We start from the raw sequence: 72089 nt of genomic DNA, 5'->3' as shown, positions 1-72089 counted from the left end.
CACATGGTGAAAACTCAGCCTATCAGCAATAGTGAAAGTCAAAATAAAAAATTAAAAAGGAAAATAGAAAACTTAAATCCTTGTGGTTTACGAATTAGATGGCTTTAAATGATTCAGGACATACCAGATGCTCCTGAAGTATAACTGTTGACTATTGATTCCAAAAAGAAAATGGAATATTGTGTCAGTGCGGTACACTAGAAATCAGCACATCTTGATTTTATAGGGTATGCCATCAAACTAAATAAATAGAGCAGCATTCTGTGTTTGTTTTATAGGGTATGCCATCAAACCAAATAAATAGAGCAGCGTTCTGTGTTTGCTGTGATTTGTTGTGGTTGGAAAGTAACAGTGGAATCTTCAAAGGTGAATATTTGTCTTTGAGCCTGCTTTTGCATGAAATTGTATATCTTGCTTCCTTATGGGCTTCTGCTGGGGTTTTTAAGGACTGCATTTAACTGATATTCAACAGAATTGGAAGGCTTTGTTGTACAGGGAAAAAAATTGAATACATAGGGGAGTAATGCATTTTCACTACTTTTTTTTATAGTAAAAAACACACCATGTTTTTTCTCTTTTCTTCGTAAATCTATGCACATTCAATGACATTAACAGCCTAAAATAAGCTTTACAGACAACAACTTTCATTCAATACAATAATATGGTGTGTTTACAATAGAATGGACAGCTTAATTATATATAATAGCTCTAGCAATCACAACAGTTTGTTTTCATCAATAAATTAAGGGTCTATTTGGATCAAAAATTTTGCTTGGGGTGATTACAAGACAAGTATAAGGGAGAATACAGATAAAGAAAATAAAACCCTCCCAAAACATTAAACAAATCAAAAACACCAAACAAAACTCGAAAAATGAACTAACAACAAAAGGAAGTGAGTATATTAATAATGTGTAAAATCAAAATTTTGTTCATGGATTTAGTATATTTCATATTTTCTTTCTCATTTTCCTTGATAATCAAACAGAAAATGCAAATTCCTTGATGTTTTATTTTCCTTTCCCTAATATTTTTACCATGTTCCTGACCTGTCAGCAGGCCTTCCATTGCCGATTTACATTTCCTTTATTTTCAATTTTCATAATTTTAGTTCTCACCCATTTGTTTTTTCCAAATTATCATTTAAAGTCAAGCTTTAACAGCGTGCCCGAAAATATAAACAAGAAGAAAGAAGAAAGAAGAAAGAAGAACCTGGAAGAAAGGAGGGAGAGGACATGAAGGGAAGAGACGATGCGGGAGGAGAGGGCTTGGTCCAGGAACTTCCAGAGAGAGGGGTTGTTGGTGTTGGCGAAACAGAGGTTGGAGACGAGCACCTCCGCTAGCTCGGGACTGGGCAACCCCAACCCCGCAATCCCCAAACACCTGGAGACTTCAAGGGTCCATACCAATGGCGGCTCCCTTCGCTCTTGACACCCTTTGAGCGTCTCCATCACTCTCTGCTCCAATTGCCTCAACGCCTCACTCGCCATTCACTTCTGCTTCTGCTTCTGCTCCGCCCACACACCACACGCACACAACTACCTCAATTAGAGAGAAACCGACCGCCCACGTGCGCTCCTGCTTTCGCCCAATCGTCCCAAACCCGCCATTGCGATTGCAGAAGAAGAAAGAGAGGATGAGATGCGCGGGGAAAGAAGTAAATGCCGGCCAAAGGAAGGAGTAAGACTGCGGCGAAGACTGGAAGGTGTTATCTTTTGTCCGTGTGACCGTGTCAAATTGGGGGTTTTGTTTTCCAAGAAAAAATTGTCAAAATGGTTTGAAATTTTGAAGGTTAGAGAGCCCAATACGCAACGCGAACACACTTGAAACGACATTCAATTGAATTGGGAGTGATAGGTCTTTCGAAGGGTCCATTTTAGGCTCGTACGAATGCTAACACAGAGAGAGTCATTTGTCTTTGATGGCAATAATGACCCTATCCATAGAAGAAACACATACATAAAATTTATTTATATTATATATTATTATATATATATTCTAGCTATGAAAGGTGAGCGTCGATGTCATGATTTTGAGTTTTTTATTTTTTTATTTAATAAAATATTCTCTCTACTTGTGCTTTTTAGAACTCATAATATCCCAAAATTATTAATAGAGAATTGCGAGAGATTCATGAATATTTACAAAAATACCATCTCATTTTTTAGATCTTCGGAGACTAGAATTACTATATTTTAGCAAAGATCCAATTTAAGCTCGCATACGTTATGAAAAAACCTGACGTTTGTTTAATTATGCAAATTTTATTTTTTACAAAGGATTATAAAAAATGCTAGTTTATTTTTAGATTTTTTGAGATTTGTATGAGAATTGAAATTATTTTACCTTTTTTATTTAAATTCTTTATTTTATTTTGCGACTATCATTTTTCTCTCATCCACTCTCTCACATTGAGGCCATGCAACCCCTTGTTTTTCCTCTTCTCTCTCCCAACAAAGGTTGAGGGTCCACACAACCTCCACTAACTTTCTTTAATTATTTTCAATTTATTTTTAAATTTCTTTCTCTCTCTTTGGCCCCAGGCTTTTTAAAATTTATTTATTAAACTTCATTCTCTCTCTCTCTCTCTCTCTCTATATATATATATATATAATAAGAGTGAGCATAATTTGGGTTTAACAGAATTAATCAAATTAAACGACTGAGTTCAAAATTTATTTATTAAACTTCATTCTCTCTTTCTCTCTCTCTCTCTCTCTCTCTCTCTCTCTCTCTCTCTATATATATATATATATATATAATAAGAGTGAGCATAATTTGGGTTTAACAGAATTAATCAAATTAAACGACCAAGTTCAGCCGGATCGGTTCGGTTAATATATAGATTTGGTTTGGTTTGGTTCGGTTTGAGATTTGGATAAATTCAAGTATTCAATTTTCGGTTCGGGTATGGAGAATTTTTAATTCGGTTAACTAAACTACCCAAATTACTAATTAATTAATAATTAAATATAAATGAGTAATATTAATATATAATCTTAAAATATCTCTTTTATCAATAAATCGTTTTATTAATTAAGCTTAAATTGGTAAATTAGAAACAAAATTTGCAATCATATTTTATTTTTATAATTAATTTTAAATTTATTCGGTTAACTGAATTACCTGAAAATTTGATTCAGTCGAGTACGGTTCAATTACAACAACTAATTCGGTCGGTTCGGTTAGGGATTAGTGTTAACCGAAAAGTTCAGTTAATTTGATTAATTAACTGAATTTGGTCAAACTGACCATTTGCACACCCCTACTCTATACAATGATTCCATTATTTATTTATTTATTTCATAGACAAAATTTACAAATATAAACATGAATGAATTTTAGTAAATAATTTTTAAAAAAATGATCCCAACTTAACAAACTTGTGTCACTATCTTTATCAATACATTTACATTATAAACTTAATTTAAATTATTAGTTTCTACATTCTTTATTATTGGTTTATATTTACATCTACTAAAAGTATAAAATCAATCTTATATTATTCAAAAATATATATGTTACATTTATATTTACATACATTATATACATTAAAATTAGCATTAATAATTGGAATTATTTTTAAAATATTCAATATAATATATACAATACAATGTAATTTTTCTCCACTTAAATTATAAAATTAATTTTAATTAAAGCTATTCAAAAATATACAAATATTTATACCGTGTTACATTTCTGTTTACATATACTATATACATTAAAATTAGAATAAATGATTGTTTTCTCACCTACTTTCCACCAGAAGGTTCCAAAATCAAAATATTATAATTATAAATAATATATATTTATATATAAATACATAAACACGTGTAATTTAATAAATGTTCATCTTTCCATATGTTATAAAATAAAGTATTGAAATATTAGTCAAATTTTATATTTTAAATCTCCATTCAATATTATTATTATATATATCTGTATTTTAGTTTTCTAAATTAATTTTACATTTAAATTAATCAATCACAAATAAATTTATATCATATATACATGATCATAATACTTTTAAAGTTTTATGTATTGCGTGCAATTTTTATACATTTTATAATATGCATATAATATTTGTCAATTATGTTGAACAAATAAAAAAAAATAATGTGTTAAATTATGATATTATTATCAAAACTAATTATCGAAATACATATGTATGCCCGTCACAAAGTGTGGGTCAGTTCTACTAGTTATCATACTAATTTTGGGTCAATATTTTTTTTTAATTTTTACCGTGATAATTTTTTTAAAACGTAGTTATTGTACATCAATATATTTTGATTAATAATATCAAGTTTATAAATTGTACAATAACAAAAAAAAAAATTATTATGGTTGTGTGTGGAGTACGAATTTTAACAATGAATTTAGACTTGCATGAATTTGAATAAATTTCAATATAATTTGTATTGTATTTTATTAAAAATCATACGAAAATTAAAATACATTATCCAAATTCCGAGTTTTCAAATAGTAAAAAAATGATCATCATATGGTATGCAACAAGATTAATTCTTATTCCCATGTATATATATATATATATATATATATATATATATATGTGTGTGTGTGTGTGTGTGTGTGTGTGTGTGTGTTTCTAAGAATGTAAGAATTCAAGAAGTGAGATTCCACTTCTAGTAGACCTAAACCCATTCAAGTCCTGTTAATACTTTAATGATCTTTTGACCAAAAAGTGCCAAAACACATTCAAGCAAATGAAAGGAAAGGTGTTGGTGAATGAAGGAAAGTGGACTTTGAACTTTGGACCACGTGCCCACCGCACACTGAGCTGGGTCTCCACCCACTCCACTCCTTTTTTCAAAATCCAACCTAAAATTAAACCCACATCATATTAACAAATCCCTTCCTTGTCAATGCTCTCACTAATTAACAAGATTGCCTAGGCTCCATTATGTTCTTGGAAATTTTGCATTAATTTTCTTGCTAACCAAAAAAAAAAAATTACAACAACCAATGTATCCAGTTTTCCGGTCATCTTAAAATATTCTGAACAATTTATAAGTTATAATTTGTATTTTATCTAATAAAAGTATTGTTGTTTTTAATTTCCGTTGCATTATTATTTTACGCACTCATAGTTATTTTTAATTACTTTAATCATGTACTCGCACTATTTAATTGTTTTACACTATTCATCTTCCTGGATAAGAATGGTATCAGGGTCAAAATTTTAAGGAAATTAGGATTGGTTATTTTTAGACCTAGAGATTCTAAGGTTAGGTAGTAAGTCCCATTTTGATGATTTTGGAGGACGATAAGTCTAGGATAACCTAAGGAATTGCAGAATAAAAATAATTAATTTTGATCTCTTTATGGCTAGTGGCTAAGGTGCTAGTAGTATGCAAGGGAGTGAAGCTAGTAAATCAATTAAAAGTCATGAGACATGTTGGGATGATAAAGAGTTAGCAAATTGGAAACTACCTGAATTTAACAAGGAAACAATATACAAAAAGGGAAAATTGTTAGATTTTAAATCAAAAATTAGCCAAAAAATAAAAGAAATTAATGTTAAGTTTGTAGATAAAACATATTCTAAAAATCTTCTATCTAAAAAGATTCTAAAAAATTATACTAAACTAGGATTTAATGATCTACGTATTGGTTGTGTTCAAATAGGACACAAACCACTGGTAAAAACTGGACTTAACAACTCTCTCCTTCTAGTTTTAAAAGATGATCAAATTTCGAATTACAAACAATCTATAATTGAAATGGTAGAAACATCTTTAACAAATGGACCAATATATTTTATGTGCTGTCCCAACTTTACAATAGAAATAAATGTTGATGATCGTAAAGAAAAATATTTAGTAATATATATTCAAAAAAATGTTTAATAATATACATTCAAACTCACAATTGCAATTTCCGCCATGACTCTTCGCCATATAAATTAATTTTCTGAATCCATTACAGAATAATGACTTCAGGAATAATTCCATCATTTCTTCCTCCAAATGTACCTCCAAGACAAACAATATGCTTTGATCGAAGCAATACAATGGTTCCAAGAGTTTTACATTGGGAGGAAATTGACCCCCCAGATCAATGGCTTAAATCAAAAGTTTATGCTCCAAGATTAAGAGTCCTAAGCAGTCATTTCGGAGGATTTATTGAATACAATGACGGGGATTTAAGAATTACATTCCAATGAAACAATAGACTTTCAGATGTTGTATCGATAGATGATTTTCAAACAGCACAACCTTCCCTTAGTATAACAAGGTCTTACTCTGTGCCCAAAAGAATGACTTATGAGTTTGAACAATCTCGCCTTTCGAACTCCTCATCTAAACAGGATATATCTGAACAAATAAAATGAAGAAGAATAGAAAATCAAGTAGCTCAACCAGTCTTTAAAGAACAAAATTTCGCATCTCCAGCTAAATCTCAGATGTATGAAATAAATATTATAGAACAAGATACCTTTTTAATTGATAAGAAAAGATTAAACAAGGATTTCTGCTCAAACAAAAATGAAACTTTAAGAAAACAATTCTTTCAAAAATACTCTACAAAAAAATATTGAAAAATACAACTGTGAATGGTGTGATGAAATGATTAATAGAAAATAAAATCTTAGATTCTTTGAATGGTTTTGCAACAGGAAGAAAATTTGCGACGTTATTGATCAACCAAAAGAGACTTACGAAACGGTAACCGGAATGGTGAATAATATCCATCCTCCACCAGAGAAAATTTATTTTAAATACAGGAATAATGAAGTAGAAGGTGTACCTTTTGTAAAAACTGAATTTGAAAATCCAAAAATATCAGCGCTACTCAACAACAAATGGAGATACTTGTAAAACAAAACAATTTCTCAAATGACTATCTCACTACAATAGGAGAACAATTTGATAGAGTAGAAATACGTTTAGAGCAACTAGCAACCATACCTTCCTTAAGAATGACTGCTCCAAATCCAAAGGATAAAAAATACTAGCCACCCTCAAGTTTCCCAAGCTCGGCCACTTTTTCAATGTCAGAGTCAATCTTTGGGAAAAATAAAAAAGATAAAGGGAAATAAAAAATAAAACCACTTGTCCATGAAAAAAAATTAAAGAAGAAATATAATTTTCCTGACCCTTTGTATCTCAAAGGATGCTTTAGTGATAATGATGATATTCTTAATGAAATAGTTGAAAAATTAGCCAAGGCAAAAAAAGAAACAAAGCCAAAATATAAGTGGAAGAAGAAATTCAAAATATGAAAATGGAAGTAGAAGAACAAATTAAAGCATCTTCTTCAAAACAAATCAACACTTTAGATGAACAAGTTAGTGATTTAGAAGCAACCTCAGAATATTCTAATCTTGAGTCATTTTTGGAAGGATTTTTATGATCATGAAAAACAATTTGAAAATACATCCTTTAATCCAATAGGATTTACTACTAGATAGATCTAAATACAATACCAATATCCCAAACAAAAAACTATTATTCTAGACCATCTCCTCCAGACCTACAATATGAAGAACCTATTCCATATAAGGGATATTCAGGTAACATGTGCTACTGGTGGAATATAGATGGATTACCTGAGCATCAAATTGTCAATGTTTGCAGACAAATGTTTATGGTAGGACATAATTATGTTTTAATACAAAAGCAAACAATTCTAGAAGCAATTAAAACCCTTGTAATAGGATTTGAAGGACAATTACATTCTTAGTGATTCAATTATATGACTAATGAACAAAAACATGACATAATTTTTTCTCAAAAAATGGATGAAAATGGAGGAGTAGTTTTTAATGAGTATGGACAAGCTGAATATGCAGGAATAACTGCTCTCACTCTGTCGATTATGTTACATTGTTGTGGGGATTCCTTCCTTCTTTGAAGAAAGACAAGTTGAATTCCTTCAAAATCTCTGGTGTAGAAAATTATCTAATTTTAGATATTATAAGGATACCTTTTTAACAAGAGTCATTTTAAAGGAAGATTCTGATGCAAAATATTTGAAAGATAAATTTATCAATGGATTGCCTACTTTATTTGCTAATATAGTTAGGAAAAAGATGGCCGAATACAAAAATGTAGACACTTATAACCACATGGATTTAGGCAAATGGACTTATGATGAAATTGTACATGTTATAAATCTGATAGGTATAGACGTATGTAATAACCTGAGATTCAAGAATCTTCTCAAAAAACAACGATTGACCAAAAGAAAAAAGATAGGTAATTGGTGCGAACAATTTGGTTTTGAAAGACTGCCCCAGTATAGTCATAAAAAGTCAAAGAGAAAAAGCTTAAAATCATCAAAACCAAAACCTTATAAAAGGTATAAAAGGAAAACAAAGTTGTCGATGTAACGACCCAAAAATTCATACATTTTTTTTCCAAATATATAAATATTTTACTCTGATGTCATTGTAATATCTACTGAAATACTCTTATGCAGCGAAAAACATAGAAACTGTACAATCAATATTTACAATACCAGAATTCTATATTTCCCCAAAATGTACATACAATACATATCTCCTAGTAACATCTATCAAAAACCAAGATCTACCCAAAACGTATCACCTTGAAAACACTTACCCTACAAAAAGGGCAGTGCAAAAGACCTCTCTATTTGCGAGTCTAATCTGCTTGTCTAACTGGATCACCTAAAAAATGTTAAATCACTGGGATGAGATAATTCTCCGTAAGACAAAATATGCTATCACTAGTGTGTAACAACTAAGCTTACATAAATATTATACTGATAAATATTTGAAACTGAGTTAGCTAGTAAAACAATATACAGTACAACTCACATCTATATAGTTTAAAATACAACTGTAATATCTGAGTTTTCTATTTATTAATATATTTGTTATTATTTTATGTTAGTTGTGGTGCAATCCCAAGAGAGGAGTGAATTGGTATTTAAAAAAATTATTCCCTAGGTCAATCCACTAACAGCAGTATTACACAAGCCTAAGGTTAATCTAGTGCATATAAAATAAATCAATGTAAATATACGATGGAATTTAAACTACAATATAAATTTAACCAAACATGCACAATAAAGCAATAAAGGAATAATTATGCGCTTAAATTGCGTAATTAGATGTTTTAATTCATGCATTGCGAATTATATTTTTTTTATTTAAATGTCTAATTATTCTCAATATTCTAACATTGTGTTCTATTTATAAAATTTTGGTTTTATTGAGTAATGTATGAAATTTTGGTGTTTTTTTTTTATTACAAAACAACTGTTGGAAGCTAAAAACCGATGGTACTTTCTAATTGGTGCGTAACTCTCTCATCCGACCTCCGATTCAGATGATTCAAGATGTCGTAGAAAGATAAGAAAATGCTTTACAATTTTTATGCTTTGCTTTTTGCGAAATACTGGTTGCACCAAGGTCGAAATCAGAAGTAAAGTTACCATACGCCTTTTTGTGGACTATTTAGATAATTCTTCGTAATCTGGGTGTAACTTTCTCGTCAGAGCTCCGATCGAGACGATTCAAAATTCTAGGAAAATATGAGAAATAGATCTACAACTTTCATGTTTCGAGTTTTGAGAGTTAAGGGCTGTAGAAGGGTTGAAATCAGACTTGAAGAAAGAGGGCAAACCGTGTACCTTTGAAAAAATAAAAGAAAAAAATAATAAAAATAAATAAAAATAAAAGAAAGGTGAGATGTGACCCGGCCATGCAGCCGGGTCATCATGCGCTGGGTGAGGCGCTGGGACACAAAGGAAAGAAAGAAAGAAAGGAAAAGAAAGGAAAGAAAGAAAGAAAAGAAAAGAAAAGGAAAGTAAAAAAGGAGACATCTTCCTAGGAGGGTTTCTTGAGGGAGGTTGTGCGCCAGAGAGGGGAAGGAGCCGGGGGTTGAGAGGCAGCGTGCGCTGGAGCTGAAGGAGGCCGCACCACAGGAGAGGAAAAAAAGGACTATTTTTCTTGGTGAGACACAAGGGAGGCCGGATTACACACCATTTTTTTTGGAAAAATAATTTTTTTGGAGCTTTCTTGTGGTTTTCTTTTGGAGGTGCTGTAAAGATACACACATAGCCAGCAAATGAGCGTTAAAGGCATGCAAAAATAATATCTTTTCAAAATCGGAAGGCGGCGAATAACGACGGTGTTCGGGGTGTTCGTGACGCCTGACGGCGGTGCTACGAGTGTTGATCTTTCCCGTTCTCTCCAAATAGAAGAAAATATTGTGAAATCTGTTATGTTGGATTTAATTTTCGGAATGAACTAAATTTTTGTATTCTAAGAAAATGATGTAGCCAGTTTCGAATTATGTTTGCTCTTTGATGTTAATCTGAAATAGTTTTCATTAATGTTTGTTTGAGTTATTCTGTGCTTAATGCTTTTAATTGACTGACCATTAATTAAATGATATTAGTCTTGTGATTTGCTATCAAAAGTGAGGATTATAGGATAGATCTTGGATAATTCAGCGTAGGTAAATATAGAGATCGAAAAACTTGTATGAACCTACGTAGCATAAAAAAAAATCGAGGGTTTTATTGCGTTCTTGCGTTATTAATTTGCATACTCTTATATTAAATAATAAATAAGAATAAGTTCTGATTGACTATCGAAATAGGCTTTTGGAAAAATTGGCAGTTTGCTAACAAACAGAGAAAACGAAATCGAATTAACTAAATGAGTCAAGCATAGTGAGAAACTAGATGAAATTGGTTTTTTAGAAGTTTTCACCATCAATAATTTCATATGCGACATCCAATTTTAAATTCTCTTGAATAGTTTATTTAAAGTAGTTTTATTTAAATTTTGCAGTCTAAAATTATTAATCTTTCTAAATAAAATCAAGGTTAGTAAAATTTCAGTACTTGGTAAAGTTAAAACATCAATCCCTAAGGACGATACTCTACACATCATTATATTATAAAACTACGATACTATGCACTTGCAGTTTGCACCGATCAAGGAGATGACACTAGATATGTTATCGAGATTAAACAAATTGCCTACGTCCCCTCCTTGACTAATAAGCACAAAGATTACCACTATAACCTCACTTAACGGGTGGAACGGCACCTAAACAATCAGCTCAATTAGCACAGGGCTGATCTCAACCTTTACAACCAGGTTAATTAACACATGGCTAACCTCAACCTTCACAACCAAACCTAACCGGGCTAGATTACCGCCCCCTTAGGTCACGCTTGGAATACAACAGTATTTTTTACAATATAACCGGTACAGTGATTATGCTTCTCAGTTAAGCAGATATGTACCAAATGTAATTAATCACATGCACATCAACAATATAGGTAATTATAAGCTTAGTGATGTGTATCTTTGTGCAAGCAACACTCAACAAGATTTAATAACAAGTATGCTCAAAAGTGTTCTAATCAAGCTATATCTTTTAAACAAGTTATAGAAAATCTCAATAACAAATCAGAATTTCAAATATGCTAATCAAATATTCAAACTAACTCAAAATATTTTCCTTCAATGAAATAAGCACAAGAGTAGTTTGAAAAAATTATAGCTTGTGAAAAATATTTGCACAACAAAATATAGCTCTAGGAATATTGCAATAACAATGCAAGAATCCTTAAACTTATGAGTTTATCCCAACACAAGATTTATTATATTCAAATTTGTGGGATAAATTTAACTAAACTCCCTTAAAATCAATATCAATAATCAATTAGAGCAATGGGAGTATTAGCAATTTCTAATAAACACTAGCACAATCAAAGGAACTCTCACAATGCTAAAATGTATGAAGGGAATGAAGAAATGAGAGTATTTGGGCAAAATAGGATTTCAAAAATTGAGAGGATTTTTGCTAATCTATTACTAATCCTCACAAATGAGCTCATATATATAGACCAAGGTCTAATTATGACCGTTTAGGACATTAGGGCATTATTAAATTCGTTTTAAATCAATTTAGAAAAATTAACCCTATTTAACCCTTTTAACCATGGTAAATTATTAAGTAACCCGAGAGGATTCGGGTGGCTGAACTATGGCTCAGTCGCCCGAATTGACTCAGCTAAAAAGGTCATCTTTTAAGGTTCGGGTGCCCGAGTTCAAGCTTGGTTGGCTGAACAAAAGTCAAAAATTTTTTTGCGCGGTTCGGGTGGTCGAAGCTAAGTTCGGTTAATCGAACTCATATGTTCAGTCACCTGAGGCCCAATTTGAATGTAAATGTTCAGTTGGCTGAGTTGGTGGAAAAAGTTAGTTTAGGGGTTCGGTCGCCCGTAGACGGTACATTCATATTTGGTTCAAAACCAAGTCAACTCGCTGACTTCTCAGTCATTCGGGTGCCCGAAGTGTTTTGAGCACAACGGGTTCGATCGCTCGACCTCTCACAATTTTTCCTATTTAGTCCTTTTAAACTTTAATTTATTCCCTTGATATTATAAGTGATTATGGGGAGAATTTTATGTGCATGTGCTGGGACCTAAGGTCTTTCTAGGGTCATTAGAGGACACCGAAAAAATTCGGCGTCTTGCCTTAAGGTCATTCAGTCCCTATGGTCAATCTACAGTCATGTTGAGCTTACAATTACCTACATACATGACATGCAGAGATTATTATAGACTGATATAAATTATTACAGACCAATATAAAAATGAATGCAAATACAATAGAAAATAGGTCTTCATTCTTTAGATTCTTCAAACGCCATAAATGAAATTTGATCTTTATAGTCCGTATGACTTGCTTGAGTTCCTACCAACAGTACGTGCTAAGGATAAACATGTTCAAGAAGCTCAGTGCACATGTGAGAAACATTAGTTTTTCTCATAATCAAAACGGGATCAGACTCATAGAGTCAACATTCTCCCCTTTTTTAATGATGACAAAAACAATTTGTAAAAGTGGGAAAAACCAACAGGTTCCCCCTAAGTATATGCATAAAATTTAAATTTGAAGTACAAGCATATAACAACAGAAGACCAACTAAAACAAATTTTGCATTCAATTTTAATTGTCAATAAAGCTCAATTCTGATATGTATTTAGATGTATTTAGCTTTCCCAATTTCGCATTAGATATTTCTCCCCCTTTTTGACATCAACAAAAAATGGCTAGGGTAGGAAAGTAAACACAAGACATTTAGATATAAAATTCAATTTTGGAAAAATTTTTGAAATTTCGGCAACATGCCGTTTGAAAATAAATCAGGAAATGTAATCACATACATATCATCCAACCAATCACAAGAGCAGAGTTCTACTAAACCTGTTATATATACAATCATCCACCAAAAGGCCAAAAGGCCAAAAGTACCCTAGGGTCTCAACCCAAAAAAAAACCTGATCCTAGTTAACAACTCACCCTTCAGATAAGGTAGCCCCACTGGTCTCTACTGTCGTGGAGCTCTATCCGCTCCTCTACCTATATTTCCTGAAATGTTTATATAGCTGGGGTGAGACACCTCTCAATAAGGGAAATAAACTAATATCAGTGTGTGACAACATGAGTAATTTCGTGTTATAGATATAACAGTACATAAATCATATGTGGTAGAACTGTCTGTATCATATCTGTTTAAAACATAATTTATTATAACAAGGTATAACATACTGAGTTTCTATACATGAAATCATCATATATATAACTGTACATGAAATCATCGTATATATAACTGTACATGAAATAACACCTTATATGGATAGTTGGCTGGTGTCATGTCTTACCCCCACATGACTAGGTTGTGTAGCCCAAAGGCAAGATCTAGCAATGGTTGGCCAACCACGCTAGATCAATATAAGTCTGTAAGTACAATGGGTTTGCCCCTCCTGGTTCAGATGCCAGAGGGACACCTACACTACTATAAACCACATTGACTATCGATCTCCCACTGTCCCTTACAACATGTGGTAGCACTAACATATACATGATCGTGATCATATAGCTACGGTACCATGCTTCCTGAAAGCCTAAATCAAGTCATCCGGGTTCTGATAACATATAGTAAATCTTAAATAACGATATATAGTTGTTTCACAATAACATTTGTCAAAATAATATTTTCATGTATTTTTGCATATCATAATGTATAAACCATGACCCTTATGCCGACATAATAAAACATGGAAACCACGACCCTTACGTCAGCATAGCATATCATATAAAACCCCAGCCCTTACGCTGACATATCATATAAAACCACAACCCTTACACCGGCATATCATATCATGTAAAATCACGGCCCTTGCGTCAGCATATCATATAAAACCACGTCTCTTACGCCGACATATATTTAACACACATAGTTTGAAATCTCTGTACTGTTTTGATATCATACTTTAAACATAGTTCCCATATTGTTTTTAAAATTTTCCTGAAAACAATAATAACATGTTGATTCTAAAAACATAATATTATGATAATTCATAAAATCACATAATTTTCCTAGTCATGTTACATAAAAGTGAATATTATTCTATTCATAACATCTGCACAAAATCATATTTCCTGCTGAACAGTATTAAAATCATTTTCCTGAAAACATAAGTATTTCCAAATTTAGTTTTATAACATAAATAATTTCCTTGAAAATAAAAGCTGAAGATTAATAAATAATTTCATGGAAATACTGATTTAGTTTATCATCTTACCTGGCTCACTGAGAAGCCCACAAAACACTCAATCCTACACCTGCAGTGTTCCCAACACAACACCCTGAAATTAACATTTCCCCAACAAAACTTCAGTATTATCTTTCCTAACATATTATCCTCAATACAGAAACACCAAATACTTAATAAAACTGAAATTAACTAACTTACCCAAATTTTGGGATCGTTCCCAAGTTAGCCTAACCAACAATCCATTCCTACAGAAATGAAGAGAAACTTCCCAAGAGTAGCGTGGCGGCTTAGGATCGTTGTTCCAATGAAGAATCGAGCTATAAAGTTAGAGAGAAGGTGAGGAGGGTGAAAATTTTATAGAGAGAACTTTACAGGCAAAATCTTCTTGCCAAAAAACCGAGTTCAACAATTTATAAAATGCATACTCGTCACGTCATCTTGTCGATGAGCTCAAGAAGAAGGTTCATTGACGAGCACTTATTCCTTGTCGACGAATTTTAGGCCCTGAAACACCCCTCTCAGTAATTTCTCATCGACGAGACACGTGTCTTTGTCGACGATCCCAATAAGCCACTTCGTTGACGAATGTTTTGCGATCGTCGACGGGATCTTGTTGTGAACCCTTTTAAAAATTTCCCTTTTCTCCCTCTTTTATTATTGAATTTTTATAATTCTTTGGGTCTCTACAAATGAAGAACAAAATAGGGGCCCATGTATGTACGCAAAGGTTCAAGGTTAGTTAAGTTGTGTTTTAACTTTTATCCTGATAATATATTTTAGAGTTTCTCTATATTGCTTTGTTCCCATTGGTTCCCCAATCCAATATTGCATATATTGAATTTGACCCATTTAAACCCTCACTGTTTATTTCCAACTTATCTCCTTCTTCATTAGCAAAGCCTCGAAATCATTCTTAAAAGAAAATCCCCTGCTAACTAAATCGTTTGAGATATTTACCCAAGTCTTTTTTATGATCAATATCCTCAAGTCTCCCTTAAAGTATTAGACTTTTGAATGTACACATCACCAAAGGCATCCCTATTCCATCTTTTCCTATATGCCTTATGAGATCAGCATGATAACCTACTATCCATATTGAATTAAATAATCATATCTCTTTAATGGATAGTTTATATTTTGACATGAACTACATTGGACTATACTGAATCGCTTAAATATCTTGGATTGTATATTTGTCTAAAACGCCAACTGCATGACTGATGTAGTGACTTATGTATTGCATGCTGATAGTTCAAGTAATATGAGTGTATGCTAATTGAACTGAATGCCACCTGCATGACTGATGTAGTGACTTGTGTATTGCATGCTGGTAGATATTTTTAGGTTCTTGCATGTTTAATCTGAATTACTTGTTGTAAACAACCAGGTTTTCGGAGCATGTCTTTATAGGAAATGTTCTATTTACAGAAGGCATGCTGCCAAAATTTCGTTAAAATTTTCCCAAAATAGAATCACTAGCTAAGACCATTTCGTATTAATTGACAATTTGGAGAAAGACTTGTCCCCAGCAAAAGTTGTTGAATTCCTATAGAAGCAGACTACCTTATCAACACAAGTCTGCATTTTCCCAAGCTTGTTTTCAGAGACATATACGGGGAGAATGATTACGTTGGATTCTAAAGAGAACCTGGAGAAACTATGGGAATTTTTGGACAATCCAAATCACATTATAACATCTTCAACACGAATGTATCAACTTAATGCGTAGTTATTGTTGATTGTACAATGTCCGCTTTTTCTTCTATTTCTATATTGAACTATATTGGATTTTTAGTAATTGTTAGTTAGCTTTCATTGTTTTGTTCATTTTCTGTAGGCCGTGGGTGGTAACTAAAAAGATACTAAGGCATGGATGGTTTAAACCATTAATTGGGAACCTAAAACCGAAGTCCCTGACAAGTTCTTTCATTTTTATTTTTATTAATTTTTTAGGAAATATCATCAACTATAAAAGTGAGATTTTGTGCTACTGTTGGAGCTCTGTTGTTGAATTGCATAATTGATTTTATGATTCTCATATTGTAGTAGGAATTACAGAGCACAAATGTTATAATTGGCGAAGAATTAAAGCTCTGTCACTCAGGAACTGTAGAATATAGGATAGCAAAGGAGCTAAAGGATTTATTCGTGGACTTTGCAGATCATCAGAAGAGACTGCACAAGAGGCTTGCATCGGAAGAGAGAGAAATCCTGCACACATCTGCCCCATAAGTGCTTGCAGAGTTCAGACGTGTTCTTGGATGGTCACTCAGAAAAGCAAGTGAAAATTTGTGTCTCATTTTTGCAAACTAAGTGAATGATTACATTTCTTTGATAGATGATTTATATTTTGTATGACCTATTATTTGAGCTATTAGATTGCATGCCTTATCTGGAATGCCATCTGCATGGCTGATGTAGTGATTTATGTTTTATATGCTATAAAAAACTGTTAGGCTATCTGGTATACTCTTTTTGATTTACAAATTTGGAAAATATTCTATTTACACACGGCATGTTGCCAAAATTTTGTTAAAATTTTTCCCAAAATAATCAAAACCCAAAAATCAAGTGCTAAATGTTTATAATATGATGCATGCTTAAATTGTTATTGAAATGATGAGTGATTGCTAAATGAAGATTGATCTTCATCCTAAATTGAAAAATGCATGCATAAAAACATATATAGAGGAGCTGAGCACCATTCTTAGATCATCAGCAGTGACAGCCCCCTATTTTTGATAATGGCAAAGGGGGAGAAATGGATGTTAATGAGGATGGTGTTCGTTTTTTGTGCATGAACTGATAATGTTTTTGGAAGTCATGAAAGTTTTTTCGTTGTTTCTCTTAAGGATGTTACTAACTATTTGCATTTATTTTGGTGTATTGATGCAATCATCTTGTACTTTTTATTTATTTTAACTTCGTAATGAAAAATAATTATGCTTAACTGATGCTTGCAAGGACCTACTTAACTTGATTGTTTGTATGAAATGTGTAGATTGATCATACTGAACTGCTTGTGTTAAATGGAACATTGTCAAATATTGAGTATACTGAACTGCTTGTGTTGAATGAATTATTACTGAAATATTGAGTATACTAAATTGCTTCAAGCTTGTATGTATGTTTTGTTATGAAAAAATGTTCTATTTACAGACGGCATGCTGCCGAAATTTCAATTGATTTTTGCAAAAATAAAATATGATAAAATGGTCATAAAGTGCATACATTAAGTGATTAAATATGGATTGTTCTTTGGTTATGAACATAAAATCATGCTATGTATATATATATGTTCAAACATTATATACTAGCTAGCTAATTTCTTGTGAAATTATTATTTTGTAGGGTTTGTGGCTCTCAAAACACTACAACGATGCCAGACATTTTAGTTGAGTCGAATGCGCGAAACTTTTTATTTTTCCTGTATTTCTTGTTAACTGAGCATAATTAATTTGTATGTTTTAATTTGAATTTTTACTTGTACGTATTTTAATTTTGAACAATTTGTATTTTAAATTTTAATAATTTATGAATGTTTTAGTAATTTTGGCTTTTATGTATTTTAAAATGTAATTAAAGGTCTTTACAGGAATTTAAAAAAATATTTAATTTTTTCAAAGCATTAGTGACGGTTTGCAAAACCGTTACTAATAATGGGAAGATGAAGTATTAGTGACGGTTTAGAAACTGTCACTAAATGATCAAAACCGTCACTATATAATCAACCTTATGGGGGCCAAATATTAGTGACGGTTCTATAATCGTTACTAATAGTTCATTATTAGTAACGGTTTTAATAATCGTCACTAAAAGACGTACTATTAGTGACGGTTTCTTGACCATCACTACTATAGTCATATTAATGACGGTTATTAAATCCGTCAATAATACATGCGCTTTAGTGACGAAGTTGAGCCGACCATATGTGCAATTTTATAGTGACGGTTGTAGATTATTAGTGACGGTTCTTTCCCGTCACTAATACTGAGAGAACCTTCACTAATACTATTAGTAACGATTTTTTAAGTATTAGTAATGATTTAAAACCGTCACTAATACCTTTATTTCTTGTAGTGTCACATGTAGAGTAAAAATTTATAGTTCCACAATATTTTTCTTAAAGTATAATTCAGGACACATAAGATTCGTCACTACAAAAAGGATAATGGTTACCCCACATGTTACATTCGATACGGCTACGAGAAGAACCTGACTTGGTATTAGTAAATAAAATAATAAAATAGAGGAAGCAAAACCAAGTTTATTGAATAATGTCAATAGGTCAAAGCATTTTGCCTCGAGGATTTACAATTATGCAACTTTTGTCTCAAGCGCTTTAATGCACTCCATCTAAGTAAACTTAGAAGGTTTTAGTTTACTACTCATGGTGACCGACTATTATGCTTTAACACCAACTATCATGAACTCAAGAGTAGTGATACTATGAAGGGTCGTGTGACGCTTTTCAAAAGCTTTCCATTGTTCACTTGTCCAAGCTTATAGGCACGAGCATTACATTATTCACCTTAACTAAATTGGTAACAATGAGAATAATGTTAAAGGCAACTACAATTTTATATAGGCAGGAGTCATACACATAATAAACATTTATTGAGCAACAAAATACATCATAACCAAACATCATAGTGTACTAAGAGAAGAGGGTGTACTTATATTATTCAATTGACAAGACAATGGTAGAAACATTAAATCAAAGAGTTCCAATTTATAATACATTTTGGAGGAACTATATATAGGGTAACAAATCTCCTGAGAACAACATATAAAACTGTAATCTCTCCTTGTTATATGTTTACATTGTCACCATATGACATCTAGCCTCTCACGGGAATTCGAATACTATCTCGAGTAGTGCCCTTGACAATCTAAATTTGTGTGTTTGTGTGTGTGTGTGAGAGAGAGAGAGAGAGAGAGAGAGAGAGAGAGTGGATGACAAATAGTGGTGCTCTTGCACTACCTCGTGCTCCTGAGTCCTCCCAACTCTTAGCCTCCCAAATCTAATGCTTGAGGCAAGAAAGTAAAGTCAGGGTTTGCTACCTTATTTTGCATACAATTGCACTTTTGGCCTAATTTGTGTTATTCCAAGAATCCTTTTTTTTTTTTTTTCATTTTATCATTATCACCACATAAAGTCATTATATATATAATATTTATTCTATAGTTTATAAAGATATTGGGATGGGATGAGTTATAAATGGGATGGTTAAAGAAGATTTTAGAAAAAAAAAAAAAAATTTTATCCAAATTGATCTCAGTAATTATTTTATTATAATTAATTAGCAATACAAGCAACATATTTGCAATATTGTCTATAATAACCTTATCAAAAAAATTTTCCATGATAAATGTAATATTGTTATTGTAAAAAATGTTCGTGGATATATACATTCATATAATTATATATGGTGTTAATATCACTGGCTGGATCAGTGTTTTGACGCACCGGTTCAACGAATAGTTGAAAGACATGGTTTTATACTCCGGTCGATGGGTTGAACCTCGGTTGAACCTCCATATCCTCCCCCGATCGACCGGAGTATAAAACCATGTCTTTCAACTATTCTACTTTGAATCTCAATTGAAACTCGCACAAAACTCGATCGGGGCGAGTGGGCCGGATGCTCACTAACGCAAACCCAAATTCTTCCCTCCCGCGGAGCAGCCTTACTTGGAAGTCCTTCTCATTTTAGTTGGCGGAACAACATTCGGTGCAACCCATTTCAGGGATCCGGGATTCTGCCTCCCTCTCTGAATCGCCTATTAATTCTTGCTCTGGAAACGATCGAAATCATCCTCCTATCCTATGAATCGGAGCCCTTGCTTGTGAAGGAAGGATTCTCTCGCCGTTGCAACTGAATTTCTCAGGTGATCTCTCTCTCTCTTCTCTTTCCGATGGCGTCCTCTGTGTTTGTACGGCCACTGGTTGCCGAATGAGTTTTTAGTCTTGAATTTTCATGTGAGTTCTGTTGTTTTATATATATTTGGTGGGAAACACATAAAACACCATAGATCGTGGCCCTTAGTTTTTGCCTGTTGTCAGTTTATGCTTTTCACCTTTTCTTTTTTAAGAAAAAATTTGAGTTTGAGAACAATATATTCGAATTCCTTACGTTGCTATGAGGTGCTAATCCTTACAACGCTTTGCATAAAGATCCAAGTCAAAGTAAATTAGACCCCCACTCTTTCCTCACTGTTTCACTATCGAGAGAAAGGAAATAATCTTACGTTTTTGGAATGATATGGTATATCATTCCCTAACTTCATAAGAATTGGACAATCTTTATTAATGCTAGACAATTATTCATTTCTATTTTGAAGTCTACACTACATATAGTTCATTATTGATTTGTTGGTTATCTTGGAGTTGCCCAATGGTCAGAAATTGTTCCAATGCTGGAGAATTCAATGATTGAATTCAATAGCCTAGGCTGAGATTATATAGCATCTGCATTTCTTTTTCCTTGTGTATGATAATTGATTTATGCATTAAATACGCCTGTTGTTAATAGAAACCAATTGCTGTGCTCCAAATGTCAATTGATAATTTAGACTCCAATTCCATTCTATTTTTTTTTTTCTGTATCAAATACTCAAATATGATTAAAAATATGGTCAGAGGTTAAAGACAGTTAAAATAAAAAATCTGTCAATTGATTTACTATATTATTTTCATTCTTGTTAACTCCTTCATATGTGTATATATGTATATATATATTCCTTCTTCATGTTTTCCAAGTTTCAAGCTGGGTCTTTATGATTGGTCATGGATATGGAAATCCCATGCCATTTCAAGCGTTAGCACCTGCACTGTTTATCGTCTTGTTATTGAGTAGCAATGGTTGATGTTCTGTGTGCTAGGAAAATCCTCGATGATTGTTTGTCTTGATCATTCAAGATTAGGATGAATGCAGTCTGTTTGGATTACACTTGGCGGATATTATTTATATACAAAGTTCATCGGCTTTCCATGAGTTTCAACATTCAAGAGACAATAAAATGGTTAACTTATTTTGTTGGAGCACTGATGCTGCTGCCAGTATGTCTTCACTTATTGCGCCCCTCTCTCTAGTATGCCGCTGCTGCCAGTGCATATGCTTGTGAATATATGTCTCCTAATTTTGATGTTGTTGTAGATGTCTCAAAAATTATTCTACTGTCATTCTGGAAAGATGTCGTCACTGCGATGCTATTCACTGATCAGGGCTGTGTTTCATTTCTCTCTCTCTCTCTCTCTCTCTCTCTCTTTGTTTCTATGTCATTCCCCTTTGCACTTGTTTCTTATATGATGCTTACGGTTCTGGTGTCCCCTGATTGGTTTGTAGCTGCATCTCAGTTTTAGCTATCTTCCTTTTCCTTTTACCTTGAGAGTTTTTCTCACTCTTCTTTTTTCTCTCCTTTTCTCGTTGCCCTTTATTGTTTGCTTATCTGCTGATCTGCTGCTTGTATTGCTTCTTTCTGATCTGCTGTTTGAAGTTAATTAAATGGCGTGTAGCGTGTACATATATATGTTTTTAGGATTCTCTTAAAAAATGGTCTATTTCAAGAATGTCTGCTGTCCCTGGAATTCTGTGTCCCAGGTAGCTGGTCAGGCTTCCCTTTCATCTGGTTTAAAGTGGGTAATGGTGAAGAACTTCATTTTTTGGGAGGATGTGTGGGTGTGGGAGTCCTTGTTGGAGCTGAAGGTTCCTCGTTTGTTTAAGCTTTTATTGCTAAATAATGCTCCCATCAGCTTCGTCGTTTCTTCAATGGGGTTCTTCTTCTTGGGATTTCAATAATTTTTTTTTTTTTAAAAGAATCTCAATGAAAGAGAGGTTGATGAGTTCACTATCCTTCCTTCTTGGAGTGAGGATGAGAGTGTGTGAGTGGGTGACTCATTGGGTATGCTCACTTCTAAATCCTTTCTCTCACACTTTTGAAATCCCCTTCCCCTAACCTTTTTACTTGGAGGGCTAAGGTGCCCAAGAACATTTGGGCCTTTGTTTGGGCCGTGATACTGGAAAGGTATAACACACATGGTTTGCTTTAGAGAAGAAGGCCCCATGAGGCTCTCCATCCTGAAATGTGCATCATGTGTTGTGAATGCAATGAAATGTGTGCTCATCTTTGCATGCATTGAAAGGTGGCAGCGCAACTTTGGAACGCCCTACTTCATAAGTGGGGAAGAGTGGGTGGGACTAGGAAAGGTGGGAGAGTTGTTATTGTTTAACTTCAGGGGTTTTGGAAAGAAGAGGAATGGTAGAGCTCTTTGGAGTGTGACAGGTTTCATTCTTTGGACCTTGTGGATTGAGAGGAGTGCTAGGATTTCAAAAGGTTGTTCAACCTGTGCATGGCTATTTTAGGATAGTTCCTCACTTCCTTTTGGGTGCTCCTTTTTGGATTATTTTGGGGATTATCACTGTCCAACCTCATAAGAGATTGGAAGGTGGTGCTTTTGTAATTAATACTCGGATTTCTTTTTTAGTTTCTTCAATCTATTTTTGCTTTTTCTGTACTCTAGATATTTGGGTAGGACTCCTTGTCCTCCAATTCATGTACTTTGCTTCTCAGATATTTGTAATATTGTCTTCTTTTATTCAAAAAAAATTGTGAAAATAAGGAATTAGTATGATAATATGCGTTTCCTTGTTGCAAATGGTCAGCATTTAGCATAGGATTTCTAATGGTTAAATTCTAAAAAGAACATTTATAACCTTCTAGTGGAAGCTGCAGCTTCTCAATGTGCTGATGTGCACATCTTTAAGACCTATATAATACACATTGCTAATGAACAAAGCAGAGGGAAAGGAAAAGGGCACTATTATATGGCTTTCTCTTTCTCTGAGTTACATTAGATCTGCTCCCCCCATTATCTCCTGTCAAAAAATCTCTCTAATCACCATCTGCTGCATTGATTTCTATTTCCATTGCTGCAGCCTGATGGTCAGAAGCCTGAGGTGTACCACAGTGAAGATATTAGGTGAGAGATTGTTGTTTTCAATGCCATAGCTTTGGAACTTCCCTTGTGATTTTTGTTCGCAAAGATTCCCAGCTCTAAGTGTTGATTGTTCTCTTTTTAGGTGCTGAGAGCTCAAAATTCTCTGATTGTTGATCTTTCCCTCAGGTATGTGAATAGTAGGTCTTTCATGTATTTTGTTCATATGGCTCTTTTTTTCGAACTGTTAATATTTGCTTATCTGCTTTGTTTGAATTATTGGTGATTGATGAATCGAGGATGTGGCTTTTGGTTACACCTTTGTGAGCACCAAGTCAAAGGACTTCCTCTCAATTGTGACAATTTTCCTCTGTTTGTTACTCATAGCCATCTATCCGCAACACTAAGACGTTATGATCATTCCTATCAAACTATTTCCCCCCAAATTCTTTATAATGCTGTTGATTTCCCCCCCTATTTATCAGATAAAAACTATTGGTGTATAGATTTGGTTTCATGGTTGCTGAGCAAGTCTACATAGTGTCTACGCTGTTTGATTGATCATTGTGAAGGGTCTAGTAAATTTGAAAATTATAGCTAAGAACCTGATAAAAGATATCTAAGGATGAATGTTTTCATGTTTTACATTGAAGGACATTTTTTTTTTTTTTATGTTTTTTTTTCTGTTTCATCTTATACTTTATTTTTTTGATGGGAAAAATAATTATATTAATGGAAGAAAAAAATAGTAAATGAGGGAAGAACAAGATGTCCTCTCAGGAAGAGTGTGAGTTACAGGCTTACAGCCAAAAAATTATAATTACAGCTAAAAAGCAAAAAATTAATTGCCAATGTTTTAGAAGGCTCAATTGAGGCTTGCCTCAAGGCAAGGCTTGCCTAAAATGCCTTGAGGCTCAACCTCCCAAAAAGGTTAACGCATTATGTGCTAAGGCTTATGCATTTGTATGAAAGGCATTCTTTTGCGCATTTTTAATTGAGGCTTATGCATTTTTGGGCGTGTGATTCTCAATTTAGATTTGGCTAGAAAATTTTAACACCATGTTTATATAAAGGAATGTCATGAGACGTGTTGATTTCTGGAACTCTTGAACTCTATGTTGTAAAGATAATTGAGAGTTGTATCTTAATTAGATCTTGAAAATAATATGAACTTTGTAATATTATAGTTATCTTCTGTCATGACTTACATAATGAATTCAAGTTAGCAATTTTTGAATGGCCAACAAGTAGTTTGCAAATTATATTTATTTTTTTTACATTATACTTGTGATTGTATTAAAATTTTCTTTATTTTTAAAATATATGTAATTTATTTACATATTTTTATTTCAAAAATAAAATTCTCAAAAGGCTTATGTCCTAACACCTTAAGAATTATGCCTCACATTACGTCTTCGCCTTTTTAAAACATTGGTATATAGAAAAGTGCTGCCTGCCATTCCCTAACAAGATTGGGTGGTGGCAAACCCCTAAACAACCCAAAAGAGTGGATGGTAGACCCAAATAGAGGCTAAAAAGACTGCTGTATACCACAACAAAGCTGGGGAGATTGTGGGATCATTTAAGGTTCTAGCATTTCTTTTGACACATAATGTCTGCAAAATAGCAAACACCATACTATGCCATAGCACTTCTCCCTTCCTACTCTTTTCAAAACCTCATTTTGTATTTGTTTTCTCTGCAAACTAATATGGTAATATGTTGAAGGGGCATTTGGTTCACGACTAGAATTAGGATTGGAATTGGGATTCGATAAAGAATTGCGGATACCCTTTTGATATAGTTTCGTAATACCTTGATCATGCTTAATTAGATAATAATATAGTTTAGATAATATATTAAAATTACATTGTTACATTATGAAATATATGATATTTGTATTTATATGAAAAAAAAGAAAAAAAATTTATGGCTTAACTAAGAAACAACGTATCCAAATAGTAAAACTTGCTGAAATGAAAATGTTAAGGTGCATGAGTGGTCTAACATTAAAAGATAAATTAAAAAATGATTATATTTGTGATATGTTAGACATATCACTTGTAGAAAATAAGATAAGGGAGAGGTGGCTAAGATGGTTTGGCCCCTTGCAATGCAAGTCAAATAGCGTACCATGAGAAGTGAGCTAGTTACTGTGATTTGTAGTAGATGCGATAAGGTAGATTTAAAATAACTTGGAATGAGAGGGAATAAGGATTTAACAACCCTCAAATTGTTGTACGGAATTGCCCAAGATCATGTAAATTGGTGGAAAAAGATTTATGTAGCCAACCTCAGTTAGTGGGAGTTAAGGCTTGTTTGGTTGTTGTTGTGTTGATTAACATCATGTTTTCTTTGGGTTTTCATTTTAGAAGGGATTTGGATGATAGGGAGCTGGAAGAGCTTTCTTCTTTTTTGCCTTTTGTGCCGGAGGGTTACGGTATTTCTAGGAAGGATGTTAGAATGTGGGTTTGTCTAATTCAGTGAGGATTGGGCATGTCCTACAACAGTTGAAGAGCTATTGCTATTTTGTTGCAGGGTTCAGGAGGTGTAAGGGTGCTGTTAGTTTAAAGAGGTGTGTATTCTGTGCTGTAATCTGGGTGATTTGTTGGAATGAAATGCACGTGTCTTCTTTGGAAAGAAATTGTCTCTGCCTTTGCTATGGGATATCTTACGTTAGTTGGAATCTGTGGGCTTTTAGTGCTGGCTGTTTTAGATGTACTTGTTTTGATAATGTTAAGTTGGTTGGAAGGCGTTATTGAGTTTGGTTGTATTTTATTTTTCAAGTGAAATTATAAATTGCTCCCTATACTATTAAGAGAGGATCATTTGATTCCTACAGTTTTAATTGGTACAAATAAGGACCCGAACCTACTAATTTTACATAATTACATTTGTTCTTCTGACTAGATTCAACAATGCTAATGAAACTTGTCAAGGTGTACAAAAAATATTGACCTAGCTGCAAAATGGCTACTTTAGTTGCATAAATTTTAATAATGCAGGTCCTTAATTGAACCAATTAGATGTAGGGGGACTAACATTATAGTATAAACATTACATTATATATTATTTTTAATATAAAATTTATCTGATCAAATTTATTAATTTATGCTATACTTAATTTATCAGATCAAACTCGACTCAAGTTCAATTGATCTCATAATTGTTAAACTCAAACTCGACTTGGCTACAAATTTTTAAAACTCGAGCTTAAATCGATTAAGCTCAACGTGATTATAAATTAATATTGAACAAATGTATAAATATATTTAATATATGTATAATATTAAATTTTTGTATAAAATATATACTATATGACTTAAATAATATAAAAATAATAAAATTGAAAAAGCTTGATTAGAATTGAACCCAACTTGTGTTGTGTTGCAGTGCTTGAACTCAGCTCGCTAAAATACTTGAGTAGCTTGAACTTGACTCAAACTTGAGTAGAATTGATTTGAGTCGAGTTAGGGGATGAGTGGAGCCAGAGTACCACGTGAGTAGGCTTGACTCACTTACACCCCTAATCACTTCTGATGTTCTTTTGATTCCGGCCTGAATGGGATTTTGATCCTGGGGAGGAGGCTGAAATAAAGAAGGTCTTTGCAGAATTTGATTCTCATATGGAACTGGAATAGGAATGGAAATTCCTCAATCCAAAAGTGAAAAAAATGTAATTTTGCATTCTGATTCCAGGGAGTCAAATGCCACTGTAGTTCTAATTTTATTTTGATTCTGGCTTGAATGAGATTTTGATTCTTGGGGGGGTGTGGGGAGGCTGTAACAAAGAACAAGGTCTTTGGAGAATAGGAATGGGAATTACACAATCCAAAAGCAAAAAAATGGAAATTTTCCATTCTGGTTCCAGGAATCCAAATGCCATCTTAGCTTTACACACCTCATATATTTGTGCATGCCTATGTGATTGTAATAAGGATATGACCTTCTAAGTAGTTCTTACTTTCTTAAATAGTGTAGGGAGGATTTTTGTACGTTCACATGTGCATGTGCATGTGCATGTGCAATGATGTTGGGATTATGTGATTATAAGAAGTATTTTTCTTGTTTTTCTGTTCTCTAATGGTGTCTTACTTTTTTAAAGTGGGTGCAGGTACTGATGTCGAGGTTCCATGTTGGTGGGAAAGCAGTAGAGGTAGTTGATTTGTTAAGGAAGAGGCACTGGTCATGGCGCTTGGATGTGTGGCCTTTTGCAATTATTTATGCTATTTGGCTAACTGCCATTGTTCCTAGCATAGATTTTGCAGATGCTGCCATAGTTCTTGGCGGCCTTGTAACTGTTCACGTCCTGGTGTTTCTTTTCACGGCTTGGTCAGTGGATTTTAAATGTTTTGTGCAATACAGGAAGGTATGCATTATCTTGACATCTTGAGCAATTTTTATACAAAGGATGCATCATTTTACAATTTTTTTAGGAAGACTCCTCTGATTGACGTGGAGAGCACTGGTGGGGCAAGAGAAAGAACAAGGTCAACAGTTGATGCAATTGAAACATGAAGAAGAAACTTAAATTTAGTTTGACGAAGGCTTAGCCTTTAACCAAATTGAATGGAGAAAAAGGATTCATGTAGCCACTGCAAATAGTTGGGATAAAGGCTTAGTTGTTGTGTTTGAGTGTTCATTATCTTGTGCATCATTCTGTCTAGGATTGTTGGTATAATCAGGAATCAGGAATCATGAATAGAAAAATATAAGGAGATCATAAAATTCAATTTTAAATTAGTAGTTTGTAATAGCTGCAAGACTCAATAGAGGATGCATTACTATAAATATGGTATTAAATTAAGCATAAATATATAAGCAAATATAGTCTAAGGTTAATAAAAAGAGGTAAAAGGAACCTGGTAAGATTATCACTTTAATTGAGTCATAGTACTAACTAGAATATCACATTATTAGATAGAATATTTATTTTTAGTAGAAATTCTCATAGTCTGTGTAATATCATAAGGAAATGATGTCCAGATAAGACTGATGTTGCACTGGCATATGACTGGGACAAATTTAAATAGTTAAAATAATGAACCTGCCTCTAGAAATCAATAAATCCTGTAAATGATTGTTCTAACATATTGTGAGAATTCTTTCAAGTATGAGAATTAAACAATCCTTTGTGGTGGGACATAATATCTCCCATTTGCCCGTCAAATGGGTCCCTCATTTTGGTTTCTCATATTTACTTGAAATGTGCAATAATCCTTTGAATTTGGTACGGATGGATATCATTCTCCCTTAAGCATAACATTAAAGATGCTTATGCAGGGCAGCTTCTTATTTTTATTTTTTTATAATTGGAAAACTTGCTGTGAAAATGAAACTTTGTACATGTGGATGATGGCCGAAAAGGATCTATGGTGCCAGACCTGCTGGTTCAACTGGTGGGAATTAAGTTTACTTCTTGTTGTTGGTTTTTTGTGGGTGTGATAACGTGCACATGCACATGCATAAATATGATTATAATTTGTCACTTTTTTAGTATCTGCACTTTCATGTAACTTCAAAGGCTAGTTCCATGAGTGGGCAGTTTGTTTAGCTTTTAGTATGGATTTAATGAGATTCATTACAACTGATTGGGTTTTTCAAAGCTTGGTATGCTTTGCACAGTTGTTTTCATTCGGAGCCGCTCAGGCAGGGGGGAAGCTTGGCTGGGGATAGATTCATTTAGAATTTTAGTTATTAGCTTACCTAGCTCTAGAAATACTTAATTCATATTTTATTAAATTGATACTGCATCAAATGGTTATCTGGTAATGTAAGTTTCTCTTAGGGCTTTGGTTTTTTGAGTTGCTTGCTGCTGGAGAGCATGAAAAAACTATTTCTTAAGTTTTTTGGATTTATTTCGTGATGTTGATGGTTTCCTCCATTTTCAGGTTACTGATATCAACCATGCAGATGCATGTAAAATAACTCCAGCAAAATTTTCTGGTTCCAAAGAAGTTGTGCCGCTTCATTTCCATACAGTTGTAAGTCCAGTTTTCATTTTTCAATCTTAACTTTTTTCTTCTTCCAGAAAGATTGTTGGATATACACTGCTTAAAGATTCATAGTTCCCTACATTGGTTGGGTTTGCTAATAGTTACTAGTTACTATAGTTCTTTAGTGTTACCGCCATGTTGTTTGCTGTGTTACTAAGCATGAGTTAGTGAGGGTGATATGGTCATTGTTATGTACTTGGCATATATTATAAATAGAGGGAGAGACCTGTCATTGTGATTACATCTTCCAGTTTACCCAATTCTTCATTATGGTACCAAAGCATGACTCCGAGACTGAAACCCTAATTGCCACAATTACTGTCAAACTGATGTCTAAACACCTCCACTACATGTCTACCATCATAGGATAATTGCCAACACCACTTTAGGCTGAAAACCAGCCAGCAGCTGCCAAAAGCCACAGCATTCGCCAGAAATTCCCTGGATGACACTGCCTTTTGAGGAACACAAAGCCCTTTTAGATTTTGAAAAGCCAACACCATAGCCACCCACAGACATTGCCGATCTGCTCACAACTGAAATCTCATTGCCAGAGCTGGCTTCCAGGCACTCTCATGCACTGGTTGAAGGAAGCCAAGGCTGATCACACGAGCAGGCTCATGAAGGTTCTTACATTCATTCTTTCTGGTCTGAGTCGTCCCTGTACTGTTCGAATCCCCCCATAAACTTATAATAAGAAGTTTTTGGTGATGTTTTTTGTCTTAAAATCTCACCTTTTGTGCAGCACTCAGTGAATGATTGTTTATTACTGCCTGAAGCTGTTTGTCAATTTTATTGAGTTCATTGGGGCCTGAACCAAAGGTGTATTTCCTGTGTTTGTGATTTGTTCAGTTGTTTATCTTGTTCTTCATGTGTTTGTGGTTTGCTCCAGTTGTTGAAGTTTGTAAGTGTTGGAATGGACTCCATGAATCACAGAAGTGTGTTATTTGTTGTGTTTTTTTGATTTGCTGCTGTATTGAGAGGTTGTGCATGTGTTAGATGTAGTCCCCAAATCCCAAAAGCATTGCTTTAAAAGGATAAGGTGTAAGGCAAGGTGTTTTAACCCTTAAGAGGTGAGGCGTAATTAAGGCGTTGAGGTGTAAACCTTTGGAGATTTTTTTTTTTTAGATAAAATATGTAAATAAACTACACATTTTTAAAAATAAATAAAATTACAAATAAAATGCTAAAAAATAGAATATAATTTGTAAATTACTCGTTGGCTATTAAAAATTATACTAACTTGATTTCATTTAGTAAATCATGCCAAGAGATAGCTATAATGTTACAAAGTTCAGATTATTTTCAAGATCTAAGATGCTACTCTCAAATATTTTGGAAAGGCGAGGTTTAAGAGTTGTAGAAATGAACTTATATTACAACATTCCTTCATATAAACAAGTAGTTAAAAATTGTAGCCAATGTACCTTGAAGTTCGCCCACTCTAAATTTGTAAGCCTTAACTAAAAAGGCACAAAAGCGTACCTTTTGTACTAATGTGGAAGCCTCTGATTGTAATCTGCTAGTCTTTTTGGGATTTGGTATTTTAGATTAAGCCTTGAGGTGTTTTAGGCATGCCTCATCTTGAGGTAAGCCTCAAGGTGAGCCTCGATTGAGCCTTTTAAAATGTTGCCTAAAGTATGTTTCCCTCGCTAGTTACTCGTTCAGCTGTTGGTGAATTGCGCACTATAATTGTCTCAGAGGAGGAGTATTCAAGGTCCCTACATTGTAAGGCATCCCAACAAGCATCTCTCACATTGCATCTTTTGCTGAGAAAGGTAATCTTATAGCTTACATGTCATTTGGTATCTCTCCCACTAGGCTTTAGGTTATCAATTGTGTTGGTTTGGCCATATGACTAACTAACTTTTTTGGTCTCCAATAGTCACCCTTGTTGATGTGTCGACTACGATAGTTAAGGGGATACAAGCAATATATCCAACTCCTTGCATCTCTTTTTCCTTTTGTACATCCCTCAATCCCCCCTTCAATCTCGTATCTATTAGTAAGATTACGAAGTCACTTGTGACCTTCTTTCTTGATTTTGTTGTTATTGAGGATTTGAAGACAAGGAAGACAATTGGCATAGTACGTGAGGTTGGTGGACTCTACTATGGGTTGATCTCCCCTTATATTGCTATTGCCACTACATTGCTTCAAATCCATTGTCGCTTTGGTGATCCTTCATTGGACAAGTTAAAATAGTTGTTTCATACTTCGAATTATGTGTCTAATCTTGACCGTGAGCCTTGTCAATTAGGAATGCATCATCGTGTTTCTTTTGCTTCTTGAGTCAATAAACGGGTGATTAGCCATTTCATGTTAGTCTATTCTTATGTTTGGGGTCCTAATCATCTTATCAACAAAATGCCATCCTTTGTCCTCGGTGGTAAAATCCCAAATTCATTTTCTTCTCAAAGGCTCCTTTATTCTTACTTTCTCCTTGTATATTTGGTTGTTTCCTTTGTCCATCAATTACATCCAGGAATGGGTAAGTTGGATCCTTGTGCTATGAAATGTATATTTTTGGGCTACAGTTGTACTCAAAAGGGATATCAATGTTATCGCCCTACCTTACGTAGATTTTTTGTCTCGTTTTGAGTCTACATCATACTTTTCTGATTTCTTGAGTTTCCTTGACCTCTGAGTCCCTTCCTATGACTAGCCTTCTGAATCCTAAAATATTTTCTTGGCTACTAAGCTGTGTTTGCTACCCTAGATTGGTCTTTGACTTGCTTAGGGGTTTGTTGGGTGGTAATCTTAGGTCAATGGGTTTTTGGATTTGTGTGTTGGAGATGGTGGCTAAGCATTTGGAGTTTGGATGGGTGGAAGGGTGTGCTTGTGTTTTTTTTTAGGTGGTTGTGTCACTCTTATTCAGTCTTTGTTTTTAGTGTAACTCAATTTTTGGTCCTCTTTTAGAGTTCTTGTTGGGTAGCTAGGGGTTTTTCTTTGGTCCAAGGTTGGGATAAGAAAGATCATTTGGTTAGTTGGGAGCTGGTGTGTCAAAAAGTGCGTTTGGGGGAGGGTAGGGGATGGGGGGTTGGGTCTTGGGAAATTGGCCTCTAAAAACATTGCTTTGATGAATAAATGGTTATTGAAGTTTCATTTAGTGGTGTACTCCCTTAGGCACAAAGTAATTAAAAGTAAACTTGGCTGCCAAGAAAATATGTGGGATACTCTTGCGGGCTTTGGATCTCTTTGAGTCTTCTTAAAGATGTATATCATAAACCAAATTTGGGGTGGATAATGACTTTGACATTTGTTTTGGGAAAACGCATCAGTGGGGGAATTCTACTCTTTTATTGTGTTTTCCTTGTTTGTATTGTGTTTCTTAGTTGTATAATGGGGCTGTTTCTTCTTTTTTGCTTTCTACTTGGTAGGCTTTTTCATTGCATTTCCATTTCCGTAGGTCTTTGAATGATAGAGATAGAGGAGTTATCGTATTGGTTTGTTGGAGGGTTGTCTTCCTAGTTGGGAGGAGATGAGGAAGTGGTTGCTTGATCCTTTGGGGGACTTTTTCTGCAAATGTTTCTTTGAGCGTTTGATCTTGGAGAACATGTCTTTTTGGCCTTTTTGATCCCGAAGAACATGTATTTTTGGCTCTATCATTGAATTTGGAAGGCCAAAATTCCCTTTAAAATAAAGGTTTATTTAATTGGTTGTTCTTAAGTGTGCATTTGGTTCTCTGGATAGGCTAGGCTAGGAGAGGCTAAGGGCTGTTAGCCGATGTTTGGTTTAACATACAAAAAGAAAGGACTGGCCAAGAAGGGGCCCTTGGCCTGCATGTATGGGATAGGATTAGCCAGTTCTTCTCATTGGCCAACCCTGGCTAAGGCAAAAAAGGATTCTGTAAGAGGAAAATGTCAAATATTTTGTGAATGGCCGAATGAATTGGCCTTGAGTTCTGTATATTATATATAGACTTTACAAGAATGCTATACATGGAAAGTAAATAATGTCTAGCATGATCCTAGCACTATACAAGTAAACTATAATTTGTCAAGCCCTATACATGTAAACTAAATATATGCTAACGGTGCAAAATAATGAATTGATATATAAGGAAATAAATGTGGGCTGAAGCAAGTTTAGAAATCTTTTGCTTTGCTGTTTGCTGTTTGCTGTTTCGTTGATAGCCCCCCTCAAATTGATGCGGGTTGATCAACAAGCATCAATTTGCTACTTAGGAAGCAATGTTGATGACGAGTGAGAGCCTTGGTGAAGATATCCACAATTTGTAATTCAGTGGAAATGTGTGCAAGAGTGATAGCATGAGCTTCAAATGCTTCACGGATAGAGTGACAATCGACTTCAATATGCTTCGTGCGCTCATGATAGACAGGATTGGCTGTGTTCTAGATAGCACTCGTATTATTGGCATGTAGTGGTATAGGATCAGTCTAAGAAAATTATAGCTTAGCAAGCAAGCCTCGAAGTCAAATAATTTCAGAACAAGCAAGAGACATTGCCCGATATTCAGATTCCGTCGATGACTTAGGAACTATATCTTGCTTCTTACTCTTCCAAGAGATCAATGCATCACCTAAGAACACACACCAACTAGTGATGGAGCGATGTGTATCTGCACAACCAGCCCAATCAACATCGCTATAAGTAGCAAGGCGAGTAGGATTGCCTGCAGGGAAGAATAAACCACAGGCAGAAGTGCCCTGAACATAACGTATGATCTTACGGACAGCAGCCAAATGAAGATGACGAGGAGTCTGAAGAAACTGGCCGACTTGCTGTACAACAAAAGAAATGTCTGGACTAGTAATGGTGAGATAGACAAGACTACCCACCAACTTTCGTTATAAACTGGGATCAACAAGTTAGTCACCCTCCTCTTTGCGAAGCTTGGCATTTAATTCCATGGGAGTATCAACATAAGTACCCTTCTGAAGGCCAGCTGTGGCCACCAAGTCACTAGCATACTTATGTTGATTGAGTGAAACACCTGAGGGACTACGATTCACCTCAAGACCGTGAAAATATGTGAGACCCCCAAGATCTGGACTCTGAGAGATGAGTCTTGAGCTGAGCAAGTAAAGCAGAATCGGAACCAGTAATCACAATATCATCAACATAAACCAAAAGAACAACAATACCCATGTCTGATTTTTGAAGAAACACTGAAGTGTCATACTTACTCTTCTTGAATGAAAATTGTAATAAACTGGTGCGGAATTTATCAAACCAGGCTCTCGGAGCTTGTTTGAGACCGTAAAGGGAACGACAAAGCTTACACACATGTGAAGTCGGAGAGGGAAACAAGCCCGAGGGTGGCTTCATATAAATACACTCTCTAAGATCCCCGTGAAGAAAAGCATTCTTGACATCCATCTGATGTAGTGATCACTCATTGGAAGCAACAATAGCCAGAATCGTACGAACAATAGTTATCTTAGCCACAGGAGCAATGGTCTCTTCATAATTGACACCATATTCCTGATTATTCCCAAGTGTAACAAGGTGAGCTTTGTAACGATCCAGACTTCCATCAGATCAGACCTTGACTAAGTAAACCCATTTACAACCGAGAGGAACAATGGTGGGAGGACAAGGCTCAATGTCCCAGGTGTGATTGGCCTCTAGAGTGGCAATTTCTTCCTGCATAGCTTGTCGCCAACAATCATGCTTGGCAGCGTGTGAGTAGGAAGTGGGAATATCTAAATTGGACAATGCAACAGTAAGAGTTGATACAAAGTTACCAGAACTTGAAGAGGGAAACCTATACCTGTTCGGGGGTACAGACACTTGAGAAGAGCGACGTACCAAAGGCTCTGGAGGTGCTACAACTGACTGAATTTGGAGCATGGTAGGATCAGATATCAGATGAGCTACCGGAAGAGACTGTGGGCGGGGGCGCCAAGTATACACAATACCTGGTTTAAAATGAGAACTGACTGGATGAGGATCCGAGAATTGCTCCTCAAAGGAGGGGGAGAATCACAGTAGGAGAGGAGGGTACAGAGGACACATGAAAGAAATGTTGTTTTTCAAAGAAAATAACGTTCCTAGAAATGCGTGTATGATGTAATGTAGGATCATAGCAAACAAATCCCTTTTATCACACATTGTATCCCATGAATGCACATCGAACTGATTGAGCAAATAATTTATGCCGCTCACGAGGAGGTAGATGAACAAAACATACACAACCAAAGGTACAGAGGTTATCATAACTAGGTTGCTTAGCAAATAAATGGAAATAGGAAGACTCCGTGAGTAGGACTTGAGAAGGTAAATGATTAATTAATTAAGTAGCAGTTTTCAGAGCTTCAATCTAGAACAAGGATGGAACAAAGGATTCTTGCGAGAGAGTAAGAACCACATCTAGGATATGACGATTTTTTTGTTCGGCTACTCCATTCTGTTGGGGGGTAGCAAGACATGAATGTTGATGAATAATGCCTTTAGGAGCCAAAAATGCCTGAAACTCAGGAGACACATATTCACCACCAGAATTTGTGCGTAATGTCTTAATAGAAGCAGAAAGTTGATTGTCAACATACGCTAAAAACTCAGTGTAAGTACGAAAAACCTCAACGAAAAAAGTAGACCCAAGTAAATCTGCTATGATCATCAATGAATGTCACATAGTATTTAAATTTTTCATGTGAACTAACTAAGGAATGTCCCCAAACATCATTATGGAAAAGCTCAAAACATTGAGAAGCTCTACTAGCATGCAAAGGGAAGGGAAGAGTTTTGCTTTTACCAAGTTTGCAAGAGGCACACTCGAGATAAAGAAGAACAACGTCTTTATTACCAAGTAAACCTGAGTTCAATAAATGAGATAAGATCTGAGTAATGATGGCCTAAACAACGATGCCACCCCATACTAAGATTTGAAACATTATTACAAGCAAAAGACTTAATAGAAGAAACTGAAGAACGTGCCGGAACAGGCACAAGTAGTGGAAACAAGCGCCCCCTTTAGGTCCCTTCGAGATCGGCTCCCTTGTTACTTGGTCCTGCACAACACAACCATTACCAGAAAAATTAATAGCACAATTGTTATCAACTAATTGACCAACAGAAATAAGATTCGTGGAAAGCCGAGGAGCAAGAAACACATTAGTGAACTTAGAAGAGGCATCTTCGACAGTAGCTATTGGCAAAGAACTGCCATTGGCAATCTGAATAGCAGATTGACCAGCGTAGGGCCGAACATGATACAAGGTAGTGGGATTATTTGTCATGTGATTAGAGGCACCCTAGTCCACTTACTAGAGATTAGTAGAATTGTTACCTTGGAGCCCCATTGCTGATAATGTTGAAATTAGCATCTGTTGCACCAATTCGGGTGTGAAGTAATTCGTTGGAGGAGGTGCAAGAATAGAGAAGTCACCTGAAGAAGAGCCAGGGGCCGCAAAAGTCACTGTGGGGGGTACACTAAGAGAATTCTGGAATGCCTGGGCTTGACGATTCTGCTGGCGAATACGACAGTCTTTGATAATGTGACCCTTCTTCTTGCAATAAGAGCAGAATTTCTTGGAACAATTAGCAGCGATATTGCCAAATTCTTTGCAGCAAAAACATTGCAAAGTGCTAGAATGCGTAGGCGGTCCTCATTGTTGAGCAGCATAAGCCACAAGGACAGACCCGGAATTACCATGAGATTGTGCTAGAGTAACTTGAGTACTAAGTTGTTGTTCTTCATGAAGTAACTCACCAAAACAAACATCCAAAGAAGGAACAGGAGAGCGATTTAGCAGAGATAAGCTAACAGATTCATACTTGGGACGAAGTTTCATAAGAAACTGATCACAACGACTAGTCTTGTGAAGACGTTGAATAATGGGAAGAGAAACCACATGAACATCTGTAGTAACCAGATCAGAATATTCATTCCAAAGAGTCAGAAACCCCGAATAATCTTGGATGTAACGATTGTTATGTTGAAACATGGCAATCACATCCTCTAACTGAAAACGACGGACACCGTTATCTTGATGATATACTGTTTTTAAATAAGTCTACATGGATTCAGCAGTGCGATAAGGTCGCAAGTTGGGGACAATATGTGGCTCGACCGAGCCAAGAAGCCAAGACATAATCCGAGCATCAAGCACAGCCCATGAAGGACAAGCTGCTGGCTCCTTGGATTTATTAGGATTGGGTGCACAATCCGTGCCATCAATATGACCCCAAAGATCTTTTCCCTTCAAGAAAAGTTCATACTGAAAGGCCATGTATTATAATTGTTGCCTTTAAACTCGGCACACACTGGTGCGGAGTCCATGCTAAATAATGGAGAAAATCGAGAAGCCCAAAAAAAAAACTGTGCTTAAAGAAACAGACTTCCAGAAAATCTAGAAGCCCAAAATAAACAACGCAGGTACGAAGAAAAACCAAGAACAACCTCCCTGCACTAAAAAATTAAATCTAGAACCAAAAAAGTGCACTAAAAATTAAATCTTGAACCAAAAACCTGCTGTGCTGAGAAGATAAGTGCCAGAAACAGCAACAGAAAGCTGTTGCCTGCTTGCCGAGAGTCGCAAACAGCAACAGAAACTGGAGAAATAAGTGGTAAACCAGAAACCTGCTGTGCTTGCTTGCCGAAAGTCACAAACAGCAACAGAAAACTGTTACCTGCTTGCCGAGAATCACAAGGACATGAACTGGAGGATGGCAACCCAGAAACCTGCTGTGCCGACAGCCACACAGCCACAGAAGTACCGAAAGAACAGAAAAATTCCAGAAGAGAAAGCAAAACCACAACACAAAACTGAGAAGACAAAAAATCGAAGGGAAAAAAACCTAGCAGTCAGCTGGCTCTGATACCATGTCAAATATTTTGTGAATGGCCGAATGAATTGGCCTTGAGTTCTGTATATTATATTTAGACTTTACAAGAATGCTATACATGGAAAGTAAATAAGGTCTAGCATGATTCTAGCCCTATACAAGTAAACTATAATCTGTCAAGTCCTATACATGTAAACTAAATATATGCTAACTGTACAGAATAATGATTGAACTATAAGGAAATAAATGTGGGCTGAAGCAAGGAAAGAAGTCTTTTGCTTTGCTGTTTGCTGTTCCGTTGACAGAAAATGCCCAGGTGATGCAGCCCTGGCCCAAACTCCCCTCTCTGCTGCGCTATGGCTGAACTTGGGAGTTGATGTGTGTGGCAACATAGTTGCCGATGCTGTGACTATTGACAAAGGTAGAGGTGGTGGAGATTTCTTTGATGCCCTTGTCTTGAGGGTGCGGTCATATCAGAGGCGGAAGAGGATCCACGCGACGTCAGACTCATCGATGGTGAACTTCATGGTTACTTCCAGCTGGGATTCTTGCTAGTGACCCTGTCGATGATGATCTTCTGCTCTGTGCAATGAGAAGAAATTCACGTCTTGCAGATATTTTGCAGTAATTTGTTTAATTTCTAAAGTCCTATACTCCATGGCCATGGCTGGAGAAAGAGTGGCAGTTTGGATGGGAAGAGAATGGAGTTATCTTGGAAAAACAAACAAATCAATTTCTTGGGAAATGTGGCCAAAGAGTTGTGGTTGTGGATGCCTTGGTGATGCTGCCCCCATTCCCATGTGTGGCCCAATCTAGTCAATTGAACAAGGGTTTTTGTCTTTTTGAAACTTTATTCTATTTTAAGATATTGGAATTCAGACATGGGTAATGATAATATTTATAGCCAGGCCAGTCCAGTTCAATTCAGTCCAGTTCAGTCTTATGGACCTTAGCTACTGAAACAAATGTACCCTAATAGAATTAACACCAACTATTTGTTGTAGAGTAGGAGCCCTGCTTAGGCTTTATCTCTGTATAGGTGTGTATGTTGCTTCAGTAGTTCTGAATCTGCTGCGTTGTTCTTTCTCTTGGAGGATATGGAACAAACTTTTTGCATTTATTGGGGAGAATAGGGTTTGTATCGAGTCAGTGGAGGATCAGTTGGCCATTTCATTTCATTTATGAGGTTGGGCACGAGCAAAGAGAGGTCAGCCTCGTGGAGATATGGGATCACTGGCATTTGGGTGGAAAGGAACACTGACATTATTATGGGGAAGAAGACTTCTTCATTTTTGGTTTGGGACAAGATTCAATTTTTGGCTGTATAAAGGGCTGTCCAGCAGGTTTTTTCAAGTGAATTTGTTTTGAGGATGTTCATTGTGATTGTTTGGCTCTTCTGTGTTATCTATCTTTTCACTTTTAGCTTTTTCTGTTTTTATTAGGAGGATTCTTTATTCTCCTTCTTTTTACATTTTTTATTTATTAATATAATTCTTTTTTTAGGAAAAAAAAAAAAGTAAAGAAAGAATTACTGTTTATCTAAAAATTAGAATGAGCTAGCTACCTTTTCAAAAGGCAAAACATTATATTGAAAAGTTTTTTGGCAGCAAGAAGTTGTGCTTTGTTTTCATTAGTTTCCTTGCTGTGCTTTAGCATTTTATAATTAGTGCTTGTTATGTGTGTTGGCAGCGGTATATTTTTTGATTTCTGTATTCCAATTTGATCACCTAAGAAATGACTTCTAACAGAAAAAAATTGTTGATTCTTTTTACTAGACAGGTTCTTAATGTCATTTTTTTAATTGGTGGCACTATACTGTCATCTTCTTGACTGAAATTTTTTGTATTGGTCGAATTGGTCACTGTTTTCTTCTTAATTGCACTTTCCTGAGGCACCTGAGGGTTGAGCTGGCGTCTTGTGGGGGTGTGTAATGGCTTCTTTGCTGACAGGATAATAACTAATAACTTTGTAGGTAGAATACAAAAACGTTCTTATTCTGGATCTAGCTGTTGTTGAAACCAGTAATGCCACTGGCTCCTAAGTTGAAAAAAATGAATGCCCTGTTTGTAGTTTGTTCTTACTGATAAATCTATAGGCCCTTTGACAGAAGGACACATGGAGGTGGATGCAATTTTCATCTGTTGTCTTCTCAGTGTTTTCCAATTCTTTTGAAATGCTCATTATCATAAACCTTTCATTTGAGCAGGTGGCAGGTCCTTCATCCTCGGTGGATATAGGCGAGATATACTTTGATTTTAGAAAGCAGCGCTTCATCTATTCGAAGGAGAATAATACGTTCAGCAAGCTTTCTTACCCTTCAAAGGAAACGTTGGGCTTCTATCTCAAAAGTACTGGCCATGGCTCAGAAGCTAAAGCTGTTGCTGCCACTGAGAAATGGGGAAGGAATGTGTAGGTTTCCTCACTGATTTTTTTTCCTCCTCTTGTTACATTCATAACTGTTGGAACACATTGATTATAACTTTTCTTGGATGTTTATAATTTTCTGAAGGAGGCCGGCTCCTTTGTTCAGTGCTAAACTTATATATACCAAATTGATATGATGATAGTGTTTGTGATGGTTGCTTCAATTATTATTGATAAAGTTGGAACTAATACTAGAAATTATTGAAATGGAACTGATACCAGAAATTATTGAAATGCAAATGCAGGCATGTGATGTAGTCAGATGACTGACACAAATTTCTTTTTTGGCAATAAAATTATCGAAGCAGGTTGCTGTTGTTTCCTGTCAATCTTACAACTTATTTTTTCAATCTTAAAACTCACATGGCCTGCCTGCTCCTGCTGCATTTATCTGTTCTTGACCAATGTTTTGTGCCATATACTGGTTTATTGATGTATTCCTTTGCTCTGCATGCTATTAGTTATCGATACCTCTTTGTTCATACAACTTATGTGACGTCAGCTTGATTTTGAGCATGGTTTTCCATTTACCTTTGGTTGCTCTCTAGTTCTTCTTGATCCAATGTTCATTGTTCTCTCAGGTTTGAATACCCTCAGCCCACGTTTTGGAAATTACTGAAGGAACAATGCATGGAACCTTTTTTTGTGTTTCAGGTATGTTGTTATTAAGGTTCTTTTGTTTATTTGTTAGTTATTGAGTTAAAATTTAACCTCTCAGGTTTCCTTTCTATCATATTAGTTTCTTTCCTCATCATGCTTTATGTTGCTTCCGACTTTTAGGTCTTCTGCGTGGGTCTCTGGTGTTTGGATGAATATTGGTATTACAGTTTGTTCACCTTATTTATGTTGTTTATGTTTGAGTCAACAATGGCAAAAAGTCGGCTAAAAACTCTGACCGAGCTTAGACGTGTAAGAGTGGATGGCCAGACCCTAATGGTGCATCGTTGTGGGAAGTATGTTATCACAAGCTGAATTGTGCTGCTTTTACCTATCAATAGATTTTCGTACTGAGTAATGTAATTTTTTAGGTGGGTGAAACTTTCTGGGACTGATCTTCTGCCTGGGGATATCGTATCCATTGTGCGCTCTTCTGGTCAGAATGGGGAAGATAAGTCTGTTCCAGCAGACATGCTTATATTGGCTGGGAGTGCTATTGTGAATGAGGCCATTCTCACAGGCGAGTCAACTCCGCAATGGAAGGTGGTTCCCATTTTCTTTTAACTCTATTTATTTTTTCCGAAGTTTTGGTTGCTTGATAACTTTTTTTTAAAAGAAAGTTGTGGTTGAAATTTTCTGGGTCCCAAAGTGCGGAAATTTTGATGTAAATCTGGATTTGACCGTGTTTAACAAAATGATGTAATTTTTTTTTTTTCGCTGGGTAAATATGCTACTCATACCTATCTCCCCCCCCCCCCCCTGTGAGTGCAAGAATTTAGGAAATTATTCTTAAAGGGTGATTGTAGAGAGTTAATTTTGAAAATTCTCTCTCCTTAATGGCTTGAGAGCGTGTCATTGCATGTGTGTGCATTTGCATTGTCTTTTATAAATTTACGCAATTCAGTTTTTTGGAGTTAATTAAGAAAGGAGTCTGGTCCCAATCATGTCATCTGCCTGTTCTGTCCACCGTCATATCACCACTGTGAAGCATAAATATATTTTTAATTATTATTTTTTAATTAAATCACATGATGGCAGGTGCTGATTGTCGTCTGCACTCACTGTTTTTCACTTAGACCATAAACTATCACAACTCACTTAAATCACTAGTTCCCTTCTTTTTTTTTTGAAAAGAATCCAACAGTAAACATCCATTTAGATAATGCTACCCCTTGTGGCGCCACATGTTTCAGCCTGGTATATGAGAAGATAACTCAATGCAGCATGTGAATTTTGTTGTTATAACCTGCACTGTAAGCATTTTGATAGTGTTCTTGTTGTTTTTTTTTTGTTTTGTTTTTTTTGTTTTTTTCCTTTTTTGATCAGCAAAGAGAAATTATATAAAAAGAGGCATCAAGGGGATGCCATCCAAGTACAAAGAAACAACAAGAGAGACATGCCTGACTGAAAAGTATCAAGAAAATCAAGGATTACAATGGGGTCCCAACATTTTTGACAGTTCTTGTTGGCCTCAAATCCATATTGAACTATCAATTCATGAGTTTTACATGAATGCATGGTTTCCAGTGAATGAATTAGGCATATCACAAAAATGATTGGGCCATAAGCCAATAATTGAAACAATTGATTTTGTTGTTAAGCATGGAAACTTTAGGGGAACTATTAGAGCTCTAAATGGGGATAATAATGAATGATCTAGACGTTAAGCCACAGGATTGTAAATGAAATGCATACATGATATATGGTGTGTAGGATGCTGGCAGTTCCTGCAACTGAGCACATAAAGGGCATTGATTTAATATAAATGACGTTGACATTTATTTCTGAGGTCGCAGCAGTAGCTCGCTCTGTGTATCTGGTGTCCAACTAAGCTGACTTTTTGTGTAGCAGTTACACATATTGGTTTGGTAATAATCAGAATGATGATTTGTGAGTCAACATTCACACTTCAATGATTTGATTTAAAGTAGATGAGGGTTGATCTTAGCACATTCCTAAAGTTGTTCCATTGCATACTGGGCATCACAGGCTTAAGCCGTTGAGAAGCTCCTTTTGAAGGGGTAAAGTTGTATGCGTATCCGTCCTAGCCCCCTCTTTGGCAGCGATCTTGTGTACAGGATTGTGTCTTTTGTTTTTAAATTGCAAATATGAAGAAAAAATAAAAAAAAGTAGAGGTGTCTATATAAATAATGATTTCATACTTTTTTGGTTGTTCTTTTTTGCATCGTGCTTGGAATGGTTAAAGTTGAGGTATCTATATAAATAATAATTTCATACTTCTTTGGTCTCTCTTTTTTGAATCGTGCTTAGAATGGTTATATTTTTTCTTTGCTTTATTTGCATTAGGATTTGCAAATTACTGCTGTTGGTTTTCTTTTTCCTTTTTTAATTGATGTGTTTTTCCCTTTGATCTTTAATCCAGCAATATTTAAAATTGATAATTTTCTCAGTACCTTAATGATATCCATGATCTTATTAGGATGAAGGAATAGATTTTCTATGGCTTTTGTTATTGGTAAACTCAAAGATGATAGGTTGGTAAAAATGGAGTGTTATTGAGGGTTGACATGTTGGCCTTTAGCCATGCACGAGTGCTTCTTGAGGATGGAGGGAAAGTAAGGGGTTAGGGGTGTCATTCTGATTTAATCTTGCTTGGCTGCTTCTTGGGGCTTTGTTTTTGTTTGACCATTTCTTTGTTGCTGTTAGCTTCTGTCCTGGGGAAATCTGCTTGAATGTATACTTCCTCTTCCATTTTAGAGGTTTCAATTTTTCAGTTCTAAAAGGAAATATTTTCCCTGGAGATAAACAGTTGCTTAAAATTATCAAATGATGCTTCTTCTCTTTCCCCCTCCCTTCCCCATTTAAGAAAGGGCAAATGCCTTGTCCTACTTTTTTTTCTTTGTAAAATTATTTGCATGTTAGATTACCACTTCACCTAAAATCTTAAGCTATTAGGTTGTGGGCCAACAATGTATATCATTCAAGCCTTAACACACCCCCACACGTGCAGCCCGATCACATATGGAGAGATAAACAAACGATAAACAACACCTGTTATAGGGAATAAGACAATTTTTAATTAACAGTAAATGTGGGCAACAAGACTACAATTGAGGACCTCATAGCAACCATAGCTCTGTTACCATTTTTTTTTGGATCAATAATGGGAAATTATATTAAAAAGAGGCATCAAGGGGATAGCACCCAAGTAGAAGGGAAAACAACAGGAGAGAAACATCCCTTACTGAAAAGTGTCAAGAAAATCAAGGATTACAAAGGGGTCCTTTCCAACCAGACCATAATGCCAGCTGGTGATCATAGCCATCCATTGGTCCATGACAGACTGAATAGGATAAATAGTTCTTTTGAAGGCTCTTCTGTTCCTTTCTCTCCACACCGCCCAAAAAATAGCAAGGAGGATGAGGGAGAGAGATCTTCTTCCTTATTTGATGTGATCCCTTTCCAAGCCCACAACTTGTCTTCCACCGTAGCTGCAGTGACCCCCTTCTGATTTGCATTGGAGATGGCTAAGTTCCATAATTTCTTGGTCCATGAGCAATGTAGAAGGATGTGACCAACTGATTCTTCCTACTCCAAGCTTAAAAAGCATCTATTGACAATAAAGACTTTTTTCTAAAGATAGTCCATGGTAAGGATTCTTCCAGGAGTAGCTTCCCAAGTGAAAAAAGGTAATTTTTTAAGGGGCTTCCATTTTCCAAATCAGCTTCCAAGGGAAGTTAGTGCTGCTCTCAGCCGGGAACAAAAGTCTTTATAGAAAGAGTTGACAATGAAGTTCCCATCTTCGCTCAAAACCCAATTTTGGGCTCATCAGAATTAGCCTGACAAAGAGTCTTATAGAGGCTGCTGAAAAAATCTGTAAGAGTATCAAGTTCCCAATCAAAAGCATTCCTGTTCATAGGGATATGCCAAACAATCCCTTGATTAGTGAGTTCCATGTGTTTGCTAATAAGGGCATCTTTGTCGTATGCAAATCTGAAGATGGAAAGGAAAGAGGATCTGATTGGGACATGCTGCACTAAATGTCATGCGCGAAGAACACGTCATCTTGATTCCCCAGTTGAAAGTAGATGAGAGGGAAGGAAATCTCTCTTTCTTTTATAATATATCTCTAAACACCTGTATCATGAGCTTCCTTTGAAACTTTTGAGGTCCAACCATTATGATGGAGGCCATTCTTGACAGCAATAACATCCCTCCAGAAGTGATTTTTCTCTATCGTGAATCTCCCATGTCATTTCCCCAAAAGGGCCGTATTAACGAAAATAAGAGATCTGAGGCCATGGACGCCCCTTTTTTTCTCTTAAGGTTGTTTACCACTCCCTATTTAAAAAGATGATATTTGAAAACCTCACCTGTGTTTCCCCAAAGGAATCTTCTTTGGATGCCCTCCAATCTCTTGGCAATCGTGCTTGGGATGGGGAAAAATAGACATGAAGTAAACCGGGAGGTGGGAGAAGTACTTCTAATGAGAGTGAGTTTGCCACCTTTTGACAAAAAGTTCCTTTTCCAACCAGTGAGTTTCTTTTCAAATCTGCTGACAATGGGATCCCAAATACCCTTATCACTAAACTTGGCTCCTAAGTGGAATCCAAAAGAGGTAATAAGGAAGGTTCCAAGCTTATAACCAAGGATATTTGCAAGCAAAGGACCATGATCGCAAGTCCCCATTGGAATGATTTCAATTTTGCCTAGATTCACTTTTACGCTTGAAACAACTTCAGAACTGAGGTGGATGCATCTTAAATTAAGAATTTGCTCTGCCTCATCCTCACAAAAGGTGATAGTATCATTTGCAAAAAGGAGGTTGGTGATTTCCATAGAGTCATTGGGCCTTCAATGGTGAGTCCCTTATGAGACTGCCTTCATTTCCATGAGACTTGGCACTTCCATGACCATGATAAACAAAATAGGGGAAAGGGGGTCACCTTGTCTTAGGCTAGGAGACGATCTGGAAGAAACTAGAAGGGCAGATATTTACTAGGATTGAAACAAATGAGGTTGAGATAGACTAACAGATCCATCTGCACCAAGATTCCCCAAAACCCATTCTTCTGAGAATATGTACAACAGAAAGGTCTAGTTAACATTGTCAAAAGCCTTCTCCATACCCCCCCCCTTCCATGTGGGCATTGACAATTTCATTGGCAATCAGAGCAGCATCCATGATTTGCCTACTTGCAATGAAGGCGTACTGATGCTTTCTGTCAACTTCTGAAATTTCATGTTTGAGCCTAACCTCCAGGACTTTGGATTGGATGTTGTATAGAATGCCAACTTAGCTGATTGAGCAAAAGTCTCTGATGTTGCAAGCCCCTGTGCTCTTAGGAATCAGGGGGATAAAGGTTGAGTTGACACTAGACACAAAATTGCCAGTTCTATGGAAATTTTCAAATACCCCAAAGACATTCTGCTTGAGAAAGTCCTTGTTCCTTTTGGAAGAAAGCCATATTAAAGCCATCAGGATTCAGGACCAGGGGCTTTATCCCCATTGCAACTCTTAAGGGCTCAAACAATTTCCTCTTCCTCATAAGGCCTTTTGAGCCATTGTGCTGTGGAGAGGCTTTGGTTTCGAAACATAATGCCATCAACTGTTGGTCTCCATGAATCTGGTTCAGTGTACAAGGCTTTGAAAAGTTTGCAAATGCTATTCTTTATTTCCCCCCTCATTCATCAACATCTCTCCTCCCACTTCTACTTTGGTAATCATATCAAATCTATGGTGTGCCATTGGCTGCACGATGGAAGAAATTGGTATTTATATCCCCCTCCTCAAATCAAAGAGCCCTTGATTTTTGTCTCCAAGCCATTTCTTCTATAGTGATGATGTGGGCAAGATTTTTTTGAGGACAATCCTTCTAAATCTGTTTTTGGCATTGAGACCCTCATTGATTTCCTTGTCATCCAGCTACTTCATGTTGTCAAGAAACTCCTTTTTTGTTAAAGAGTGATGTTGCCAAAAACATTTTTGTTCAACCATTTCAAATTTTCCTTGAGCAATTTTCTTCCCTTCAATTTGCAGCTCAAGTCACCATTTCTTAACTTGTTCATCAAACCCTTCATGTTTAGGCCACTTGTTCTAAAAACAGAATGGGTTGGCCCCTGCCTGATTCCCCTCGTGTCAATGAGAATTGGAAAGTGGTCTGAGACAGGGCGAGAAAGCAGGGTTGGGTAATCTTCGGGAAGTGTTCTTCCCAATGACAGGAAATTAAGAATATATCAATTCTTGAATGTGACCTCGAGTTTGACCGCATGAAAGGGCCTCCAATGAGTTTTTTGGGGGGGGGGGGGGGGTTAATGAGAGCGTATGCATTGATGATATCATGGAATTCCTGCATGCAATAGATCCAGTAGAAGTGCCATTCCTTTCATGAGGATAAAGGATCATGTTGAAATGACCCATGGATTATCCCATTTGTCTTTAATTTCTGCCAGTTCTTTCCACAAAAAGATGTCTGGAAGGCCCTTCACTTGGGCCATAGACCCTGCTTAAGTTCTAAAAGAAATTATCTTCAAGATTCTTAAACAAACAATTGACCGAGAAGGCATTGATGGATTGTTCCAGCAATTCCACATCCAACTACAATTCTTAATGCCTTTTAAACTGTTAACCAACCTGCTATCCATGGAATTCACCTTGTTTCCTGAAAACAAATAACATCCCGTTTCCATTCATTAAGAAATGATATGATTATAGATTTTGGTTTTATCTTAAGTCCCCTCACATTCCATGAGATTCACTTCCTCAACATGGGATCAGTTCACCAACCCGGCTGCTTCCAGCCTCTCTCAAATCTGAGTACCCTCCCAGATTTTCATAGTTTATTGAGCATTCCAATATCTTCAATTCCCTTCTTGTGCCTTTCACGCGGCTGGCTTTCTTCTCTTCTTTTCTTCTCTGTTTCCACAAATAATTGCCTTGCTCTTTCCTTGAAGTCATCAAAAGGTATCCCGATAGTTTTATTCACCAAATTCATTTTGTGAACCCCCAATTAGACACCTGCAGACTGAAATCAGTTCTTTGAAGTCTCAAATCATTAAACTCCCTCGAAGAGGGAGAGGGGCTACTGCAGGGATGACAGCCAGAGTATTTACATCAGAAACTTGATTGAGAGGCACACCAGAAGAGTGGTCATCAAACAGAACAGAGCAGTCCTGCTCCATCAAGCCTTGCTGGACCTACTGAAAGTTAGAAGAACCAAAGAAGACCTGCTGCAAGTTCAAAGAAACAAAAGGGCCACAGCTGGAGGGGAAAGGGGTGAAAGCAGCCAATTTGACAGGCGAAAGAGGGGGGGGGGGGGAGAGGGGACTTAAAAATTGGGAAGCCGAACAAGAAACCACCTGGGCTTGAACAAGATGGGCTCATGGTGAATATCAAACCTTGACAGTGCATAAAAAATTGTATGCCTCTTTGTGTGCATCCTTGCATGTTTGTGTGCTTAATTATAAAAATATTTAAAAGTGATTCTTCTTTCCTGTATTTATCTTGAGTAAATTATATTTGAATCACTCTTGCTTATTGGTTGGTGAAGGCATTTGCATCCAAGTTTACATAAAATTGTTTTGACGACTGCTATGCTCCTGATTTTTATGCATGAAACAATGCTATATTTGAATATTGGTTTGATACATTGTACATATCTCTGCAGTCTGCATGCACACGCAAATTATCACAGTGGAGCCCTTCCCATTAGATTAATCTAGTTTTATCATGTTCACTTGGTGGTAAAGGGCGATGTATGTGAACCATGGAGAGCTCCTCTTACGTGCATCTGAATCCAATTATATTTTGATGTTTGTTGAAATGCATAGTCTTCCACTATTTTCAGGTTTCAATCGCAGGCAGAGCTCTTGAGGAGAAGTTATCTGTTAAACGAGATAAATCCCATGTTCTTTTTGGGGGGACAAAGATTTTACAGCATACTCCAGATAAGGTATTTCATGTAATACACCATTCTTACTTTTTTTCATTTAATATTTGAAAAATACTCAATTCAGTTTTACTCTTTTTTTTTTTAATTCTTATTTCTCTCACTGAGTCAGACCTTTCATCTGAAAACCCCTGATGGCGGCTGCTTGGCTATTGTTCTACGAACTGGGTTTGAAACGAGTCAAGGAAAACTGATGCGGACAATTTTATTTTCTACAGAGAGGGTAATTGAATTTCAATGTTGAGTTCACTCTTAATTTTCATTGATCTGATTTACCCTTTCTATTTTCTTTTATAGGTTACTGCTAACAGCTGGGAAAGCGGGTTGTTCATTTTGTTCTTAGTTGTATTTGCAGTAATAGCTGCTGGTTATGTGCTTAAAAAGGTAAATAGATGCTTCCTTCCTGCTTCGTGATGGAAGCAGGGCTTGGTCTTAATGTGCATTGTTCTCTTCTCATTAATTGGCTATTCTAATGGTATTGTAAGTTGGAGCTTGTCATGCTTTTCCTGTGTGTTATCTAATAGTGAGGAAATCTCTGATATAGGGGTTGGAGGACCCGACTAGGAGCAAGTATAAGCTTCTATTGAGCTGTTCACTGATCATTACCTCTGTGATCCCCCCTGAGCTTCCAATGGAGTTATCTATTGCTGTAAATACGTCTTTGATTGCATTGGCACGGCGTGGTATATTTTGTACAGAACCTTTCCGAATTCCATTTGCTGGGAAGGTGAGACTTCAAGAAAGTTTTTATTAATTTCAAGTTTAGATGTCTGAAGTAGATTGTTGGGATGTACATACACATACACACACATATAAAATCTGATTGCCTATACTCCATGAACTTGTGAAATTGATATGTGGAGGCATCAGCTGGTTCCTGATGGCTTTGCTGGTGTGGACAAGTGTAATTAATCTGAAAGCTAGGTGACCTGAAGCTAAACTGTGCCTGTTAGGTTATTGATTCTAGCAGTTTTGGTTTACTTTTCTGTTTTTGTCACAGTGAGTGATTTTGTTGATGTTAGAAGCTGTAGGAAGAGAGAAAGGTTTGGGGGGGTGGGGGGGGGGGGTTGTTGCTTTGGATAACGTGGAATGACGCGTTCAATAGGGATTTGACGGCATCCAACTTTCTAAAGATAATGCCCTAGATTGTATGGAATACCCACCTAGTGGGACTTGTGGCTTGGTGTTGGTTATATTGTAAATTTTTGTTCCCTAACTCTGTTTATATGAGTAGAGTATGGTTTTCTAAATATCATTTTACACTATTACTCTCTTTTCTGCAGGTTGATATATGTTGTTTTGACAAGACTGGAACGCTCACCTCCGATGATATGGTATGCCATTGATCATATTTTCAGTTTTTGGTTGAAACTATGGTTCATTTCATGAACAATTTTTTCTTTCTGGTTTTCAGGAGTTCTGTGGTGTCACTGGATTGACCAGTAGTGTGGATTTAGAATCAGATATGACAAAAGTGCCTTCACGGACAGTAGAAATCCTGGCCTCATGTCATGCCTTGGTGTTTGTGGAAAACAAGCTGGTAAGCTAATGTAATTTACTTGTGATTAGTTTTATCTGTATCATAGTTTGTGAATTGGCTTAAGTCATCTTTCAAGTTCTTATGAAACACACAGAATGTAGCAGACTTCATGCCACAGTACACAAATAGGCCTCTACTAAGGGGCTGAGAAATAACAATGTAGTTGTGGACTTTTTATGGAGTTCTGCATATGGCCTAATATTATATATCTACAAGAACATCAAAAGGGGCTTTATAGAGCCTCTAACTTGATTGAATTTATGCTAATATTGTCGAGAAACACTCTGAAAACACTTTGTCACTTATTGCCCATTGTTGCCTCCTCTTATAAGATATTCATAACAAAGCAAAGAAAAAGAACCTTCATGGTGACCTGGTCCAGTGATCACCCAGTGAAGCCACTGACTTGGTTGGACTGGTATCACTTGTGGGTTAGCTTGTTGGTCAGACCAATGACACACATTATGCACACACCCCTTTCAAAGCCTAAAGTCTTAAGAACTAATGCTGAAAATGTTGTGAAAGAAATTCAGCTCAACTACTATTCATGATCCCACTTCCTTCTCATCATGCCTGATCCTTCTTTATCCTAAAAATTTTGATTTTTGAAATTTCCTTCATCTTTATAGTTTCTACAAAAAAAAATGCAGTACTTTTTTGGAAAAGGCTGTACAGAAGAAGCACTAGGGCTAATATAAATAATTTTTTAAAATTTTGAAAAATGATTTTATTTTGCTCAGAAAATTCATTTTTGGTTTTTTTTAGAAACTAGAAAATATTAAAATAAGTTAATGACATTCAGATAAAGTTCTCTCCTTTATAGCAGAAGTAGAATGGGTGAAGTGCAGTGAAGTGCTGATGTGTACAACAGCGGAAGAGGGTGAGAAATGAAGAAGATTTGCTGGGGAAAGAAATTAGCATAGGGCAGAGGTCGCTAGAGTTTCGCAAGAGGTAAGTCAATGGTCAACACTTGGTTGTTCTGAGCCTGGGTCTTTCACTATTGTGTTAGATTTGGGCCAGTTACCGAGTCAACTGGTTGATTCCAGTTCAGGCCTGGTTGTCGATCCTGAACTGTCCAAAAGTTCAGGACATTTGGAGTCGTGCATCACACTGTCCAGTTTTCAAAGAGAAAGCCAATACTGAAGCTAAAAAGTATTGCCAAATTTGATGCTCTGAATGACCAAACCCGAACTACTTCAGAGTTTAGAGTCATATGGGTTTATGAATCAAGCCCAAAACTCTAAATTATTCGAGATATTTTTGGATCCAAGAATTGGTAGAATGGGTAAATGAGGGTACATATTTTGGCTTGGGGATTCACAATGGAAGCAAACACTCATATTGCCCCATTAGAGTTGTTTAACAGTCACAGAAGGAGAAGCTGACTACATACTGGTCGCAGACGAGGGTTAACAATAGGGTAGGTCAGTTCTGGAAGGGCATGCAGATGATATTCAGGGTAAAGTTGACAATTTGGGGGAAAAGTTTATGAGTAAGTGAAGGAATTATGATGAGGATAGTGGTATAAAGGCTTATGCTTGTCGAATGGTGGTGATGGTGAATGTTGAATTGAAAAAAAAAATTTTGGAAGAAAAATGAGGTAATTTTGAAGAGATAGTGACATGATTTTTTAAGTAGAAATGCTGAGGAAAGTTTGTGTATTGTTGAATCCCCAAGTATTTAGAATGGGGTATAGATGAGAGGATTAGCAAGGGTAAGGAGGCGGAAAAATGGATGATGTGTCATAAGTGATAGTGAAGCCACTAGGTCGATTGGACTGGTGGGTCAAACGAGTAGTCGATCTGGCTACAACAACATGAGGTTGTATATATGTTTGACGTGTATGTTTACTTATTGTATTTTTATTATAATAATAGCACAATGATCTCAATAAGGGTTTGTTTGGTTTTGTTTATGTTTTCTATTCTTTATTTTCATTTTCATATAGTGAAGAAACATATTATGAAAACGTGTTTGTTTACAGTCTCTTTGGTATCCTTTATGTTATCTGTTTTTTGTTTCTCTACCGTAATAAAATAGATTAGGAAAATGGATTCATTTTTACATTGCTGATTTTCTGTTTCTGTTGTCAATTTTTAGTTGTTTTCAAAAAACCTGAAAACGCAATTTTATGGTTGCCACTTGCCAACACTTTAATATCCATAATTAACTTTTTTAGATTAAATCATTAATTTTATACATAATTTTTAATTCAATTATAATAAAATAGTTTATGAATTTAAATAAAATATCCACAAAAATTCAAAAAAAATAAAAATAATATAAAATTTTATTTTAAAAATATTTTTACTATTTTTTAACATGTACAATAAAATTATTGTTGCGAATTGAAATTTTTACAATGATTTTTTATTTTTATTATAATATTTTTTATTTGCACTATTTTGTACTCTTAATCATATATATATTTTAAATTTTTATTTAATTCAAAGACAAAAGTGATCATTTGTAAAATCAAGTTTTAAACTTGTTTTATTTTTTGAAATAATAACCAGACAAGTTGCTAGTTTTTGATTTTTTGTTTTTGGTTCTCATTTTATGTTTTGTTTTCATAATTTTTGACAATGATACCAACCAGACCCTTATGTTTCTAGTTATTTTTTTCTCCTCTTATCAGTTTTTAATTGTGTTTGAAAAAAATTGAAGACCAGATTCTATTGTTTTTAGTTGGTTTAGCAACATGTTGCCTGAATACTTTAATATCCATAATTAAATTTTGTGGATTAAATCATTCATTTAGTGCATAATTTTTATTTAAAAATTAAAATGAAATGGTCATATGAATTTAAAATATAGTTAAAATTGAAATATCCATTCAATTTCCATAGTTTGTTGTGTAAGTTCCCTTTGTTTATTTCATTTGAATTAAAATTTCTATCAAAATTTTGGTAAATTGAGAACCCCAAATTTTCATCGAACTCAAAATTTAGTCCTTGGTGCCTCCATCTTAGATGTAATGGATTGGAGGTGTTTCTATTTTTGAAGGTGATGTAATGGGTAAAGATGTTAAAAGATAAATTAAGGAATGAACAAAGTTAGACATAGCTCCTGTAGATGATAAGGGAGGGACGCCTAAGATGATTTGGGAACTTGCAACGTAGGTAGTGTGCCTGTGAGGAAGAGTGAGTTTGTTGTTGTGAGGGGTAGTATAAGAGGTAAGGGTAAACCTAAAATAATTTGGAATGAGATGGTAAGGATTTAATAGCACTAAATTTGTCGAAGGAAATTGTCCATGATCGCATAAATTGGCAGAAATGGATTCATATAGCTTACCCCACCTAGTGGGACTTAAGACATGGTTTGTTGTTGTATGTGATGGGTAAAGAGCCAATGTGGCCCACTCTTGTGTAGGAGGTTAATGGTAAAGATTTCGAAGCTTAACAATTGATGGATAAGATAGATTGGTAATTGTTGTTTCCTCAAGGAAATAGAGTTCGTTTGGATGGGGGTGAATGAAAGATGTAGAAGGGTCTGTAGGAACTAGCAAATTTGCAGTGCTTGGTGAATTGTCATGGAAAGGATTTGAAGGGAGGTTTTCTAGTCTAGTTTTTTTTTTTTTTTGGGATTTGTTGTCCTTTTTTAGGTTGCAATCTCTTCTTTAATTCTTAACACATATTCTTTTATCATCTAAAAAAATAATTATCACAGATTAAGAAAATAGGACTGTTCTTCATATGCTATAAGCACACAGCTCAAGGGTATTTTGGTATCTTATTGAAATGCTGTGTGAAACTAAAGACAGACATGGGTATCTCATGTATGCTCCTGGGAATCCTATGACATGAACCAAACAGAAATTCCCCATGAAACAGTTCATTTTCCCTGGAATGTCATTCTGGGAGGCATCCTCATCCCATGGATCAGACGGCACCTAAGCGCCTGTAATGCTATACATTTTATCTTCCAATTGAAATATCTAATTAAACTTAGCTTCCTAATGTGGTTGTTGCTGAAATTCTTCTATCATTGGTTGTAGGTTGGTGATCCTCTTGAGAAAGCTGCACTTAAGGGAATAGATTGGACATATAAATCTGATGAGAAGGCCATGCCAAAAAGGTAAGCTGCTATATCTACATAATTTAATATATTTTTGGTCTTGGTTGTTAAGTATACATGTAGCCATTTCTTATTTATTTTGATTGCAGGGGAGGTGGTAATGCTGTGCAGATTGTTCAGAGACATCACTTTGCATCTCACCTGAAACGAATGGCAGTTGTTGTTCGTGTCCAAGAGGAATTCTTTGCTTTTGTGAAGGTTCATTTGGTGCCGTTTTGCTTTTTTATTTTTATTTTTAATTTTGAAAAGTAGTGTTTTGAATGCATGCTATTGAGTAAAAAATCATGTGCATTTAGGGATTGAGTTAGTCCTATATATTCACTTGTTCCTTTTATAATTTGAAATCCATGGATAAGGAGTTAAAATGTGTAATCTGGAACGGTGTGTGGGTTAATTTTGATATTCTAATTACTATTTAAGTCAGTGTTTTCAAAGGTGAAGGCGTAAGGTGAGGCACTCTAACCTTTCAGAGGCGTGGCATAAGCCTTTTGAAATTTTATTTTTAGATAAATGTAAATAAATTACATATTTAAGAAAAAAATTGAGAAATCACAAATATAATGTAAAAAAACAAATATAATTTGCAAACTACTTGTTGGCCATTCAAAAAAATTGCTTACTTAAATTCATCTCGTAAATCATGACAAGAGATAGCTATAACATTACAAAGTTCAAATTATTTTTCAAGATCTAAGATACAACTATATTGTTTTGGAATGGTTGAGGTTCAAGAATTTTAGAAATGAACTCATATTATGACATTCCTTTTATATAAACATGGAGTTAATATTTTCTAGCCAAATCTTACTTGAGAATCACACACCTAAAATGCACAAGCCTAAAGTAAAAAGACGCAAAAGGCATGCCTTTCGTGCAAATGCGTAAGCCTTGGTGTGTAATGCATTAGCCTTTTTGGGATTTGGTATTTCAAATTAAGCCTCAAGGCGTTTTAGGCATGCCTTTCCTTGAGGTGAGCCTCAAGGCGGGCCTCGATTAAGCCTTTAATAGCATTGATTTAATTAATATAGATTTTTCCTTCATTGAGCACCTATCATCACTTGCTTTAAATAGCATTTGTTGTTTTATTATTATTATTATTGTTATTTTGTTGTGATTTTGAATGTGAGGGGAATGAAATAAATAAATGTGTTAAAGACCACTAGGGCAAGGAAAACTGGGCATTTTGTTATTCATAATGCATATGAAATAATGAAGTATTTTTTGTGAGGAAGAATGTATTGGGTGTATTGCTCTATGTGTCACTTTTGAATCTTTTTTGTAGGAAGTATTCTTTTTTCTCTTTTTTTTTTTTGTTTTACTTTTATTGATTAATGACTTGCCACGTGTATGGGCGAGGTCAACTTATTTATTAATTTATTTATTTTTGATAGGTGCGTCAAGAAATAACTTACTCATTTGCTTCCTAGTCTTTTTGTGGGCTTTGTTGTTTATATGCAAGTGGGACAGACACTGATTTGTCATCATTAGATATTTATTGAGAGAAATTTTGTCTGTGACAGGGTGCACCTGAAGTCATTCAGGACAGACTCACTGATTTGCCATCATCATATATTGAAACCTATAAGAAATATACACGTCAAGGTTCTCGTGTTTTGGCTCTTGCATTCAAGGCCCTTCCTGACATGATGGTAAGAATTTTATTGTGTTGTATTTCTTTCTGCTATACTTGCTTGTGGTCTCCTTCCTCCGATCCTCCCTTCCCTTTCTTCCACGGTGCTCTCTCTTTTAAATGGCAGTTCTTTGTTTTGCAATTGTATGCCTTCAACTTTTGAAGACCTTAAGTCATATTCCTATAATTGATTTTATGCACAGGGGATTGGATTCTCTCTCTCATTTTTTTTTATTTTGTTCTTCATTGTGTGATATGGTGATATTAGCTATTGATTGAAAGTGGATGGGTTTTTCAGAAGGGAAAGCCTTAACAATCTTATCTTTAGAAGCTCCATTTGTTTCATGTATTTATCTTTATAATTTTGTATCTTTTTATATACTTATCGGGGTTACGTGCACTGCATTTGTAATGAATGAAACATATTTACATGGCTGAAACATTGAATCATTGTATCAATAAAAACAAAAGGAAATGAAAGTATTGTTTTTAGTTTATTATTTTTTTGGTCCCTCCCTGAGGCTTAGTTAGAAATGTGCATGAGGTGAGCTGAGGTGGAAGGCACACTCAGATGCCAAAAGCTTGCACCTAAGATTGGCTCATGAGGTGACCTACTCTAGGCTCATGTCTGGACACCCAAGTAACATACCTTTGGTTAGGTGCCAGGCACAAAGAAAGCATTTCTGATACAGATTTTCCTCTTTTCAGCAGAAACAGTTTATGTTCTTGTTCTAGCACAATCAGCAGCTTATATAAATGCAAAATAATTCAAGTATCCATTTACTTACATGTAAATAAGAAGATGCACTCATTTGAATTCAATAAGAATACTGGAAATAAAAAAGACAAAGAATAAATCAACTCTCACTTTCAATAACAAAATTAAAATTTATTTGAAATTGGCTCTCCCAATAAATTTGAAGGTATCGTGTCAAACATGCTAGGGTACCTGTATCATTTTGTAGTGGGCAGGTAAAGAAGTTAGTTCAGGGGACTCGGTTTAGATTAGCAATTTGGAATATTGGTAATTGTGGACACAATGATTAGAAGAAATATTAATATAATCTGCTTTCAAGAAATTAAGTGGGTGGGGAGAAAGCTAGAGAAATTGATAAATTAGGATTTAAACTTTGGTACACTGGAAAAGAAAAACATAAGAATGGAGTTGGAATTATTGTAAACAAAAACTTAAAAGATAGTGTTTTAGATGTAATAGAGTAGGGGATAGAATTATAAAAATCAAGATGGTCTTAGGATAAGAGATAATAAATATCATTAGTCCTTATGCTCCTTAAGTAGGCTTACGATAAAATTTTAAGAGACAATTTTGGAAATATATGGATGGTATTATACAAGGCATATTAGGGACTGAGAAAATGTAACACCCCGAACCCATCAAGTGGGGCCTGGAGGTCATGTGTTACATTCACCTGTTTCTGACACCATATACCACAATCATGTAGCGGAAGTAAAGTAACCTCAATATAAATACCAGAGTCTATCTATAAACGCCGAAACATTTACAACAGCTGTTTATATTACATCCCAATATTTAAAAACATAACTTTATACTAACTACCATTACAAGCACTCCGAAGTTTACCACAAAATACTACCCTGCCCTGGAGCCCTAAGCTCAATCTCCTGATGGACCTAAAAATATGATCATCTACTAGGGTGAGACATATCTCAGTAAGGAACAATAAATCATAGCAGTGTGTGTGGCAGAGTGTTTAAATATTACAAAATATATATTCAATCACAGCTAAGAAACACATCATTGATATCCACATTGATCTCTGATTTCATACTCACATCTAATTTGCATAAATACTGGTTTCTGATTTCATACTCACATTCATAATTATTTTTAGTAATAATACCCAAGAATAGGGAAGATTACTCACCCATACAAGTAGCTTCCCTCTGCTCTAATACCAGTATCAGGGTACTCACCTTACTCGGTAAGCTCTCGGGCTATGTATATAGGCAAGTCTCCAAGAATAGGGAAGGTTACCTGCCCATACAAGTAGCTTCTCTCTGCTCTGGTATCAAACTAAAAATACTAGGGCACTCGCCTTTCTCAGCAAGCTCTTGGTAGAAAGTTTTACCTTGCCACATAAATATGCATATGATTAAATTATTATATCACTCATCTTATCAGATCACATTCCACATAAATAATACTGTTCACACAGGACTGGTCCACACAGGACAAACATCAGCACATGGTCCACACTGGACTGGTCCACATAGGACAAATATCAGCGCATGGTCTACACAGGATTGGTCCACACAAGACAAAGTTCAGCACATGGTCCACACAGGACAAACATCAGCACATGGTCCACACAGGACAAACACTAACCACCAGTACAAATTCCCATGACCTACTCGTAGTATATCAGTAGAACAACCTCCTCAGGCTTGCCAATGCTCTATCCCAATATATAATGATAATATACGAACTCTTCAGGCCTGCCAACGTATATCGTGATTACATCTAGGCAATATAACGAACTCCTCAAGTCTATCAACGTTATATTGTCATACACACGAATAACCACACAAAATCCATACACATCACATTTTTATCACGTAGCAACCTCAAGTAGCAGTATTCAAAATCAATCAATATTCATTACCAGTCAGTATTCACAACATGCCAGAATCCACAACTAACCGTTGTTCACAATTCAACAATATAAATCATCATCCTGTACTCACAACAATCAATTAAATTGTAAAAGTTGTATTCCTGCCACACAATTTCTTTCCCATATATATATATATTAAAAGTCGATGTTTACCAAATGTTCCACTGTTTAATAAATCATATATATATATATATATATATATATTTTATGTTCCCAAATTAACCAGTTTAAACTTTAATAAAAATCCTACTATAATTAATTCCCCTTACCTGTTCTTCTAAATAATGCCTGCGAAAACCCCGAAATGACGCCGACGGTACTCACTCGGACCCTAATTCAAAAACCCGAATTTATCAACCCAAACTTCAACAAAATGCTATTTTATCACTCCCTAGGCCTTATACATTCCATATTAACAATATAACTTAAAATATCCTACTTACCTTGGTTTTGGGATGGTTCCCAAACTCCTCAAACTGAAATTCTGTTTCATTCAAGTTATAGAGAATCTTCCTAGGATCAACGTAGTAGCTTCTGATCGTCGAACCGGGGAAAAACGTAGCCAAAATCTTAGAGTGAAGGTGGGAGGGCCGTTTTCTAGAGAGAGAAACAGGAAAGGGACGGAATTCTTCGCTGAAATCCCAATTTCTGCCTATATATAAGTGACTTGCCACGTGGCCTCATTGACAAGACATGTGGATTTGTCAACGAGCCCAAGAAGACCATTCATCAACGAGGTTGAGAGTTCATCGACGAAATTCAGAATATCTGAAACCTCTCTTAGCATCTCTTCGTCGACGAGACATGCATTCCAGTCGACGAGACTGTGGGTCGTTTGTCGATGAGTATTACTACCTCGTTGACGAATCCCTGCTTAATGCCCTTTTTAAATTTTTCCTTCCCCTTTCTTTTATTCTTCCTTTTCCCTTTATTCATTTTTATTTTATTTTCCGGGTTCGGGTTACTACAGAAAATATTCATAGGAGGAGACTTGAATGGACACGTTGGAAGGGATAATAAAGGTTATGAGAGGATACTTGGAGGATATGGATATGGAGAATAAAATGAGCCTGAGTAGATGATCTTAGACTTCCCTATGTCATATGATTTTATTACAATGAATACTTCCTTTAAGAAGAGAGAAGAACCCTTAATTACCTTTAAAAGTGGAAAAAATAAAAGTCAAATATATTTTTTCTTAACTAGGAGGTTAGATTGTTTATCGTACAAGGATTATAAAGTTATTTTAGGTGAAAGTTTAACCACACAACTTAGAGTCCTATTGTTAGATATATGTCTTAAAAAATGGGAAAGAAAGGGTAAACTAGGTGGTGGAACCTAAAGGGAGAAAATATAATAAAATATAAAGATAAAATTAATTAAATATGAAGATAAAATGGTCAAAGATGGTGATTGGACTCTAAAAGATGGGATAGATACAAATACTATTTGGGCTAGGATAGCTAGCTATATTAAAATGGTAGCAAAAGACAAAAAGAATTTGGTATAAAACATGAGAAAAATGTAGAAACGTAGATAACTTTGAAAAGTATAAAGTGGTGAGTAAAGATGCACAAAAGGCCGTTAGTGAAGTTAAACATAGATCATATAATAATTTGTATGCTAGATTACAAAAGAAGGGGAAAGAGATATATTTAAACTTGTAAGAGTTAGAGAAAGAAAGAGTATAGACTTAGGTAATGTAAAATGTACAAAAGTAAGGATGATATTGTCTTGGTTAAATAAGAAGACATAAAAGAAAGACGAGGAAGTTACTTTAGTAAGCCATTTAATGAAAATCAAATAGAAGGCTTAAACTTAGAATTGAAAAAGGAGGAAGAGACTAAAAATATGCAATTTATTCATAAAATTAGACTAATGAAGCTAAGTTTGCGCTAAAAAAATATGAAAAATGGAAAAAGTTATAGGACCAGATAACATTACAATTGAAGTTTGGACATGCTTAGGTGATAATGAAAGTGTATGGTTGACTAATTTATTTAACATAATTATAAAAACTAAGAAAATGACAGATGAATGGAGGAAAAATACTTTAATACTTAGATGCAAAAATAAAGGAGATATTCAAAATTGTAATAACTATCGTGGAATTAAACTTATGAGTCATACAATGAAAATGTGGGAAAGTGTAGTTGAGCAAAAATTAAGGTTAGAAACGAAGGTCTCAAAATCAATTTGGTTTTATGCTTGAGAGATCTACTACAAAAGTTATATATCGTTTAAGAAAATTAATGAAAAATTTTAGGGAAAAGAAAAGGGACTTGCATATGTTATTTATTGACTTAGAGAAAGTATATGATAGGGTACCTAAGGAAGTCCTATAGTGGGTTTTAGAAAAAAAGAGTGTATGTAGTAGGTATACTAATGTCATTAAGGATATGTGCGATGGAGTAATGACTAGTGTAAGGACTATAAATGGAGAGCCTAGAGAATTTCCAATCACCATAGGTGTACATCAAGGATCTGCTTTGAGCCCTTATCTTTTGCTTTAGTGATCGATTAACTGACTAAGAGTATTGAAAATGAGGTTCCATGGTGTAAGTTGTTTGCATATGATATTTTATTGATTGATGAAACCTTGGGGGGGGGGGGGTGGGTTAAGTTAGAATTATGGATAGAAGTTTTAGAATATAGAGGCTTTAGGATAAGTAGAAATAAGACAAAATATATGAAATGCAATTTCAGTAATAGTAGGAAGAATATTGAAGACAAAGTTAAACTTGATGATGAAGAAATAAATAGTACTTGTAGATTTCAATACATTGCATCTATTATACAAGCTGAAGGAGAAATTGAAGAGGATGTAATGCATAGAGTTAAAGCAGGTTGGGTAAAATGGAGAAGTGTGATTTGTGATTGTAGAATACTCTTAAAATTAAAAGGGAAGTTTTATAGGATGGCTATAAGACCAGCTATGCTATACGAATCAAAATTTTGGGCGACATAGAAACAAAATATCCAAAAGGTAAATGTGGCCGAGATGAGAATGCTTAGATGGACGAGTGATATGATATTGAAAGATAAATTAAGAAATGAACGTATTTGTGATAAGTTAGGTGTAGCTTCTATAGAAGATAAGATAAGGGAGAAACGACTCAGATGGTTTAGATACTTGTAACGTAGGCCACATAGTGCGCAATTGAAGAAGAGTGAGTTAGGTATTGTGAGGGGCAGTAGAAGGGGTAGGGGTAGACGTAAAATAACTTGGGATGAGATAGTGAGTAAGGATTCAATAGCTCTGAATTTGTCAATAGAAATGGTCCATGATCATGTAAATTGTTGGAAAATGATTCATATAGTCGACCCCATCTAGTGGGATTTAAGGCTTGGTTTTGTTGTTGTTGTAGATTTTGAATCAATAATGATATAAAGATTTGACAAAGTTTTATGTTGGCTGTTAGCTACCTAATACAACCTTGCTCCTTTATCTGAGTTTGAGACTGACTGTATATATGAAGATAATTTGTGTTACATAGGCGAAGTGCAAGTTTGATTTTTTTTTTTTTGGTTTAAATGCAAACTTATTTCACAGACAGTTTTTCTAAATCACACCCTACAACCTTTGGAAACCACACAAACAACATAATGCATTTAAAAATTCAAAACATACAATTTTGGCCTGTGAATCCAAGCTAAACTAAAATTCAAAAAACTTGTGTTGTACTTTTTCAAAAATTTTGTGTACTCCAAGATTTGCAAATGTAAGACACAAAAATGCATATGCTAAGCTTACATATCATAAACACAAACTCTACTCTACTAGCCAACTATTAAAATAAAAAATAAAAATATTAATAAAAAGAAAAAAAACAGGAGAGGAGAAGATCTCACCAATGGCTGAAGCTAAAGGGCAATGACGACGAATCAGCTGGAAAATACTACCTTAAGTACCCTTTGGACCGAAAATTTGATGCTACTAATGAAAAATCAATCTAAAAAGGGTGAATTGGAGGAAAAGAGTTCATTTAGCCGACTCCACCTAGTGAGACTTAAGGCTTGTTATTGTTGTTGTTGTAGATTTTGAATCACTAAGGTAATTGTAATCATTCGCATTGACTTGATTTATTCCGCCCTTTTTTGGGCAAAGAGTTAGACTTCACACATATCATTAATATAGATAATTATTATATATATAAAAGTAAAATAAGAGGCTCTATTTAGCCTCCAAAACCTCAATGCTAATTTCTGTAATTTTGGATTAAAAAATAAAACAAAATTATATGAACTAATAAATTTTTTTTGTACAATTGAGTAAATAAATAATATATTTATTATAGTGGGCCACACAATTTAGCATACATATATAATTGGCTGGCACATAAATTAAGTGCATGGATTGGCACATAAATTAATTGCATATATATATTTCGGAAAGTATAATTTTGAGAAAGATTTGCAAGTCCCAACTTTAATATTTTTATTCCTCATTTACAATCCCATGCATCCTGAAATACACGCTATAAGTTGACTTTGTGATACAACATATTCTTAATAATTTATTGAAAAAAAATAATTAGTTAAATTAATTTGAACAATTAGCTCTTGATATAAAATAAGAGACAGCAAAAAAAAAAAAAGAAAAAAAAAGGAAGAAAACTTTGGTATATTTTAAATTATAATTTTTATCCTGTGCATTGTACGGGTCTTTACTAGTTAGTGACGATTCATCTACAGGCTAGATATTTATAATACAACATTTTATACATTTAAATAAATTTGCACCTCATCTTCCTTAGGGATGCACTTACACCTTGCACTTGCTCTAGATGCCTTCTGTGCCTGCACCTTAACAAATATGCTTGGACCATGGGATGGCAGTGGCTTTATAGTTAAATGTGGGCAGTCTGTGGTACTAGTTGATGGTTAAAAAAAATCACTTACTCATTTTTATCTCTGTTTTTGTTTGCACTTTATGACATCATTGGCAAACTTCACTATAATTGCATTTTGTCGCTCCAAAACTTTAATTATATATCAGAGATTTGTTGAAATCTATAAAGCATGAACATGGGGTGTTTTGACACTTTACATGCTTGACAACACATGATGCACCAAATCTTAAAAATTCATGACATGACACGTGAGGACATGGAGTTAAAAAGAAATTCATGACATGACACTCGAGGACATGGTGTTAAAAAGCATTATATATATATATATATATATATACATGCTTGACAACACATGATGCACCAAATCTTAAAAATTCATGACATGACACGTGAGGACATGGAGTTAAAAAAGAAATTCATGACATGACACTCGAGGACATGGTGATAAAAAGCATTATATATATATATATATGATGATAACCATGGTCTGTTTGATTCTTAGTTTTTTCATTGATCATGTAAGTTTTTGTTTGATGATTGATGCAAGTTATAAGTTTTCAAATTTAGACATAGATCTGTTTTTGAATAAACAAGAAATCTCTTAAAATTTGATATTATCACAATATTGTCCCCAGGATTTTTATTTTTTTCCTTGTACCTGCCATTTAATGCAAGTTCTGGACCCCTGATTTTTCTGTCTGTCACTAGTCCAAATTTTTTTAAAAAGTAAACAAAATTGGTGACATGCCTAAGAAGCGTCCGACATGTGTTTATCAACATAAGATAATAACTCATATTTCTCAATATGTATCCTGCTTCAATTGTCTCCATTGCAAAGTCACGGTCCCTATGACTGTATTTGAAGCCATTCATAGGTCAACTTGTATTGGTCTATCACTAACATTAGCCGATCCCTGGTATTACCTCCCTGTATGTCAGCACCATCTTTTTATGCCACCATTGCTAGCTATGGTGCACACCCGCATCATTGCCACTATCTGTAGCTAGTGTAAACATGTGCATTACTTTTCATCTGTCAATTATCATCCTTATTTGAAGGGTGCGCTGGCTGTTGCGTGCAAACTCTTTTTTGTTGCTGACCTAATATTGTCATATTTTCTCTTTCACCCACTTTGTTTGCCAAAAGGATTTGGTATTCCTCTAATCCTCTTCCTTTCATGCTGTCGTCGTAAATTTCTTGTTTTAAACTCCATTAAGGTGCTTTTGTGAAATGATATCTCAGGGATAAGTCTGATTTTGATTGCTAAGAAGTGATTCCATTCCAAGCCATTCCTAGAGTTGGTGGGTCATGTTTGTCTCCTGCTCCAAGAGAGAGAGCAGGAGAAGTTCATGTGTCATATGCATGTTTCATTTTTTATATTTGTTCCACTTATGTTTATATTTTGCCTAAACTTCTTTTTTTGTCTTTCTGCTGCATGAAGGTTAGTGAAGCTAGAAGTTTGGATAGAGATATCGTGGAGAACGGCCTTACTTTTGCTGGGTTTGCAGTAAGCAATTACGACTATTTAAGTGCTTATCTCTTTTTCTAATTTTCTCATTTCATATTTACTAAATGTTTGCCATTTAATTTTCAGGTTTTTAACTGCCCTATTAGGGCAGATTCAGCTACTGTGTTGTTGGAATTAAGAGGATCATCACATGACTTGGTAAGCAGCTAGTTCTTCTAATGTGCCTTTTCCTTTGAGCTGTCTTATTTCTTGATTAAAAATCATTGGTAGCTTCAGACGTCCAACATAAAATTGATTTCTAGAAACATAAAACCAAGCTCCAAGGATAAAATGCTAGCTGTAGTTTAGGATATGTTTATAACTGTTGAGATGTCTATAATAGTCGTAGTAAACTTAAAAATGCTGCTCAAGGATATTGCGAGTTGGACAATGATTTCTTTTGGTTTCTTATTCTCCTAAGACTATTGTATTTATATCCAAACTTTCCTGTTGTGTTATTCTTTCAGTTTGTAGTGCTTTAAATTGACAGTTCTTCTGAAAACGTGTTTCTCTAATGGTAGGTTATGATCACTGGGGATCAAGCTTTAACAGCTTGCCATGTTGCTAGTCAAGTTAATATTATTTCCAAACCAACATTAATTCTTTGTCCTTCGAGGAACGGTGAAGGATATTCATGGATTTCACCAGATGAGACTGAATTGATTAGCTACAGGTAATTTCCTTTTGGTTTTTATTTATGATTTTATTGTGGATTTTTTTTTTTTTTAATGTTGAGATCACATGCTTATTTTTCTAAATAGTTGAGTTCTTTGTCTTTGTACTCAATTAAAAGAGCTCTTTACATTATTAAACTGCAGCAATTTAGCTTGTTATGGACTCTTATTTATTTAGTTTCAGTTCTCTTAACTTCACTATAATTGTGGATACAGTGAGGAGGAGGTTGGAGGTTTATCTGAGACTCATGATCTCTGTATCGGAGGTGACTGCTTTGATATGTTACAGCAAACTTCTGCTGTTCTTCAAGTCATTCCTTATGTCAAGGTTTTTATCTCTTACCATCTCTTTAAACCCAATTCTTAATGATGGTTTCTTCTTGATGTTGCGTATTCCAACAATTGTATCAGGTTTTTGCTAGGGTTGCTCCTGATCAGAAAGAACTTATCATGACAATTTTTAAATCTGTGGGAAGGATAACATTGATGTGCGGAGATGGAACCAATGATGTTGGAGCTCTGAAGCAGGTAATGCCTTGTACATCATTTCAAGGTCCATCCAACATTTATGTTCTGCTTTTCCCTTTAAAAATAATTTTATGACCAAACACTACTTTGATGTGAATGAAACCTAACCTATCTGGTCAATTCCAAATTTTTGTAGTTTCTTGAATCTCCTGCATAGAGATGCTTGGCATGTTATAGTAAAATTATCTATGCAAGATTTGTAGCGTACTTTCTATAAAGCTATGAAAGTTATGTTGCCCTCTTTATTGGAAAATATGCCTTCAAATTCCATTATATATATGAATGGTGATTTTTCCCCCCTGATATCCTTCGCAGCACCAAACTGTGGGGAGGATGTGAGCGGCCCCACAGCTCCCTATAAATCAGGGATTGGCCTTCGTGCAGAACCGGACCAATGACCTATTACTAGGAAGCCTTGCAGCCTACACATGTACACTTGAGCCAACCCCAGGGTGGCATGAATGGTTATCTTTATGCTGCTAACCTCCTGTCGATTTGAGATAAAATCCATATAAGTAAAATTCTCAAAAATGCTCTTTGCCACCTTTAAAAGAAGTTGTATCCCGAATTATCTGTTCCAGAAGATTTGTTGCTATACTAAGAAGAGACAGACAATGTGATATTCAGGCCTTGTTTGGTTACACTGAGTATGAAAGATTTGGAATGGGAATGAAATATTTATTCACAAGGACTTGGATGTTTGGGCATTTGTAATGGGAATAAATATAGGGAATGACCTAGAGTAGAGAAATTAATAATCACTGGGTTTTCATTACCATGGGAAGGGTGGATATAAACGGGCATCAGAAAGGAATAGGTTATGTGGCTTCAACACAGCAGGGGACTGACATCCCAAATTGAAACGAGGCAATACCATTCTGTCTAAAATCAAAATGATTCCCATACAAGATGATTCCTCTAGAATTTATTTCATTGAAGCTGAATTCCAAATAGATTATTTAGATTTGGAGTCACAATCAGATGGTTGTAACTTCTGTTTATTGGCTCAAACTGGAACTGACAATCCAGTTTCACGAGAACTTGACAGATCCCAGAATGCCCAAGTAACTAAAAAAAAGTTAAAGGGCAAAAGATGCTGACCTCCTCTGAGGTTTGGCAAAAAGACATCGACCTCCCTTGAGGCTTCAAAAATTCTAGGGACCTCCCCTAAGGTTCCAAGAATTCCAAAGACCTCCCTTAAAGTTTGCCAAAAAGATACAAATCTCTCTTTATATTTTGTAAAAAGACAAGTCTTTTGAGGGGTGCAAGTGTCACAAAAATCAAATATCAGGGAAGGCCCATTTCGTTTTGCTGAACTTCAGCGGAGGTGAGTGTCTTTTGCCCAAAAATTAAATAACTAAGGGCACAAGTAGCATAAACTGTTGTTTTATGGTGATGGAAGCATAAGGGCATTATTTTCTCTTTTTCTATTTCTTTTCTTTTTGTTTACGAAGTTGGAAAAAGTTTATCAAAAAGCAGCCAACTCGGGGGAGTGGGCTCTGTCTCTGTAGGCTTTCCAACTGGTCCTTGCGTGGCCTTTCATATCAAAGGTCATATGATTCTCCTTCTGTGACATGTCCACATACGCCATTTCTACCACATCCAGCAGAATTAGCTTGTGAGTTCGGGTTTGGGTTGTGGATTCTTCGTTGGGAGTTTGGAGGAAAGGTTGGTATCTTCCTTTCCTTGGGCATAAATGGGAACCAATGTGGGTGATCTTTTTTTGTTTGTAATTTTAAATTGGCGTATAGTGCAAAATCATATTGAATTGAAAAATATATTATTGATTTTTAAAAAAATTTGAGTTCCTTTGATAGGAAATAAACTACCTACATTTTCATACAATTAACAAAATTGATTAAATCTGTTAAAAACTTAATAAAGTCATTCCCATTTCTAGTCTGTATACCAAATAGGGTTATTCTCATTCCAACGTTTCATTCAATTCCTCTTTTGTATGCTAAACACAGTTATTGCCATTTCAGTCTTTACTTTCATTCCTTGATATCCATATCTATTCCTCCTTTTCCATTTTAATTGACTCATTCCCAAGTAACCAAACCTGGCCTCAAAGCCTTGTAATTAGAATATCTTTGGTTTTATGAATATGAGAAGGCTGTTTGGCAACCTGAATCTTTGGCTAAGGTTAGTGTTGAGTGATCTATAGTAATTGATAACTTGTTCCTCAACAATCTCCTTTTAAATTGCTTTCTCTTCCACAACTTCAAGATCCTCTCTTGAGCCAAACTTCTTGAGTTTTTATCTTGGCGTATACTTAACCAGTGATTTAGATGCATTTAGTTTTCCTCGCCTTCACTCTTCTTGTATTTAGCAAATAGATTGATAATTATTGCAGAGATTTCCCTTGTCCATGTCAGCTCTTACTTGCAGGCATCTTACCAAGATGTCGCTTAAGGTGCTAGTGCACTAAGTTTTTCTTGGGCTCATGTTGCATTTGTACTTTGTGTACTATCCCTAGGATAATTAACTTTTCCCATTTGACTGGAATTCTTGAGGCAGTCCTAATAAAAAAAAAAGGTCATAGAATCTCCTCTGGTAGACCGGTAAAGAAGTGTTTTGGTTTTCTGGGAGGACCAAAAAACAAAGGTCGTAAATCTTGGTTTTATGAAAGTGACTGTGCTAAGGGAATTATTAGTAATGCGCCAATTAATCCTGGAAGCTTTCCCTGTCAAATGTTCTCTCAGTTTAACCATTAACTGAATGCTTTTTTCTTTTCTTTTATTTAATTCATGAATTCTATTAAAAAATAATCAGTTCTGTTAGAAGCTTCAAGGTCCTCTCTCAAGGTTGAGTTTCTTGGACTTGTTTTTTGGCATTCAAAAATCAACGGTTTTAGAAAGTTTTGCTACCCCAGCCCACTTTTCCTGCTATCTGTAAGGCCAAATTAACATGTACATTCAATCTTGTAAACTTAATTTTCTATGTTAACATTCCCTCATTTTGGCAGCCTCAACTTGTGGCCCCTTAAATGGATCTCTTGTCCAAAGCTCCTGTGCTAGGCCTATACATCTTTCTTTTGGGGTACTGATGTAATTGGTATTTTGTTTTTTGCCTGTCGAGTGATTCTGTTAACCTTGCATTATTGTAGGCAGAGGTTGATTAAATATATCTTTATTTTCTTATTAAGTTTGTGGCTGCTGCTTTCTCATAAAAAGCTTGCATAATATTTCTACTATATTTTTCAGGCCCATGTAGGAGTTGCTCTATTGAATGCAGTGCCTCCAACTCCTCAACATGGAAACTCTTCGTCAGAGCCATCGAATAGTGAGGGTACAAAGTCTGTCAAGTCAAAGAAACCAAAGCCCACTGCAGAAGCAGGAAGTAAGGCCCTTAAACTAAATGCAGAAGGCCCTTCAAAAGGCAGAGCTGCTGCAAGGTTGGAGTCCACTGGCCAGTCAGCTGGTAATCGCCACTTGACGGCTGTGGAGATGCAACGTCAAAAGTTGAAGAAAATGATGGATGAGCTAAATGATGAGGGTGATGGTCGTTCTGCTCCAATCGTAAAGCTTGGGGATGCCTCAATGGCGTCACCCTTTACAGCAAAGCATGCTTCAGTTGCTCCCACCATGGACATAATTCGCCAGGGCCGTAGTACTCTTGTGACTACTCTTCAGATGTTCAAGATACTTGGCCTAAACTGTCTTGCGACGGCCTATGTACTTAGTGTTATGTACTTGGATGGTGTCAAACTTGGTGACGTCCAGGCTACCATCAGTGGCCTTTTTACAGCTGCCTTCTTCCTATTTATCTCGCATGCTCGCCCCCTTCCCATCCTTTCAGCTGAACGCCCCCATCCTAATATTTTCTGTTCCTATGTCTTCCTCTCTCTCCTTGGACAGTTTGCTCTCCATTTGTTTTTCTTGATATCTTCTGTAAATGAGGCTGAGAAATATATGCCAGATGAATGCATTGAGCCGGATTCTGATTTCCACCCCAACTTGGTGAACACGGTCTCCTACATGGTTAGCATGATGCTCCAAGTTGCCACCTTTGCTGTGAATTATATGGGTCATCCCTTCAACCAGAGCATCTCTGAAAACAAACCATTTTTGTATGCCCTTCTGGGTGCTGTTGGCTTCTTCACTGTCATCACCTCTGATCTATTTAGGGATTTGAATGATTGGTTGAAGTTGGTGCCTTTGCCAGTGGGATTGAGGAACAAGCTACTGGTTTGGGCTTTCCTCATGTTCTTGTGCTGCTATTCTTGGGAGAGGTTATTGAGGTGGGCTTTCCCTGGTAGGATCCCGGCTTGGAAGAAGCGGCAACAGCTGGTCAATTCAAACCTGGAGAAGAAGAAGATATGAATTATTAGTAAACTGATAGGAAAGAGAGGGACCTGTTGGCGTTTTCGGCAATGGCTTCTTCAGAATAGCATCCCAAAAAGAGAGTTGTAGCTAAATTTCAAGGAATGTAAGTTATGCCACTGAACAGCTTTGCTTATTAACAGCAATTGTATCTCTTAAATCAAAAGTTCCCTTTTTGCGGCTGGAAATTTTGTTGATCTTATTGATTTTTCCCTCGTATTATATCCTGGTGAAAGGATTAATATCTTAAGATACGGGGCATTTGTAACTGTGACTATAGATGCTTTATGACGCTTGAAGCTCAATCGAAAGAGTTACTGAGCATATTGTTGATGTTAAAAATGATTGAATTCATTAGCGTTATGATTTCCATTTTATTGCAGAGGTTTGCATTCTATTTCTTTACAAATGTTTTCTCTGCTGCATTGTGTCACATGCACCATGTCAAGTCGCTCCTCTCTCTCTCTCTCTCTCTCTCTCTCTCTCTCTCGGTCATCAGCCCCCAATTTTGTTGCATCTGTGGGGCTTTATTTTGTCCGCACTTGTGCTTTGAGGGAGTCTTTTGGACCATTGTGTTTGAACCTTTTGTATGTGCCTTCCAAATGAAATTTATTTTCAACATCTGGTGCCTTGTGTATGCTGGTCATTTTTGGTCATTGCGTGCTACACCTGAGTTGGTTGCATGTACTACAGCAGCAAGCTTTAAACCTCATTAGGTAGCTGATTACATGAATTATTTTTCACCAATTTGTATGTTCAAGGACATTCTCATCGGTAACTTAGGAGATAAAGGATGTTTTCCTCAACTGACTTAAGAATTATTAAATCTTTCCTCACTATCTTGTTATTTTAGATTTACTCTTACTCCTGTCTCTTTTACTTCCACTAACAATATTTCGCTCACTCTTTCTCATTAAAACATTGCTTGTTCTGTGTTTCAAATGCTTAAATTATTTATACTTGAATAAAATTAGTAGAACTTTCAAATATATCAAAATATGAAGTTGAGGAGAAAAGAATTTAACTAAAGTTGATTATCTT

The 72089-nt window shown here is 35.4% G+C and overlaps 2 protein-coding genes across 3 annotated transcripts in view; one reads left to right on the top strand and one right to left on the bottom strand.

The window, feature by feature from the left end:
- Positions 1–1837, bottom strand: part of LOC131160250 (mediator of RNA polymerase II transcription subunit 33A-like) — a 43967-nt gene extending 42130 nt beyond the window's left edge. The window contains exon 1 of the mRNA XM_058115696.1: positions 1213–1837. Coding sequence (XP_057971679.1) covers positions 1213–1490 — 278 coding nt within the window. The 5' untranslated portion in view covers positions 1491–1837. The remainder of the gene's footprint in view (positions 1–1212) is intronic.
- Positions 1838–20162: 18325 nt separating this feature from the next.
- Positions 20163–71390, top strand: LOC131159512 (probable manganese-transporting ATPase PDR2). Of its 2 annotated transcripts, none has more exons than XM_058114487.1 (24): positions 20163–20469; positions 23517–23560; positions 23661–23704; positions 27630–27884; positions 29407–29499; positions 40472–40674; positions 41271–41343; positions 41470–41642; positions 41718–41889; positions 49155–49259; positions 49369–49479; positions 49554–49640; positions 49801–49983; positions 50540–50590; positions 50671–50796; positions 54794–54873; positions 54963–55071; positions 56394–56522; positions 65456–65521; positions 65609–65680; positions 66043–66194; positions 66412–66523; positions 66607–66723; positions 69930–71390. In XM_058114487.1, the coding sequence occupies exons 4-24, from the start codon at positions 27636–27638 to the stop codon at positions 71046–71048; spliced, it is 3582 nt and encodes a 1193-aa protein (XP_057970470.1). In that variant the 5' UTR covers positions 20163–20469; positions 23517–23560; positions 23661–23704; positions 27630–27635; the 3' UTR covers positions 71049–71390. The 2 variants fall into 2 exon arrangements, with proteins under 2 accessions (XP_057970470.1, XP_057970469.1); XM_058114486.1 differs by having other exon boundaries at positions 27621–27884.
- The last annotated feature ends 699 nt before the right edge of the window (positions 71391–72089 follow it).

Source organism: Malania oleifera, chromosome 7, assembly GCF_029873635.1.
Source record: "Malania oleifera isolate guangnan ecotype guangnan chromosome 7, ASM2987363v1, whole genome shotgun sequence".
Taxonomy (NCBI): Eukaryota; Viridiplantae; Streptophyta; class Magnoliopsida; order Santalales; family Ximeniaceae; genus Malania; species Malania oleifera.
This window is presented reverse-complemented; position numbering and strand designations above follow the sequence as displayed.

Excerpts from the sequence above, each read along its gene's own strand:
- LOC131159512 (XM_058114487.1), top strand. The coding sequence starts at position 27,636 with ATGTCGAGGTTCCATGTTGGTGGGAAAGCAGTAGAGGTAGTTGATTTG. Across the intron at positions 49,480-49,553 it reads TTTTATTTTCTACAGAGAGG|GTTACTGCTAACAGCTGGGA; the intron begins GTAATTGAATTT and ends TTTCTTTTATAG. Across the intron at positions 56,523-65,455 it reads AGGCCCTTCCTGACATGATG|GTTAGTGAAGCTAGAAGTTT; the intron begins GTAAGAATTTTA and ends TGCTGCATGAAG.